The 64,142-nt window shown below is 38.0% G+C and overlaps 1 protein-coding gene across 2 annotated transcripts; it reads right to left on the bottom strand.

Annotated features, from left to right (window-relative positions):
- Positions 1 to 36,848: 36,848 nt before the first annotated feature.
- Positions 36,849 to 63,909, bottom strand: SOCS6 (suppressor of cytokine signaling 6). 2 transcript variants are annotated; one of them, XM_075744532.1, is made up of 2 exons: positions 63,770 to 63,909; positions 36,849 to 39,269 (listed from the first exon to the last, which is right to left on the bottom strand). In XM_075744532.1, the coding sequence occupies exon 2, from the start codon at positions 39,142 to 39,144 to the stop codon at positions 37,540 to 37,542; it is 1,605 nt and encodes a 534-aa protein (XP_075600647.1). In that variant the 5' UTR covers positions 39,145 to 39,269; positions 63,770 to 63,909; the 3' UTR covers positions 36,849 to 37,539. The 2 variants fall into 2 exon arrangements, with proteins under 2 accessions (XP_075600647.1, XP_075600646.1); XM_075744531.1 differs by having other exon boundaries at positions 63,640 to 63,771.
- Positions 63,910 to 64,142: the final 233 nt, after the last annotated feature.

Raw genomic sequence — 64,142 nt, 5'->3', positions numbered from 1 at the left:
CAAAAGTATACCTTCTTCACTGACGGTTCCTGCAGACTCCAAAGGGGACAGAGGCTGCAGAAAGCAGCATTGCAGAGTCCCCCCACTCGCTGCATAGCTAGATTGAGTAGAAGAGGCCAGTCAGCGTGCAGAAGCCAGAGCTATGCAGATAGTGTCAGAAGGGAATGAAGGCGAAAAGTGGCCTACAGGGCATGTCTATACCTATTCCTGAACGGCAACCACAAGGCTGTGTGAGAATGGATAAAACTGGAAAAGAGCAAAGGTGGGAGCATTAGAATAAACACATCAGGGCAGCTGAGGTATGGCAACAGGGAGCTCATCAGATACAATGAAGACTTATGCAAGCTCATCATATGAATGCACCCATTCTGAACAACAGAGCTGCAGGAGAACAGCAGAACACAGGGCTGGTCAGTGTGCCAAGGGGAACAGTGCAATCCTGGCTGCAACTAGAGGCTTAGACTGGGAGCATAACAGAACTTGGTTTAATTCATCTACGTATCATGTGTAGGGCCTATATGTGCTGACTACCTTCAAATTGCCAGAAAATGACCATGGGAAGAATTTGGATTGTGGTGGAAGTATAATGATGTATGTATAACACCCTACAGGCAAACACTAAATGGCTAGCAGTGTCATGCTGAAGCCCAAATGTTGGCCCTAGTATGCTGTACTTAACCCTAGCACCTCCAGCACTGAAATTGGTGTGTCAGGTAAATAGCAATACAAAGAACTGATCTGTATGAACAGCTATAGGACTGGGTATAGATAAAGGGGCAGCTGGCATGGCAGTGCCTGGCTGGCAGCACTGCTCAGATGTGAACCCCAGTTAGACCCTCTGTAGAAGGGAGCAGCCCCATTACCAGAACTGCAAAGCACCACACGTGCTATCAGCCACCGTGCCCCAAGCATCTGTGGCCATGGCCACAAGCAAGTGCAGGATACAGAGTGGATTTGAACAGGCAATCCCAGGTGGGTATTGCCTGAGGATCCAGTAACTGGTGGGGTCAGGGTCACTCATGGTACATGGGGCAGAGATCCCAGGAGTATGTGAGGAGAGATCCCAGTGTTATATGAGGGGAGAGTCTATTTGGATATATGGGGAGGATTCTGAGAGGCAATCAGAGAAACAGCCAGTGCCCCCTCCTGGACTGTGCATCACTTGGCTGGGACTGCTGCACTGACCTGCTTGACTCTTTTTCTGGACTGTACCATTTTGCCCAAACCTCAGGAAAGTCATGTACCTCATAAAATTTCATTTATCTGTGATTAAGGCATTTTGATATCCAAATCCATTTAACCTTCTGTGTTGGGTTTGTGTGGCAAGGTTTTGGTAGCGGGGCAGGGGGGCTACAGGGGTGGCTTCTGTGAGAAGCTGCTAGAAGCTTCCTCTGTGTCTGACAGAGCCAATGCCAGCCGGCTCCAAGACGGACCCACCGCTGGCCAAGGCCGAGCCAATCAGCGCCTCTGTGATAACATATTTAAGAAGGAGAAAAACAGTTAGAGAGAGCTTTTGCAGCCAGAAAGAGGAGTGAGAAGATGTAAGAAGCTCTGCAGACACCTAGGTCAGTGCAGAAGGAGGGGGAGGAGGTGTTGCAGGCGCCGGAGCAGAGATCCCCCTGCAGCCCGTGGTGAAGACCATAGTGAAGCAGGCTGTCCCCCTGCAGCCCATGGAGGAAGGATGAGGGGGTGTAGAGATTCCACCTGCAGCCCGTGGAGGACCCCACACTGGAGCAGGTGGAGGCACCTGAAGGAGGCTGTGACCCCATGGGAAGCCCACGCTGGAGCAAGCTCCTGGCAGGACCTGTGGACCCGTGGAGAGAGGAGCCCACGCCAGAGCAGGTTTGCTGGCAGGACTTGTGACCCCGTGGGGGACCACGCTGGAGCACGTTTGCTCCTTAAGGTCTGTACCCCCATGGGAGAGACCCACACTGGAGCAGTTCATGAAGGACCGTAGCCCGTGAGAGGGACTCCATGCTGGAGCAGGGGAACGATGAGAGGAGTCCTCCCCCTGAGGATGAAGAAGCAGCAGAAACAACGTGTGATGAACTGACCGTAACCCCCATTCCCTGTCCCCCTGTGCTGCTGAGGGGGGTGGAGGTTGGAGCTGGGAGTGAAGTTGAGCCCGGGAAGATGGGAGGGGTGGGGGGAGGTGTTTTAAGATTTTATTTTATTTCTCATTCCTGTACTCTGTTTTGCTTAGTAATAAATTAGATTCATTTCCTCTCTCAGTTCAGTCTGTTTTGCTCATGACGACAATTAGTGAGTGATCTCTCCCTGTCCTTATCTCAACCCACAAGCTTTTCGTTATACCTTTTCTCCCCTGTCTAGAGAAGGAGGGGAGTGATAGAGTGGCTCTGGTGGGCACCTGGCCCCAGGCAGGGTCGACCCACCACACCTTCATACTGTCATTTGTTCTTAAACAGTGACAAGCATATAAATAAAGAGTCTCTGGGGAAAGCCAGCATGGATTTTGTGCAGGGAAACCCTGACTTGTTGGCCTTCTGGAGTTCTTTGAGTGTATCAACAGGCACGTGGATAAAAGAAAACCAGCAGACGTACTTCGTACAGATTTTTAAAAAGCCTTTCATTATTAAAGAAAACAGTTGCCACAGGACTGGAGGGAAAAACATTTCTTTCACGGCTTAAACAATATGAATCAAAACACAGGGCTTAATGAACACTTTTCAGGATCAAGAGGATTCAGCAGTCATGTTCCCCAGGGACTGATGCTGATTACAGCTTCATCCAGCTTCTTTATCAATGATCTGAAGAAACCACTGTGCTGTGAAACCAGCGAGCCTGCAACCAGTTCCACTCTTCCAGGTGGTCAAAAGCCAAGTCATTGTCCAGGAATGCCAAAAGGTCTTGACAGACTTTGTAAGTAGGTAAAAAGGTATCAGGCGAGCTAGCAGAGAAGGCTACAGTTAGGGAAAACTACCCTAAAGCCTGCATATGCAGTGCTGAACTTGTAAAAATGCAGTTACAATTAGGAAGGATTTTAGAGTCACTGCTTGCAGTTCTCTGAGATCATTGTGCAGCAGTAGCCAAAAAAGCCAATAAAATGTCAGACATCAACAGAAAGATGTTGAGAGTGGAACAGAAGCCATTACTGTGCCATTTTAAGAAACTTTGGCATGTCTGCATTGGGACTGCTATACCCAGTTCGGGTCTCAGTATATGAGGAAGGAAATAGAGCTAGAGAAGGTGCAGAGAAGAGCAACTAGATGATCAAGGGACTAGAGAGATGCCTTATGAGGAGAGATGAGAAAGGTTGAGACTCTTCAGTATGGGGCTGAAGAGGCCTTAAAGAATCATGAAGGCCATGGAAAAGCTGAGCACAGAACTGTGGTTCACCAAATCCTGCAATCAGAGAACTAGGTAGCGCTTGTTGAAACATTGGTAGGAAACTGACTGAAAACAATCAAAATACTTCTTCACCTAGTGGGTATTAAACTTACGGAAGATAGGAGATAGGGGAAGGAGATAGTATCAGCACACACAAAAATGGGTAGACAGATTCATGGACCACAAGACCATACTAAAAAGAGACTTCAGGGATGTACCTCCTAACATTCCTAATACAATAACTGGGGATGCTGGGACAGTAAAAGGGCAGTGCATGCTAAAAGTGACAGTCTACTTTTTGCTGTGCAAAGTAAAAGAAATATTAAATATATCCAATCTTTTAGGGTCTTAAAGGCAGATTGCACAGTATTAATCAACCAACAGATATAAGACACTTGTCAAAAGTTGTGATACAAATTCCTCCTTCCCATCCCATTCCTTTTCTTCATCAACTGTCTAGTGGCATCTGTCTCCATTTTGACACTAGTTATACGTACCCTGAAATGCCTTCTTGACTGCTTTAAGACTGATAGTTTTTGATCTACTACTAATAAAACAGGAAATAAAAAACTGTTTGAAAGATATTCAAATAAAGGACAAGAGCACACAATAAGGTTGTCAATCCATCTTAACTCAGAAGAGTAAAATAGATGTCAGTAGAATGGCTTGGCATTTGCTCAACTCCAAATTGTCAGGAAGTGTTTAAGTGCACCACACCATACTGAAGCTGACAAAATCTGAACATTTCATCCCCAGAAGAGATGTCAGCAAAGTGGAAAGAAACGGGAGCTATTCAGAGTCCCAAAGACAGAGCCATAAACATAGCCTTTGCAAATTCAGTCTCTTCTACACTAGTCTAGAAACTCTTATATACACCAGCTCCATTGCAACTATGCCCATCGCCTTAGTAATGTTTAAAAATAGTTTGCTTAGAGTAGAGGAGGAAAGCACATGGAATGAGGTGAGAATAGCAGAACTTTGAGACTATAATGAGACCCCAGGGTACATCCTTGCTGACATTGGACTGCTGTTTTGAGCTTTATCTTGTGGCAGACACAGAGACTTCACAGGACACCCAAATGTGTAGTCCTTCCCAACAGGCCTTTAGTTCTCTGTGGGAAGTATACAAAAAGCCACATACATGAAAATCGGATGCGTCAGGGAACACACGAGGCCCGCAGCTACTCTGGTACCCATCAAAGCTGGTACACATAAACAGGTCTTCTGGTGGAGAGGAGAAGACAGATGGTTGGCTGTATAGACACTGCCAAACTGTAATATGGCATACACAGTAGCCATAGAGAGCAACTATTGCAACTTTTTATTTCCCCCAATTAATAGAATGATTTTGATTTCCTTTTTTTTTTTTTTTTTGACATTTTTCTTTGGTGAGATTAAAGAAACAGAGATTCATACTGGTTTTAATTTTGGACTGTCTAATTTATGTTGCAGGTTTAAGCATGTACTGTCTGATTTCAACACATGAATCCATTTTGATTAAAAATTAAATAGGTTCAGCAAAGAAGCCTGAATATCAGTCAAAAACGGTGGGAATTCAGCCTCCTGAGCCATTCAAGTCTCTTTTTAAGTGCTTGTATGTGTTGGCTAACAAATTAAGATTAAATTATCAATTGTTTTAGACTTCACTGTCAAAAATGTTTAATTTTGCTAAAATTTAAATGAAGTAAAATGTAAACGTGCAGCAGCACAATCTCAATATACCTTTGAAAATGTTAAAGTTTGACACAGATTTTCAGTTTAACTCTTTTTTTTGTGTTTAACTTTCTGCTGCAATGTCATGAAAACAAATAATAATAGTAAAGGGTTCATGTCTGAGGCTGTTTTAAAATTCCCATCTTTATATCTTATTTTCCCAATCAACATTCATTAAGCAAAGATGATTCAATAAATGGGGTTTTGTCCATTTCCTCATTTTTTCACCTCTAAAATAATTTTTAAAATTTAACAGGCAAAAACCTGTAATTTTTTTTTCCACAGCTGTATCTTTTTAAAGGCATCATTAGTTTCTTGATCTTCTAATCCATATAGGCAAATCTATCAAATTACTTCTTCTGTAAAAGTCTGATGAGAAAATAATAAATATCACCGCTAGGGGATGCTGATAGCAAACCAACAGAACTTTTTTACCTGATACCAGTGTCTTCATCTTACTATTTTCTGTGTAAAACCTTCAGTTTCAGATTAGAACTTTATCCCAAAAGACAACAGGCCAGAGATATTTGGTCAAATTTGGTCAGTGAAGTCCTGAGGAAAAATTATTAAAATATTCTGTACGTTTGCATTTAGGAGAAACAAAATGATATGTAAACAACAGCCCAGAAGTTTCTTAAGTGCTGGTATAGTATAATGCATTTAGCACTGTTTCTTATAAATTCAGATTTACATTTACATAGTCATCTGAAAAAAGTAAATGAAAAATTGAGCTTAATTTCTCCTGGCAGCTTTAGTTTTGGAAGCACTTCAATACTAAAATTAGGTCTAAACCTAAATAAACAATATAACTGAAGAAGATAAAGTTAAGATATTGTTCTACTGTTAACGCAAACACTCATCCACAAGAATCAAGATGTAAAGTGAATATCAAAAATCTAAATAATTTCTGTTTAATTACCAGTGTGGTTTTATAGTTTGCACATTTGTGTTGAGTTCAGGAAAGGACAAATATTTCAAAAGGCTATTCCTTGATGAAAGAGACAGAGGTTTTTCCAGTTTTATCATTAAGATATTTTTCTTGGCATAAAAAAAAAAAAAATCACCTATATCCCATTTATCTTAAAGTATTGGAGTCATTTATCTTTGCTCCTGTAATGCTGTTTTCACTTGGAGTTTATAGTCTTCAGAGCGAGGTCATGAAAAGTGCTGAGTCGATACTGGAACTAGCAAGTCCTCACTATTTGGCCAATTTACATGTTTCCATGGCTTCTTAAAAAAAGGAGAGAAAGTAACTTTAAACTTCTAACTGTAAATTAATGCTTTCACCTAGCAAACATGAAAGCTGTCCATTGAAATTGAATGAGCATCGTATGGTACAGCGAAAGCAGAGCTCACAGCTGACCTGCAGGTTAGCTCTCCTGCCTAGTGCTGGTGTGCGGAAGGAAACAACGGTGTGGTGAGACACAGCCAAAAATAAGATTATTAACAAGACAAAAGCGTTTCAAAATTACACAAGACACAGCGGCTAGCCAAAGTTCAAATTATATACAAACCCTGCCCGAGACAGGTAAAGACAGCACTGTGGTGGTTTAGGATTTACAGCTTTGTATCACACTGGGCAAGTCCTTTACCCTGTTTCACTTGGTACACCACCTGCTGAAATGGGAGTAATACTTTCTTGGGAAAAGCAGAAGGAGGCAGGTAGAATTTATTAAGAACTGGCATGAGGGTTATATGAATATATATGATCTGAATTATTTGGGTGTGTGGAAATGGATTAGTTTGGCCACTCTGGCCATTTTTATTATGATTTGATAGCATTGGATGGAAATCACTAAGAAGTATTTTTAAAATATTAAAGTCATTTCTCTTCCCTGCTGCAATACAGTTTGGATGTGACATTTATAGACTATAGGTCAGATCCTGAGGGGTACAGTCACACACTTGCAAATATCACGTATTTGGCCACTTTACTGCATGTAGAAAGAGTCCAGTTCCATAAGTCTTGTGAATCCAAAGCCCCTGCTGGGAGTTCCCTGACAGTTGCTTTTAAGGATGAAAGGTATGCAAGTTAGATTGGGCTAATCTTTCTCTCCCGTATGTTTGTAACTTCCTATGGAAAGAGAACTTCAGACTCTAGAGCTGTGTCTAAAATATTGCATATTTCCATAGCTACCATTCCACACTGATGTTTGTATCATATTCTTATACATGTGTCATATTCACATAAATTTGCATCAGACTGGTTCTCTTGACTAAAAACAATTTAACTGGTTGAATTAACAGCCCAGAGAGATCAGCAGTCATTGAGAAGCTGCTATTCACAACTTAGTCATGATTTCAGGCTGCTCAAAACAAAGCTACAAAATTTTGATGGCAGCTAGCAGGATGGAAAATAGTAATGAATCTGATATTCTTATATGCAGAAGGATACTCATACTCTTATTTATATGTGTGCATCGAAACTAAACATATAGCTTGTAACTAAGGTGGTGTATTGATGGGCAACACCACCTGAATTTCTCATAGTACTGATAACAGAACGGTATAATGATTCCTTATGTACCTTTTCACAGCTGATATGTGTGGAAACAAAGAACTTTCCTTCCTCTCCTCTTCCAACGTGCCCTTTCCATTCTGCCCCCATTACGGGGGTATTACAAGGGCTACAAACTATCTCTATGATCATTCTAGGTTTTGGGATCTCTTACACTGGCACAGTGCCTTCCACTGCCCAGCCCTGTCTGGGATTTGGAGGCTCCCAGTAGCCCTAATGGGCCGTGGTTCTGTTCCACCCTGCTCCGGGGTTTTCTTGGGAAGGCGTAGGAGTGCGTTGTCCAAAGAGGAGACAAAGGGGAATAGAGCCCCACATCTCTCTCCTCCACACTGCAGCTCCAGCAGCCATCAAGGGTGAGGAAAAGGGAAGAAGGGGATACTGGACAGAAGCAAAAACATACAGGGTTTTGCAATGCCGTGTGGATGAGACACTGGCATGTCATTAGTATAATCTGCATCGGGGACAGTGAAACTAGATACTGAGCATCAACAGAATAATGTAGTTGTATATAACCACACATGAGGAAATCCAGAAATTCAAATCACCCTTTTTTCTCATTCCAACACATTTCTATGTATAAAATTTATGTTCTGTGCACTTCCGTACCACTCTTGAGAAAGTATAGGGGACAACTGCAAAACTACTTCCAAACCACAGCATCATCCTGATCCAGCCCACCTGAATTATCCATAACTACCTTAGAGGGACAAGTCAGAAAGACATCTTGAGACAAGCAAATCAGTAACCCTGAAAGAGAAACATTTATTTAAAAAAACAAAAAAGAAACACCGACGAACCAAACACACAAACCCAAAAAACCCAAAACCAGCCCAAGAAAGAATTTTGACTGGGGCCTCGGTTGTGACCAACATGGTCTAGGTGGCCATATTTAGGTTCATACACATAGGCTGGTTCCCCAGTCACACCTGCACACTACAGATGCCTCCAGATTCTGAAACTGAATTCTTTCTTATGAAAACATGGAGTCAAGATCCCTGCGTAGCCCCCCATCTCAGAAGGACTTCTAGATCCTTCTGATTAGGACCAGGTTTTGTAGTTAGTCTTACTGAGTGGGGAGCATAATCCTTGACTGTCTGCCAGAACAAGAAAATTAAGATATATCGTGAGAAGTTTTCACTTGAAATTGTTAATGTGAGCCTAATTAAACAATTAAAGATCTTTTTAGGAACAGAGTTTTAAGATGAACTGTGAGAAAGAATTAAAGATGGAAAGGTCACATGTGTGAAACCTAAAGATCCCAACAGAAATGAAGGAAAAATGAAGGAGTGAGAAAAATTGTACTGGTAATAGCTGCCAGACCTTGCAAACACATGGAATTTCACAACAAAATCACTACATCTTACCTAAAAGGTAGTCTCTTTCGCTTGAACTACTGTTCGTACATGATGGTCTTGTAAGAGGAGCTCTTTGATTTTTGAATCAAAGACCTCTTACCTTGACTGTCTGACAGCTTCAGGATACTACACATAAATTATATTTACTCCAATACAACTTTCATCCTTCTCCAACTTGCTAAATGTACCCCAAATTCAGGTATCTTATTAAACCATCATGTCTGGAGATTTAAGTGAATAAAATCCACTTGCAGTATGTGAATAGATTTATTCCTCATGGCGCTACCTTGCCAGAGGCAGCGAGGCACATTTCTATAAAGAGTGTTCTCAAGTGTGAAATAATGTCCTCAGCCACTGGTCCAGGCTGCATCTAAGCAGCAGTCTCCCAGAGTTTTAGTACCATGGCTAAACTGGTGAAAACAGACTAGATACTCATCCACACAGAAACTTTTTGAAACTGAAAATGAAGAAAAAATGTAACCGAGAATAAAAAAGGCATAAATTGCTTTCTGATGAAATGCTTTTGAAGTTAATGGAGAATTTTTCGCAGCAGCCAAGGATGGGAAATATCCCAAATCTTTTTCTTTTTTTTTTTTTTTCTTGGTCCTTATTCTTGCTAGCTCTTTACAGAGAGTGACAAGAAAATAAAGAAGTATTTCCAATAATGAATTTAACTTCCTTTTGTTAATACAGCTTCTGTAAGCAGTTAATATCCTTGAACATATTCATTTAATTAAATGTATTTATTACTTTAATTTACTCAACAGAAGTTGGCAAGAATTATTTCATTTAATCTCTAGGCTGCACACCCACACACATTTTGCTGCAAGAATTTTAGATATAATGTTGGAAACCTGAGATCTTTTTAATTGCAGAGGGTCATGAATATTGTTTCTCCCCTTTAACTGGCTCCCGTCATCAAAGTGTTGAGGGAAGCAGCTGGGACTGGGAATCTCTCAGGAAAAGAAAAGCAGTACTAGGGAATTATAGTAAATTTACATTTCTGAGTGTTTTGGGGATAATAAAGACCTTCCTAGGAAGCTGTATCCACTTTAAGTTTGCATGTATACATAGCTGCATCCAGAATTTGATTATTGAAATGGATTTTTTCATGTCACAGTCACGAAAAATTTTAACTTCTACTGTTTAAAGGTTCTGGCAGAGGGACTGTTTTGCTCTTCTGATCATTTCTTGCACAAATACCATAAAGTCTGTCATTCACTGAAACATTCTTTGTGTTCCTGAATATCATCTTCAGTCACTTAAAAAGTGAATCAATCAATGCTGTTCCACTTTGCAGTTTGCATAGATATTTTGAGATTTTTAAAATTTTTTTTTATTAGAACTTTCTACAACGTGAGTATTTCTGTTCATTGATTAATTAGTTTGACTCTGCCTATACCATAGCATTTTAACAGACTATTTTACAAAGCTATGATGTTGCATTATTGCCTGATATTTCTAGCAGTTGTAGACAACTCGCGTGAATCCTCAGATATTTTTAAAATACACTTTCTAAAATCCCTAATTTATTTGTAATTTAGATGACTGATTCGCAGCTGACAATAAGACAGGGTGGGTACCTGAAAATACCTGATAAATATCCTTATGACTCCCAGGGGAAATCTTTTATCTATGAACCTTAAGAAGGAACATTCAGAGGTCATTGACAGTGACCTAGGATGGTCCTCACCAGGCTGCACTCTGGTTAGTGTGTGAGCAGAAATCCTCCTGGGAAACTAAGGAATAACCTTGACAGAGAAGTAAAAATATAAGCAGCAATTTTTCTTCTCCCATGGGAAGTCACAATGGCTTATCAGACCAAAGTACCTAAAGAGAGCCCATAGGACTGCTGCTTCTTATGTGAGGAACGTAGGCAATGAAGGGGTTACCTTGAGATGTTTTTTCCCAATTGGTATAAATGTGGCTGGTTAAGGATTCAGGAAATATTTGCTATAGTTCTATGCCAGCACCTGATTGTGAAAGTCTGATTAGATTGAATTACCGAATGTATTGTCTGGTTTGCATAATAGAACAAAGAAAAGACACACCCTTCTCCTGATCCTATACGTGGTTCTGGGGCAGTGCTGCATTTCCACACTGAACAGATTTTCAGTTTTTCTACTTTCATTTTCTACCCTTATTGGGTGTAAATATAGGTTGTACTTAAGAAGTGTGTCACCACATTTTAAGTATGACTCTTCCTTTAATGCTGTCTTCTTCTAGCCAGTCCTAGGGTTATCTACCCTCAAGCTAGCGTGTTCTTTACACATCAATGCAAAATTTTCCACTACGTGGTGTTTATTAACTTGTATTAACAGTGTGAAACATCATTCTCCCAACCTAGACAACCCCACAGCAATAGTCCAAGAACACCTAACTAAACCTTATCCTGGTTTTATTTTACTGTGACAATATTAAGTATAGCTCAATAAGATATTTGAATTTTGCCAAGTATGGGGAAGGCAGAAATAAACCATGAAACATTCAAACGACTTGACTTTCCCACGGCTTGCTTTCAGTCTTTCATTCTCTTTTGCATGAGCACAGTTGGAACATGTTTTCACAGATAGGTTTTCTATTTGGATTCAGACACCTGTGAATATACTGCATCAGTTAACACCAACACATCTCTCATGCCCTGGGGAACTGGACTACGGATTAAAAATGGTGTTCTTTGGGACATAAACCTATCGGCTATTTGATGAATATGCTGAGACTATTAGTCCATCTTGTGGTAGTTTCTACTGCAAAGTGCAATTCTACCTCAGTGGAGCTGCTACTTTTGCCCCTCTCATTTGTTTAATGTTTCTTGCTTCCTGTCTTATAAAAGCAGAGCTGTGTCTGCTGTGATAACACAGATCAAACATTTTTGAAACAATGAAGAAACCTAAATGTATAATGATTTATTTTCAATATATGTGATTCATAATCAGAACATTAGGAAGTGGCAGGTACAAGTGTTAAACTGTAAGATTTGAAGTGTATTCTGCTCGATGTATGTTGAATGCAAATGACAAATGAAGCTGGGAAGCTCCAGCATCCTGGAGTGAGTACCACAGAGCCGGTCATTTATAGAAGACAGTAGAAAAAAGCATGCATAGGTGGAGACAGGAAGAAAATCCACTGATGAGAACAGAAGAATGATGTGCTTTGCGGCACTGAGGTCATTTTGTCAGTTCAACAGGACAGAATCAAACCAGCATGAGAAATCTTGCAGGAAAGTTGTCATAATTGCAAAAATAGGAGCTCCTGTAATGAAGACTGATATAGTCCAAATTACATCAGGGAGGCAGGAAAGCAAATGGGACTGGTGTCATCTGCCATCAATCAGCTCTACAATAGAATCAATAATTTTTTGGTTGGTTGGTTGGTTGGGGTTTTTTTGGGTTTTTTGTGTGGACTGCAATTTAAAACAACCAGGGAGGGGATGAGAACTTTAGAGATAATATAGCTGTACTGTATGGTCATAATTGCTCAGTTACCATATAATACTAATTTTTAAGGTCCAAACCAATAACTTTCAAGATAAGCAGCTTCTAACATTCCATTCCAAAGCTTGTAAGGGTACAGTAGTGTTCATGAGATCAGATTAAGCAAACATGAGAGGAATCACAGAATCATTCAGGTTGGAAGGGACCTCTGAAAGTCATCTAGTTCAACTTGCTGCTCAAAAGTCCACTTAAAGTAGGTTGCTCATGTTCTTTTCTAGCTGAGTTTTCAATCTCTCAAAAAAATAGAGGTTTCATAGATGTTTTGGGCAACTTGTTCCAGTGTTTGACTACCCTCGTGATTAAAAATAAATAAATAAATTTCTTACATCTAGAAGAAATTTCTCATGTACCAAATTGTGCCTCTCATAACCACGCATCTCCAAGAGGAGTCTCACTCCATCTTCTCTACAGTCTTACACTAGATACCTCTGGACAGCATCAAGATGTCCCTCAGCATTTTCTTCTCAAAGCTTTCAGCTCAAAGCTGGATTTGTTCAAGCCCCTCTCAGCTTTTCCTCATACATCTGGTGCTCCAGCCCCTTGAGCACCTCACTGGTGAGCCCAAAAATGGGATGCAGTACTACAGAATTGATTTCACAAGTGCCCAACGGGGAAATAGCCACATCCTTTGATTTGCTGGCTACAGTCATGCTAATGCAGCCCAGGATGCAGCTGGCCTTCTTCAGTACAAAGACACGCTGCCAGCTGATGGTCAATTTGTTGTTCACCATGATTTCCAGGGCCTTTCCTTCAAAGCTGTATTCAAGCCAGTCAGTCTCAAACCGTATTGGTGCACGGGGTTATTCCATCGCACATGCAGGACACTGCACCTGACTGTGTTTGACTTCGTGCAGTACTTGCAAGCCCATTTCTCCAGCCTACCAAGAGCCTTCTGAACAGCAGCCCTGCCCACTATCATCTGCTGAGAGCACAATAAATGTCCTGTCTCTGCCCCAGCATTCAGTTCATTAAAACCATATTACACAGAATCAGCCTTAGAACTGACCCCCAAAGGACACGGCTAGCAAGCATCTGCCAGATGGACTTTGTCCCATCAATCCCTATGAGACTAGAATGACATGACTAAATAAAAAAAATTAAAAATGGACAATTATGGCTTTTTAACTGCCTGTGACTTGTGAAAGCATGTGATCACATTGATGGTTTGTAACACTGATAGCAGCAGGCTGTCTCTGGGCAGGAGCTGCTGGGCAGTCCAAGTCCCCAGCTGTGGGAGGGAATGAACCAGCCAAGAATGACAAGACCCACACTAGTCATTACTATGAAGCCACACTTTAACCCAACAAAACTAGCCACAGTTGAAGCAATGAAGCTTTCTGCGAGCCATTATCATCTCCCAGCTGAGACCCACTTCTGAGATATACTGTATAATGCAGCCCTGGTAGCAGAAAGGGTGGTTGCCTCAGACCAAAAGAGCATGCTGTTATTTTGGTGGGATTCTGGGAGAGCACTGGCACAGCAACACTGACCACAGGAAAAGGAATACATCAGTAACTGAGATACAATGCCACGAATGCCCACATCCTCGGGGCATATGCAGTGAAAGCAACCATGTTTTATACAAAATGGCCTTACAAGACCCTGGACAGAGACCACTTAAGGAGGAGCTAGATGGTTGCCTTGGTGTAACCATTCCTTATTCGTGCTGGAGCCTTGCACTTCAGAAAAGTGCTTGTGCATTGGAACACACTCACTCTGTCTTAACATAATGAAACACTGGATGGGCTGTAGGACCAAATCATTCATTGTATGAAGGAGAGAGGATTGTTTTGCTATAACAGACCCACAAAACAGGAAATCTGGGTTCTGTTCCCAGTTTTACAGCAGACTTCCTATGTAACATTAACCAAGCCTCTTTTGAGCCATACACTCTGTTAAAACCTATCTAAAAACCGCTATCATGACTTTACTGAGAATTTCAGAAAGTAAATTAAAATGGAAAGTAGGATTACTTCTTTCACTGCATGTTCCGCATTTATTAAATACTGTATATTCTTGTTAATGAACTCTTACAAGTCTAATGGTATTTGCAAGGGTTTTGAGACATTCGGCAGAAAATGCAAAGCGTTACCATTGTTTCTTAGTGAAGTACTGTGTCACTTCTTTCATAGTGTATTTAGGTCCAGGCATTGACAAATCTCCAAACCAACTTCCTCCACACCCCAGCTCTTCCCCTGATGGTGCAGGGCTTACAGTGCTCCCATCAGCTAGGCGGATCCTCTCACCATTAGTACGAGTGAAGCCACACAGTGTTTCACTTTGAAAAAGGAAATGCATTTTCCTGAATATGTGCCAGATTCTACTCCACCCCTAACTCTCTCCACTGCTTAGTTACACATAGTTTAACGGCATGAAAGCTGCAGAATTAGTGATTCATTACTACTCTATCACTGCATTTTCAGTGACAATGACTCACTTTATTGCATTATAAAAGAAAGTATGATGAGAAAGGGTGCAATAGTGAACTGTGTACATAAATGAGCCCATGAATCCTAGGAGATTCTAAAAATGTCTTTTGCACATGAAAAATAGAGAACCAATAGCAGAAGTGACATAGGCCATGTTCTAAATATCAAGTATTTAAAATCATGTGTGGAAGATCCACAGAAAACATATTATAAATACATATACATATTAAAAGAGAGAGAGGTTATCTACGACACCAGCTTTGTGAGCTCTACAGCACTAAATTAGTACATACAGCAAATAAGATGAAGAGCACTATATCCAAGGTAGTCCCTGTAAATGGCATAAAACAATGAAGTACTTTTATACAAGATCCATGATTACATATAGTAAATATGAGAAACATAGCTACATCTGTTATAATTCCCCTATGCTAGTAGCCTTCAAAACAAAACTCACAAGAATAAATCTGGAGGATTTATCCAAAGAAATGGGAAGAATAGGTCGTAAAGAAAGTTAACCACCATTTCTGATTTGTGTTCTTGATAACCTAACATTTTATCCAGAAGCTTTCTGAAAATATCAATTACTTGTACAACAAGAGTAACCACCAATAATTAATATTATTGATGACTATATTTCATTTCACATTAATCCAAAGTACCTATTCATCCCCATTATTTCAGGATGATTGAAAAAAGAATACTTCCCTACCCATTTCACTGACTGTGTTATTCACTCTATTTTCAAAATACTATCAAAATAAATTTCAAAATGAGATGGTGAAAAATTTAATTTAGAGAAGAGTGACATAAAATATTTTTATATTCTGAATTCCTTCCCCTCTGCCTCATTGTTTTTCAGATAAAACTACATGCCAGATTCAGAATTCCTGAAAATACAGCCAGAACTCTTGTACCATCTGGTTTTTGCCCCTCTGCTGAGGTATCATACTTTATGCAGATTTATGTCTGCAAAGATGGTGTTAAGACAAATGCTGAAAAATATAAAAGTTAATTTTTCAGAGATATTAATCCTTAAAAAATTTAGGAATAAGCACAAGATTTAAATTAAAAGAGGTAGGTTGGATCTGAGCTCTCCATATATATATATATATAAAAACCCTAGCATGGCAATGTCCCTTGGGTGCACTATTGCGGAGTTCCACTGACTTGGTGTCAGGCTTATCACATTATGAGCTGTATATTTCCTCATATAAGTAAGGTTTCTAAAGAATAATTGCAGGGGAAGAAAATAACAGAGTGATAGAATGACATTTTTAGTAAAATAACCTTTAATTAAGTTCACACCAAAAGTTTCACCGTGTTTGTATCTTAGATACATTTTAAATAACAAAAATAAATTCCAAGTTTTCCTACCAATTGTTCATGATTTCAGGAAACTTGCTATTGACTGAAAACTATTATCTCTAGGGCTTATCACTAGATGCATAAGTATCTCTTGTCTTAAGCCTACATGATTTCAGCAGGAACTGTGCGTAACATGCTTCACAGAAGTAATTAATAAGTGATTAATTTTGTAATTCAAGACTTAAGCTCGGTAATCCTTAACACAATAGTATCTAAAAGAAGGCACTTGAAAATGAATTCTTTGCTTAGAGGGCATCTGAATTTATTGCATTGTTCAGGATCAGTTTTTGCTGAAGAAAGACTAGGAGGTTTCATTTGGATTTTGCTGAGCGCTTTCTGTTCATTTTCATGCACAGACGTTTTGCTCATAACTTTAAAATTCTAAAAGTGTCCTAAAGCATGGCACTGGAGTTTTCAAGTGGTTTAACTTTCTTTGAGCTCCCAGACAAGATCCTTCTTTCAGTTATGTGTGCTTGGGTACAACAAAACTGTGTTGATTTTCTCTTTCATTCAGAGGATGCCAGGCTACTACTACCTATTTGGGTTTCCTCAGATGTGTCCTCTTCTTCTGTCCATATGAAATATCAGGAATCTGGACATTCTTCCAGGACTTTTTTTTTGGCATCCAGTGATATCATCATATCACATGTCTGAAAAACCATAGAATGTCTCTTAGATCCACTATGCTACGGTGAAAATATGCCCATCTGTGGAAGCAGACATTCTCAGTGTTTCAGGTTACAGTTAGCACAAATCAGCTCAGGACTGAAAGCAGTAAGATTTTATGTACATGGCAGTGGGCTGCATGGGCTTTGCACAGACCTTGTATTTTCTAAACTTCATTTACATAGGTTTGTATTATCTGTGCTTTTCTCTTGGGCACCAAAATCCTCCATTAGCCAGAAAACTGAGAGTTAATTACAATTGGTTCCCAAAGGAGATTTGGCTTTCCAGCTCACAGGCACACCAGTGGCAGAGCACTGCCTTCATCTCCCAGAGCCTTCATCTCCTCTGACCCTCACATCCCAGGAACCTTAACTAAGCATCAATTTACCTAAACTTTTTCATCCCAAAGCAACTTATAAATTTGATCTCAATGCTGCAACTTCTTGCACATTTGGATCATTTCACATGTCTTACTGTGTTGAAGGAAATTCTCAGCTGTAGTACCACATGTCCCTCGTAGCACAGACAAGGTCTGAGTGATCCCAAGACCCAGCTACTGCAGGTATGGAGGCAACACTGAAAGTAACTTTCCTGCTAGTTTTGCAGTTCTCCTCTTATGCTTCTGTGTTCCCTGTGAATAAAAGCTATTTAAAAACCCCAAGAGACACTAATCACAGTCTTTGATGGATGCAGTTATGAATGATAATGAATAATTATGAAGCAGTCTAGATTTGAAGGTTTTATGCACACAATCACAGCAGAATACCAACAAGGTCATTATTAAGGTCCTATTTCATTTGATGTTTTCATTAAGGACATCAGAGAGAGAGCGCAACCCATACACATTTAGGGTTAGCTAAAGGCCTGCTTGTGAAAAAATCTGGGAAAACTGATCCAAACAGTAAAAATGACAATATTTCTTCCAAAAAGCAGTGAGAAATGGTTCCATTGAGCAAATATAAAGTTACCTTTTGTGCCGCTTGCCTGATTTGAACCTCAGCAGGTCAAACAGCTGCTGTCCTGCCTTCATGCTCCTCCTTACAAGGCTGTCCCAAAGGCTGCCTGTGCAGCTCCTGCAGTTCTCAAAACAGCTCTCATTATTTTGTACGGTAAGTACACAACATTCTCAGGTATTTTTTTTTCTTTGCACAGGACATACTCACTCTTGGAAACGCTGTCAGTGTTCAACAAACGTTAAGAATCTCAGCAAAGCTGTTTTCTTCTGAAATGTAAACACTGACAAATTATATTGTTTCAGCAAAAGTAAATTGTTAAACCCAGTGATGTCCCATTGTAAAAGGACTTTACACCTTCTAAATATATTATTTTAATTTCAGTAATAGATTACAAACCAGAGACATCAATTTCTCTAGGGTTTAGTCATTGGATAGTGGCCTAATATATGAGAGACAGGTATCCACATCCCAGTGATTAAAAAATGATCAAAAATGAAAAAATATCTCTGCAAAATAGTGACACATCAAATCAGTATCCTAGATATCAGGAGAGAAAAAACCACTTGCCTGTATTCTTAATGGCATTCAGTAGATTTTTATATGTGTTTGACTGACATGGGAGCGAATACTTGAGAACCCTCCAAACTCACAGAACATTTTCACTTGTTTTTTTTTAACGAAGATGTAACACAAAGCTGATTATTTTTATGGATTCATCATAAAAAATGTAACTGGAAAACTAAAATTCAGGCATTCCTCTACAAAAAGGGCAAAACGGCTCTTATTTGCCTACTCAGGTAAATAAGTACATAAAATTCACTTAAGTTTCACCACCAGCCACCAGTAAATGCTCCAGCTAGTAGGTACTGCAATGCTGCTTTCACTGTGGATCTAGCTCGGTCTACTATAGACAGTCTTTATATTTGTCTAAATTATAATCCACTATGTAATCTTCATTTTAGTGCCATGAATCTTATTGCTATTGAAATTTTTTATTTTTGTATACTTCATTAAGCTGTAATAATATTATTTTCTTATAAAGAATAACGTCAACCTACCTTCTTTCTCTTTGTTTCTGCCAGATTTTTGGTATTTGCATACAGTCACATTAGGAACGCATGTCACATTTTCCCCTAAACTTTATAGGGATAATTCAAGAATAAACAGAAGTTTATGTTGCATCTTTGCCAAATCTTTTCCATATGATGCCAATAAATAGTCAGAATATCACAGTCCCATACTTTGCTCTGCCAGCTGCACAGAAGTTAACAGTTAAGAGAAGAAGGCTAAAGGAGGTGGGTTTAATATTCTCTCTGATATAAAGGATGTTTTATTCTGATTTTCCATTGTACTTAACTTTGCAAGTGAGACATTTTCTTGTTCAGGCACTTAATGCCATGACTAGTCCCAGTTACCCTTCACAAAGCTTTAGGTGTGTCCCCTAAGCCTGGTTATTCTACTTCTGTGCTCAGTGTGTGAAAAACTTACACGTTTCATTAAAAATTTAACAAATCCCTCTTAGCTGCCGCTTCAGCTGACTTCCTGCCTGGTGATATTCCTCTTCCTTCCACAGCCCATGCCAGCACAGTACCTCAGGTGTTTTTTAAGATATATTTGTGAACTTTAAAAAAAAAAAAAATCCTATTCATCAGAGAGCACTGGTTATGTTATTGGTGTGTCAGCAAGTACTCGCTTGCTTCCCATGATCACCAGGGCAGGAGTAGTAGCCACAGGCAGTGTAGCTCCAAAAATCAATGAACAGTCAAGCTGATGGTTAGGATCTGGTTTGGCTGGTTTTAAACCGAAAGTGAAGAACTAAGTTGAGATTTAAATCAGAATCAGTAATAAAAAATGTGGAAGATCAAAGGGGGATGGGAATAGACTCAAATATCTGGGGATCACTGTAATAGCTTTCATTCTAGTGTGTATTGAAAAGTATCGGGTCAGCTGACAACAAGAAAATATATTCTAATCTAATTATTGTTGCTGAATATTCAAGTGGGAATAAACTAGGTAAGCCTGTCTCAACCTTTCCATTTTCTGTCATCTTAATATGTCAAAGACAGAAGAATTAAAGGCTTGTCCTTGAATAAATTACCTCTTCTACACATACAGAAATGCTGTATGGGTTCCTGTCTCTCTTTTTCTCTTCCAACCATTCTTCACCATAATCACAAATCTATGGCTAATTGTCAAATGGTATCCTCCATGAGTAATTAAGTTTAACTATCATCAGGGAAGCTAACATTCTCAGAAATAAAATATTTGATGGGGTGTTTCCCTCCATCTCACATTCAAATAGCCTGTTATAAATGGATGATACCACAGCTGACTTTTCCTTCAAATGCCAAAGCCTTTCCTATGTAATAGCACGTGAATTCTAAGTAGAGAGACATTATCCTTTATGAACTGTTTCACTGCAACACCATAAATCACTCTTTTAAATTATTTCTCCATGATACATGAGCAAAATGCTGAACCTATCAATCCCTCTTGCTTTATGAGTCTCAGGACAACAACGTGAAAGCTGAAAGAGTATATATTAATCCTGCTGAAAACTCAAGACTCAGATAATGTAAAGAAGCAAGTATGCCTGACATCACTCATTTGAAAGCCACAAAGTGAGTAAAAGTCAAACGAGGAAGGTATCGTTTTCACATTCTCATAAGGAAACATAACAAATGGCAATCTACTAAGTGTATATCAGCAAAATCTGGTAATGCTAGTAAAGGCATCTATCTTTAATATATTTAAATGGATAATCTTGTTTTGCTCTTTCTACTAACTGGTAATTGTACACTGCTGTCAGGCTCTACAGTATTTGCAAAAGAATATTAAATCAAGATTTTTTAAATGCTAAAATTATTGCAGTATTACTAAAATCGAAGTGATTATCCCATAAATTCCTTACTGTCGTAAAATGATGATGATATCATGTCACCTGATGTCACCTGACAATAACCCTTTATAGTAACTAGCCTCGAGGCTTTGGGTCAAAAGATGATGGATACCCCACAACAGCACCTTTGTCTCACTGTAGAATCCAGTCTGAACCTCTTGTTGGGGTTTCATGGATACCCCTTGGATATTAGCTACACCAAAACCAAGTGTCAGTAGTGGAAACCAGACTTCTCAGCCAGCAACTGTTAATGGTTAGAATACTTTTAAAATTGATTTTTAAAATGTCCCTACCTTCCTGCACAGAGCACCCAAGGTTGGGTGAAAGGTTTTGCTTTAAAAAGATATTATCTTTAACATCCTAAGCTGTGGAATCAGCATTTGGCTGACTGCCAAACAGCTTCACAAAGCAGTCCCACTGACATGTCTATCAGTGCTACACAAATATGACATTTTCACACTTTTAACAACTTCTAAGACTGAAAGAATCACCACTTGAGGCATCACTTGCCTCAAAGAAATAGAAGACAGAGCTGATGTCTAGTTTGATTGTGTTTCATTAAGTTTAATAAAATAAATAAATAGACAAATAAATAAAGCAATGCCATGTTTTTGAACAGAAACTTCTCTACAAAGGCTGAGCAGAGCAGTCCACAGCCACATACAAGACTGATATCCTTGGGAGGGCAGCAGCTTTGTATTAATAGTTTAATTCCAAATTGGATGAGTGATTCGATATACCTACTGATCAATAGCAATCTGATAATCTGTTAAAGTATCTGCCCATATGATACTGCCTCCTTTGCTGCCAGAGCTATTCCAGCTGCTAAATTACATAATAAAAATAAAATTGACTGTATTGTGAAATTTGAAAAAATACTCTGTGATATTCTAATGCCTCCAAAAGCAACATGCTTTTGATTTCAATGCAAACAGAAGGTCAATTCTCTACATATTGCTTTCCACAAACACACAAAACTTACAGCATGGTAAAGTAGTCAATTCAGCTACAAAATAATCTGTTTATTAGAGAATTTCTAAACCATAGTTTCATTTACTGTCTGTACCATGACAAACTTCGAAACCTCTAGTAAGGGACAAGACTGTCTCAGACTTTTTTTGGTTTTAGGCTGCTTCTTAAGTTTTCTGTTCAACAAGCAGGAAAAGCAAAAATGATAGACATAATTTTAATACTTTAAAATATACAAATGAGTTGTTCATTGCTTTTCTTTTCACCTCCAGATCACCACTAAAATAATTATCAAGATACTCTGAGAAATCAGAGCTGACAGATCCTAAGAAACAAGTAAGTCTAGCAATATGAAGAAAAGGGTAATTTGATATTTCAAGTTCTTGGTAAATCCAAGTTCCCTAAAACAAGTCAATACCTACCAGCCTGGAAATGTTATTAAAAAAAAAAAAACACCTCACAACACAGACACAAGTAGTTTCTTATACCCTCTGACATATTAGCACTTCTGTTTGGTTGGCAAAACCATTTGGCTTGATTCATTTCCTAGAAATATCTCCATTACAGTTTGATGTCCGTGGCTGAACAAATTTCTCCCTTGAGTAGAATATACAGATGAGCTACTGTCAACACCCACAGAAGCATAATTGTCCCCAAAATCTTGACTAACAACAACCTCTGAACTCTGCCTCAGTTCCTCATCAATGTTTGGCAGCTTATATGGGCTTGCTAAAGCAACATTGTAGTTTTTAGTAAGAACATGTCTCATGACATGAATTGCTGCTGATTTTCTAGCCAGAAGGATCAAATGGAACTGCTTGTCTATATTTATGGTTCAAATTAATTTTAATGGTATTTATATAATGCAAAAGAACAAGAGTATGCTTTGGTCACTGATCATGAATTCATGAATACTTTTTTTTCTCCTTAATGTTAGAACATGAAACACAGGCCCAGAAGATACTATTGGCTAAGCAATGTGCGTTTCATGTCATTCAGCTAAAACTTTAACTTTGGTAGTAGTCTACCCCCAAATGCAGCTGGCAGCAGAGGGTATGTCAAACTTCAGTTTCTTAAAGTCTACTTAACACAAGAAGGTCTTTTGGAGCTCAGAACAAAACAAAACTTAAACAAGTCCCTTCGTTTATTTCCAAGTAACTCTTCATTAACATGCACAATGCAGAAATCACTGCATGCACTCATCCTTACTGCTCCATACTATGCTTTCAAGATATTTATTCATATACATATGTCATTACAGAAATTTCCATGCAAGGTAAACATTTGTCTACATGTTACCATGTTGCTTGTGATGGCATGAGAGTAATTCATAAGTGCATTCACAAGGCCTTAAATGTTCCTTTGAACTGTCTGAACTTCTTTGGTGTCCTCTCTCAGTTATATGTATGTACACAAACACACATGCACAGAAAGGGACAGACACATTATATGTTCACACAAATAACTCTTCTCTCGTTCCTCCTAGCAGATCCTTGATTGTGCCATACAACTATCTTTTTGCACAGAAAGAGCAAGGTTCATCAGAGTTTTTCTTTTCTTGTACCACCCCTGAGGGACAGAGCATAGAAACAGGCAATGCTGTATCCTTTTAAAACAGGAAAGGCACACATAGCTGCTGGTAGCTACATGAAACCCTTTGATAGACAACAGAGACCCACTATTTGTTATTTTCTTTCTTGGAATCTGAGAGGAAAACAGGGTGCTAATCCTTTAAAGATTAGCTCTTTTTCTGTCCTGGTTTTTAAACATTCATGCTTTATGATTGCAAATAACTTCATTTAAGAGAATTGTGTGACATATAATAACAAGACAAAGGATTTTATGAGGTAATGAAATATTGTCTGTATTAATATTACTGTTTGCCTAAGAAAAGAAGTAGTAGATTTGAAAAAATGCAAGTAGGATCAGTGTGCGAAGCATGGATAAGCTTCAGGTTGACTCAAAAGGTGTTAAGATATAGTTCCAAAATAAAGTATGCATTACTATTAAGAATGTATGAGGATATAACAATATACTATCTTACTACTAAGGATAGATGAGATTTTAATAATATACAACTTCTATATATTATATGAAGGTTTTTAGTTCTTGTCATCCTCCCAGTTGCATGCCAACAGCATCATGATTATTTAAAGTATGTATGTTTTTAAGTCTAAGATTTGAAACTTGTAAAAGGTCTGCAGAGGAGAAAACTTTGAGTTCATCCTTTTTCTTTGTATTTCATAGAATCACAGAATGGTTTGGGTTGGAAGGGACCTCAAAGACCATCTAGTTCCAAGCCCCCTGCCATGGACAGGGACACCCTCCACTAGACCACGTTGCCCAAAGCCCCATCCAACCTGGCCTTGAACACTTCCAGGGATGGGGCATCCACAGCTTCTCTGGGCAACCTGTTCCAGTACCTCACCACCCTCACAGTGAAGAATTTCTTCCTAATATCTAATCTAAATCTACCCTAAATTTCCCCAGCCCCCCAAAATAATTTGTGTTTAAACTGAAACACTATCATCTTCTATCAAAAGAATAAGCATGCTTCCAACAGATCCCTAGAGAAAGGCAAGTATTTCAGTTGATTGCCACATTTTCATAATATCCGCCCTCTCAAATTAGAATTTGAGGTTTTTTTAAAATATCTTTCTTTTACTATATAAAAGATACCTGAGTTTTCTTCTTATAATACTATTGACAGGCTCAGTTCTAAATATGGAACATTTTCAATTTCAGCCTTGAAAGGGAACAGGTAATGCACAAGCTTTTATGGTTCTACAAGTATGAGGCCCCAAATTTTCTTATACCTCCCAGTGTTGCAGATCCTTCTAATATCCTTTTAGAGTTAGGAAATTACTCATTATGCACTTACTTCTTTTAATTACTTCCCATCATTTAAAAAAAACCTTTGGTCAAAATCCTTGGTGGTTTTCAATTTCTTTTCTACAGAAAAAAACTTACAATATTTGACATGTCCTTCAGCTTTAGTACTTTTGGACTAAAATACATCTTCCCTTTGTTCATTATCGAAATCTATTTATATATTTCCATTGGGAAATATCTGAGACTCATAAAGCAATAAGAAAAAGCATTAATCCATTCATTAGCTGAGTATTTGATCTTTTCCAAGACTATCCAGGACAGAAAAATTAGACTTCACTATTTTTTTCCTACAGCAATGTAATCCTTAAGAGAAAAAATAAGAAAAAAGAAAAAAGAAAAAAGAAAAAAGAAAAAAGCTATTTTCTGATAGGTCTTTGAAAATGTAATCTCTGAAAAATCTCCAGAAACAAGCTACAAAATGCCTCATAGAGACGAAATAGATATACAGGCATCAACTTATGAAGCTTAGACGTTATTTACATGGTTGGTACGATCATCAAACTGAACGACACACAAGAAAAAATAACGCAAAACCTCTGTAATGTAGTGTTGATAGCCATCTTTATCCATGATGCCTCCAATGCCTCTAGTGGTATTTCTTCTCTTTCTTACATGCGTACAAAAATATAAGGATGAATGATTTTTTTCCTCATTTCCCCCAATTTTTTCTTCATTTCCCCCTAGCTAGTTCATCACCTCTGGAACTTAAAATAAACCAACCAACCTACAATATAACAATTACAATATGACAAGAAAGCTGGAGAAGAATGGTTTACAAGGGCATGTATTGATAGAACAAGAGGCAATGGCCTTAAACTGAAAGAGGGTAGATTTAGACTAGAATTTAGATTAGATTAGGAAGAAATTCTTTACTGTTAGAGTGGTGAGGTACTGGAACAGGTTGCCCAGAGAGGTTGTGGATGCCCCCTCCCTGGAAGTGTTCAAGGCCAGGTTGGATGGGGCTTTGGGCAACGTGGTCTAGCGGAGGGTGTCCCTGTCCATGGCAGGGGGGTTGGAACTAGATGGTCTTTGAGGTCCCTTCCAACCCAAACCATTCTGTGATTCTACAACATGAAATAAATGTCAGTATGCTTCCAATCAATCATAAGGATAGGCAGGTCAGATTTGCTTCTCTCATGAACTGATACACAGAGATTTCAATCATCTTCTGTGCAGCTAAATATGCTCATGGAAGCACTGCTTTGGCAAGCACAGGAGAAAGAGCATAATTTCAGATTTGCTCTTGTTCTTATGTGCTGAAATATTTATACTACACAGATTTTATGTTGGTTCAAATACAAATCTCTCTCAGAGATGATGTTTTTCAAAGCTTTCAGTGTTATAATGAATCTGAAGCAGATCTTGAATTAATTTTAACATTGTCTTTGCACTAAAAAAAGTACAGAAGAGCTTCATGAAAAATCTGTTAGATGCCTCAGCTGGGAGAAATGCTTTGCCTTGCAAATGCCAAATTATTTACTCTTCTGTTTAATGTTTCCTTCAAAAAAAAGGTAACAGTTTCTACAGTGATCAAGAATGTATTCATCCTTAAAATTCCTAGTGACCTCAAAATACAGAAACAAGAACTGTTAGACAGGATTTCAAGATTTATGATTTGTCACCCAATGTAAAAATGTAAGCACAGATACAGAATCAGACCAAAGACCCTCACAACTCAATATTGTGGTTGTCCAGTTTGAACCCAATTCTGAAAAAGACAACCAGAATAGAAAAGGCATAAACGATCTGCCCTTCAGATGCCTTCCTCGTCATCCTGCGCCGTCTTTGCATTTAGCAGAATTGTAAGTATTTCTAACACACGAACTTACCATGTTCTTGCCCACACACATTCTTAGCACCTACAACATCCTATGAAAAGGAGCTTCACAACGTAAGATTGGCTCTATGAAGAACCTCCTCTTCTTTCTTTTGAACCAGGCCCTCCTGCTTTCACTGTTTTCTCCCTAGATCTTGTTTTGGGAAAGACAATGACTCATTGATCCCAAGTTCATGCTCAGTACACCAACTACCTAAAATAATTTCATTGCCCCTGGCCAGCAACCTGCATGTTACTTCAACAGTGGGCTGGTTACAGTGACCCTGAGTAGTTGCAGGTCATACTTGGGACAGGCAGAATGTGATTAGCAGCAGCAGCTATAAATGGAAGCTCATTTCTCTGCCGTGTTATTCTTATTCTTGTTATGACAACTCTTGAGAATGTCTGTCTTAAATCATGAAAAGCCTCAGGCACTAATACATACGTGGAAGATTTCTACAGAGACTTCTAGAAACAAATACTTGATCTACTCTAACTTCAGGATAACTTCCTTCAAGCTGTCAAGCAACAGTCATTACCACATTGCTGAAACTAGACAAAGATTTAACCCCAAGGTCTTGCACGGAGCCCCTTCACTGGACTGTATGAATCGTGTTGCAGCTCTTGGCACGTACAGCACCGGCCAACTGAATGATATTCACGCTGTTATTTCTTCCCTCTCTCCAACATGAAGGGACAGAGTATATTTGTAAGTCACACTGCAGGTTTTAATACGAGTATCTCATACAACAAGCGTGTCAGCAATGCTGCAAGGGCAGCTGGGGAAAATGACACCAAAATGAGTGACTACAGCTTTGGGAGATACCGAGTTGTAAATGATCAGGAAGGGTAAAGCCTGGTGGGGGAGAAGTGTCAGAACTAAGAGTTATGGTGCTGAAGTGAACTGCCACCGCCACACACTCATATATTTCAAGGCAGGTATGCATGTGAAGAAGTGTCCACACCATAGGGCATAATTATTGCTTTTTTAAAAGAAAATAATGATTTTTAAAACATTGTTACTCTTCAAATATATTTCCTTACATTTACAAACCCTATTTTATGACAGAAAACAAAAATATGTAGCAATATAATCTCTTTTTTTAAAGACAAATTGTAAAGCCATTTCTACAAGGTTTTCTTGTAGGAGCTCAGAGATACTATTTTTGTGCTATTTTGTTCCCTTGTATTGCATTGTACATCACATATTCTATACTACAAAATATTGACAGATTTACAAGCCAAATATTGTTCCAATGACTGAACACACTACCTACAATTTTGAAAAAGCAAATCTCTACCAAACAAACCTCAATTTCCTAACTGAGCCTATGCAAAATGTAACTTTCACATTTCTGAAGCAGCAGAGCTGACAACATTGGGAAAAAAATCAACGCCCACTCCCACAAAAAAACCTCTTAGACCCCACCACAAGTTTAATTCTGATATAATTAAATTTATATAAAGTAACCAAATAATTTGGGTATTAACTAGGATACATAACTTACCTAAAAATTAGTCTTTTTTGAGTAAGATTGTTATTGGTTCTTGGACGTATAACTAATTCACTGAAAAGTTACTTGAAATACACATTCATTAAAAATTATTTTTTATATTTTCATATGTCAATTTTAGATGACAGTATCATTTCTTTGTGTATTTAACAATGATGCCCTAGAATATTTTTTTATCTTGAGCACTGATTTATTAGTATATATGCTATTGAACTCTGACTAGCCATATTTGAACAAATCTTAAGTGCTGATTATTTTGTTGCAGTTCTTTCATAAACCTTTTACGTTCACAGTTGTGCATGGTGTTCATGCACAAAAGGAAGGATTTGGGATTTTGTGGTAGCTAGAGACAGGGATTTTCTTGAGAGAGGCTTTTTTTGTCATTGAACTGTGACATCAGCCATGATACTAGGAAGTTTCCACCTGATGTCTCAGCATTTCAGTAGGACAATGCCAGTGAAAGTAATATTTAGTTCTTGTATCGCATTACAGTTGGAAAGCCTTTTTTATGATATTAGAATAAAGCAATATACTAAATTAATATATTATTGGATTTTTAGAGATAGAGAGTAGTCTTTAATGACTATGATGGCAATTACTGTTTCTGAAACAAAAGTATTTGAGTTTAACATTCTGCTTCTTGACTATCCATAGGAAACTCTCTGTTGTATGATTCTGTTTAAAATTAATTGTACTTGACATTTTATTGAGGTTAGTATTCATTTGAAGAAGTGACAGTGCCAAAATTTATTTAATCTTTTTTCTTATATGTAAGGAAACGCTTTCCAAAATTAACAGGTTGAAGAAAAATAGAATTTAAATAATTTTTTCCCAAATACCACAGCTAATGGGAGAAAAGGTAACAATCTAATTATAAGACACAACGACTTTCATTCTAAGTATTCAATTATCTTTATAAGAAACTTGGATATACAGTAAATTAAGTACCAAAAAAAATGATGGTGAGGTTATCTTCACTCTCAGCATTATATTAACCCACACGAGTAGTTAATTAGATCCCAACTAAAATGATTTTTTGATGAACGCTTCCTAACATCTAACTGGTGTGAAGATGTTAACGATGCCAATATTAAATTTCAAGTAACAGCCTTTAATCAGACCAAAAAAAAATTCCCACTAATAATACAGCATTATTAACAATTTCCATCTTTCTATCATTTCTTTGGTTTGGATTGATCCATTGAAACGGAAAAGATACATGAAGAGAAAGAAAACATAAGGAGAGGTTAGAAAACTTGAAACTGGTCATTGATTGTCATAGATGGGTGACAAAAAGGAACAAGTCTGCCACCAACCTGCACTTTGGAATCTTTCACCCTCAATACAGCCTAGAAAGACAGGAGTTTCTCAGAACATTGCCAACCACCAGCATACTATCATTAGTGACAAGATTTAAAAAAGAAGTAAAAACCTAAAAACTTGTGGGAGGTCTTATTGCCTGTGGACTCTCTCAACACAGGCAGAAAATACATCAGGAGTGGCACCTACCCTGCGCACCAACCCCCCCTTCACTTCCAGAAACAACAGGAGTTACGTTCTTCCGTCTGGGATTTGGGAATTTCCCTAACACCTTCTCCATTCAGCAGAGCTAAGCAGAAGTTTTCATTGTGACAAGGTACACTCCCTCAACAGAAATGGTTTTGATTTTGCTGGTGTCCCCACCCTTTGGTGTTCCCATGCAGAAGTTAAAAAAAAAATATGAAAAGCTAATGGGATTAATTTCACAGACATTTGATTTTTCCATTCTAAACATTTTCCAAACTTTACACTCATGAGAACTAGAGAGTATCTCAGAAGTTGTTGCACAATAAAGTCTTGAAAATGAGACTTCTAGCGGTTTTGGCATCATAAGACTGACTAAAAACACTACTCACACAAAATACTTCAGGTAACTTTTCCATTAGCTTGACTTGTTTAAACCAGAAAGTTTCACTTCAGACAAGATCAGATTTGAGGAAGGTTAGAACAGTCATAAGCGCATTTATTTTCTTCTCAGAGTGATACAGGGCAGACATCCAGGGAAGAAAGCTGTTCTGAAAGAAAGTATAAAGTACGCTTTTCAGTGGAAACCTGAGTTTGTAAGGGTGGACAATCCAAACAAACTCCAACCAGAAACTGAACAAGACAGCTGCTGTCTCCTGATGGAAGCAGAGGGCTGGGGCAGAGCTCGCATGTTGAACGCGGGCTGTGGGAAAGCAGCTCTGCCAAAAACCTCTTCAGCCCCAACACCCCCTTGGCTAGTGTGACATGGTCAAACACAGAAGCATCCAGTGACAGTCCGAGAAATTCAGGAGGCGTGTTTTCTTTCTTAGTTGGAAGGTGTGTAACTGAAAAGACGTGTTATTAAGAAACAGATAAGATGATGGTCACATCATAACAGATGCCCTAGCAATTTCATGAAGAATTCTGGAAAATAAATTTGAATACTTCCTCCAAATATTTATATTTGAATAGCTGAAACCAACAGGGATTGCCTTTAAAAAACTGCCCTTCTCACTGCAGCAGGCTCAGGCGAGAATAACGTGACACCCCATCACAGAAAACTGGAACGGCAGCTAAAGGGTTTTGCAAATCAAAGTCAAGAAAATGAGACGTTTTGAAGAACAGATGACACAACACACATTTACCATCAGACACAGTTGCTCCTAAGTTTTACAAAACTTGCGTTACCTTTGCTATAGCTCCTCTTTGTTTCATGGTATGTTGACTCTTCCCTCCACAACACATAATTGTCCAAATGCCACTTGAGCTGTCAGTGTCAGGAGTGGTCCAGACTCCTGTTATTCTTCCTGCCTGTGCATTCAAATTTACTCACTCTCACCACTGAAAGTGAAACACTCCTTCCTCATTCTATGCAATAAAACATTCCTTTCTTTTTTAAGCCTGTTTCGTGAGCGCTGGTGCCCTGCCTACCCCAACCCTCAGCAGTGCTATCGTCAAAGTTCGCACTTGAAGAGATTCAGCAGTCTACTGACAGTATGTGGCAAGCTGGCCTCGGAGAGTTGCAGACTCCTGGCTCAGGAGGTAGAACATCTATTTCTAAGTCATTCCTCAAAACCAAACAAGTAACCATTGTCTCCACTCCCTACAATATTCTATTCCTATTTGACATAGCTTTGACAAGAAACAGTAGGTATTACCTTATCAGAGAAGTCAAAGATGTGCACACTAACGTCACAAGGGATGGTAAAACACTCAGCTGAACCTTAGCCTTTGAAAAGGAAAAAGCAAAACAAAACAAACAAACCCCACCCAAACCAACAAAACACAAAATCAGAGACTGGGGCAAATTGCACTTGCTGGAGGGAAGTGATCAAACATTGTTTCCTAAATATTAAGGATTTCTACTAGATCTTACAACTTCATAATCTTTGAGGTCTTCTCTTAATTGCAGAAGATGATTTTGAGTTCAACAAAGACAAGTGTAAGGTCTTGCACCTGGAAAACATAATCCAGGAGTGCAGCACAGGCTGGGTGTACCCATCTGGGGAGCAGCTATGAGGAAAGGGACCTGGGGGTCCTGAGGGACAATAAGCTCAGGATGAGCAAACAAAGCAAACCAGCAGTATGCTGGCTTGCATCAATGAGGGCATCACCAGCAGAGATAAAGAAGTCATTATCCCACTCTACTCAGCACTTGTCAGGTCACACCTGGAATACTGTGTTGTTTCAGTCCCCACTACACAAAAAATGATGTGGCCAGACTGGAGAAGATCCAGAGGAGGGCCACCAGGGTGATCAAAGGACTGGGAAGCCTGCCAGATGAGGAAAGGCTGAGAAAACCGGGTTTGTTCAGCCTTGAGAAAAGAAGGATTAGGGGTGACCTTATCACCATGTTCCAGTACTTAAATGGTGGCTACAAAGAAGATGGATACTCCATTTTTACAAGGAGTCACACAGAAAAGACGAAGGGTAAAGGGTGCAAGTTACTCCTGGGGAGATTCCAATTGGATACAAGAGGACAATTTTTCACAATGAGAATAATCAGCCATTGGAATAATCTCCCCAGGGAAGTGGTGGATTCCCCAAGATTGGACCCTTTGAAGATTCGGCTGGACAAGGCGGTGGACCATCTTGTCTAACCATGCTTTTGCCAAGAAAGGTTGGACCAGATGACCCTTGAGGTCCCTTCTAAGCTAGTATTCTATAATTCTATGACTGAATTCATAGGCTGCCCCCAAGCCCAGCCTTTGTGTCTCAGTACAAGGGTTATGTTATCAGATGTACAGCAAGATTTCTGTATCTGGCAGTGTCTTAACGTTTCTCTTCCACTCTCACAGCTATGAAGCTGACTGAACACGAGGTAAAAATAATTAGGATTACAGGCATCTTGACTATAAACATTTCAGCCCTGCCTGGATCATGCTAGACAGCTGTAAAATTAACTCACCTTTCACCACTTAGCAAAAAAACATTTGAGGATAAGTTTATTTCTCACCAAATTTTCTGGAGCGAATAAAAACAAAAGGTAGAGAAGAGCATCATGCAAACTTAAGACAAACCCCAGCAAGCTCCCCTGTGAACCCACGCCTAACTGAATGTGCAATACGGAGCAGAAGGCAGTTTTCTCTCAAATGGCAAAAAACTATAAATTATTTCTGGTTACTGTTTTTAGGGATTAAGTTACAGAATACATAGAAAAGGACGTATCAGCTGTGGACAATATGAACAATAATTACTTGCTACCAAGGCTGATTTTCATTTTTTTTTTTTAAATAACACAAACCCAAACAGTTATAACCAAGACCTAAGGTGCAGGTGGTATTTTCTTGAATTTGAGGAGTCTGACAACTACATGAAAATGTGAACAATTGTGCATATCTTTTGTAAGACAGAAATTCATCTTCTGGTTTATTTACGTAATTTCCCAAGGATTAAAATGACATTCCCTTTTTAAAGTGAACCTAGGACAGCATCAAGTGAATATATGAAAATTAACATCATATATAATTTTTTTTTTCTTAACTAAATAAGAACGATTTGCTTGCTCGGATGCCAAGAGATGGTATATGACCTTTGAAATGGAGACTTTTGTTATGAATTCTGTAATTTTTTTTAAGGAAGAAAATGACAAAAATTGTAAAAAAAGTTAACTTATGGTACACATACAGACCTTTAAAAATCATATTCCAGTATGTTCTAGCCAATTTTTCTTCTTGCTTTGAAAAGTAGGAATTACTATAATCAGTGTATAGAAATGTTTGAAAAGTCAACTAACAGAGGTAAAAAAAAAGGACAGTTTTAATTGTAACCATTAAAATTTAAATGTCAGATGCCCAAATTTTACAATGCCTTTCAACTGTTTTGTTTTAGAACATCATTAATGTACAGAACACTCCACAAATCTTTTGTGAATGAAATTTTTATTTACACACTGTATCCAGAAGCAGATACATAAATCCTTATACAATTATTTTTCAAAAATGGTGCAAGAAAATTACTATAATTTTGTTTACAAACCAAAACACATTAAATCAATGGACTTTGGATAATTCCCTCTGTGGCGTGCTTAGTACAAATAGTGCACACCAGGTCTGAAACAGAGAAAAGTGTAAACTACAGCAATCTGGATTGCAAGTATTAACTTCATGGCACTCCATCATCACTATAAAAATTCTTTAACCCAACATGTATTCATACAAAATTCTTTAAGAATTGTTATCTATGTAGGAATTTAGAACACTCTCCAGATACAATAATGCCATATTTCCCATATTATGAACTACAATCTAGCCCATTTTTATTTATAAAGAATGCTTGCAATTTTATTCTTTGCAGTCGTAAAAGAGTTTAAGAAATTAAATTGGCAATCATTAATTTATCCATAGCTTAGCTCAGAATTTGAAAGTTCAGTAACAGAGAAATACTTCTCATCAGAATCATAGCTCATATATTGCTGGTATGGTGTTTTAAATTTATAATTCCAGAATTCACATAGATGAAATGCATCAAAACAAAACCTGCACAGATTTCACTTAGCCCAGCAGTCAAAATTCACAGAAAGAAATTGGCTTAACAAAATGGAAAGTCAGCTCATCTGAGAACAAAGAGTTTAATTAATAATTGCATTTCTGATCCTCTGACAGAAAAACATTTTGATAAAAAGATGGCATTCATTCTGCCAACAGCAGGATAAGTGCTATATCCTTCAACAGATCAAAGAATACAAATCACTTTCAGTTGTTTATAACACTGGCTTACAAAAAAAAAAAAAAAAAATCAAACCTACAGAGAAATTGTGCAAATTTATTTTTCTATTTCCAAATACAAGGTGTTGTTTTACTCTTCTAATTGGTAAAACAGACAATGTTATCAATATTGTCAATCACTTCAGATGCTCAGAAAAAGGAGTTTTATTTCAAAGTTTCATTTTCAAAAACATTTTTCCACAATTCAACTGCATAAAAGCATACCTTTATGAACCCTTAAACTGTTGTGCTGAATAAATAGCCATATTTCTACTCTGTAAAGATTACAGTCAGTTAGCTTTTATTCCTAGTGTATCTACTTCCAAGGTCCCCAAAATATCCTCATATTCTTTTCATTTGCCAAGGACACTTTGTTCCTCTAATTTTCACGAAGCAGAAGTCAACACAATTTTTGTAGTTACTCCAAGTACTTCTAAATTGTCTCATAACTAAACGTTACTGTGTTTCTTTAATATTAATATTTATTATAAGAAATTGTAAGTATCTTTAATGTTTTCAAAGTAATTTTTCTGGGTTCCTTCTGCTGGCTGGCCAGTTACCTCAGCATGAAAAAAATACTGCAAGGTTCTGATTAATGAAACATGTAAAAGTAAGTATTTGTGTCTACTTACTACAGATTTAAAGTATTTTGAGCTTAGTAGAAATATCACCACCATTTTTTATTTAGAAACAAAGTGCTATATGGTTCTCACATCCTAGACCTCAACCATTTTACAGTGTTCCTTTTGTGGAAGCTTTACTGGAGGGAGGGGGGATGACAAAGTTAAACTTGACCTGATTAAGTTCGCAGATGAGAACACAGCAAGGAAGGCAATTCAAAACTGGATAGCTGAACCAAAGTTTAAAAAAAAGCATCAACACAACAACCTGAAATTTATAAAGGCATGGGCAAGAAATTTAGCATGTGCGCTCCTGCACGTTTTTCAGTTCAGCAATAAGACCAGGATATTATAGCTTCAACTACTTAAGTTTCAATGCAATGACTGCTAAATTAATGCATGTGGTGTAGTATAAACATATGTTTAATGCATTCAATAGTGGTATTAAATGGCAAGAAAATATTTAATATACTATAATCTTTCAAGATTCTGTAGAATGCATAGGTCCTCTAGCTTGTCCGGGGAAAGAATTTTTAAAGTGAAGAAAATGCCAGAGGTTTTCTTCCAAAAGTATGCATCTGAAATCCATAAAAATGATTTTCTTTTTCCTCCCCACAGACAGAATCAGAACACTGTACCATACAATAGGTTATTGTGCCTTTTTGAATAAAGTTAGAAATCCTGATTCGAGGGAGGGGGAGGGAAGTCAGTAGAGGAAAAAAAGAAAACAGAATTCACACTTGCATACATATATCTCAATGGCAGAGCCAACAAATTACGCATATAGACTGCTCTAGATTTTTTTTTTTAAGTTTAAAACTTTATCAGACTAAAGAAGAAATCCTTATTCTCCGTCCCTTAAAAGCAAAGGTAACCTTTATCTACCTTTGATTTTCTTTTTTTATTTTTTAGTTAAACATTATGGTCAAAAAATAAATTAAAAAAATATAAATTTAGTCTATCAATTCAGGCAACCCAAGATGTAGTGCTATTGCACCACCTTGCAGCAATACTGTATTCATTACTAAAGACTCATTTCAGGGGACAAAAGGCTAGATTAAACAAGAAGAAAATGACCTAAACAAGAAAGTTGTATCAAAGATGAATAACCTTTCCTAAACTGATGTTTACTGACTAGCAAACTAGCAACTCCTATCAGAGATAGGGAAGATGACATTCTAGAATACAAAACAGGGGGGCAGATGCAGGCAAAGCAAGCTTCTGTCCCAAGTGAGCCAAGACTCCTTTAACAAATAACTCATAAAAGTGACAGAATCATGGGGGAAAAAAACCTGAAACAAAAGAGGAAAATGCCATGGATTAACCTTGCATGATGAAAATATTATAGTGTAGAACCTGTACTCCCCATTGAAAGTCTTTTTTTTCCCTACAGAAGGTTAGAATAACTGTAAGCTTTTCAAATGCCAGAATCTTTGACAGATCTCAAACATTTACTTAATTGATTCAATATTTCATATGTCAAAACGTATTTCATGACAATAAACTGAAACATTTTCTGAGGTCAATGTATACCCAAACCTCTTTTTCCCATATTTTCAAAGGCTATGAGAACAGAGCTTTAGAGATACATTTTAATCATCTTCCATCCAAAATGTTATATCAGTCCTGTTCCTTCCTCCGCAAAAGATATCCAAAAAAAGGGGAAAACGATCCCAAGGACAGTAGTGTATTACTGCATTTCTGAAGTGAAAAATAATGCAGAAAATTGTAAAATTTCAAGTAGTTTGAATATACATTGTAGAATCATCCTATCAGATTTTTTTTACCCCATCCCTAAAATGGCTTATCAATTTATGTTCCCATAATAACAATAATAATTCCTAGAGTCTTCCTACAAATCCAGGAAATTCCCTTCCCAAGAGGAGGTAGGAGGGAAAAGGACAGAAAGAGGGGACCTGGTAGGTGTTCATTTATTTAACTGATGTCATGATTTTAAAAGGTAATATTTGACAAGGCCCCAATACCGTAATTTCCTTATAGGTACTACACATCGACTTTCACAGACTTTTTTTTTTTTTTTAAAGGCCATTTTTAGAAGGACAAAATACTGAGACAAGAAGAAAGCTGAACCAACCTTCTCAAATACAAAATAACGTACAGACAATACAAGGCTTAGGAGACAGGGTGGTGGGTTTTCTTCCAAAGATATGCTGCATAACCATGTTCTTATCACACAGCTCTGTCTATAAGTTCTACATTAGGGCATATCTCTATAGAAATTTATAATTAAGATACTAGGAAATTGTTTTTAACATAGATGTATATTCTGTAATTTAGAATACCAACATGTTTTTTATCCACGATCTTTTTTTTTTTTTTTAAACAGGCTATTTTAAAGGAAAAAAAAATTCCATTCAACAAGTTTCATTTGACTTTTACTTATGGTTGAATACACATGAAATGTGCTTTCAATGCATAAAAATCACAGTGGATAGCAGCAAAGGACTTGGGGGAAATTAAGGAGAATTTGATCATTCACATTGTGATTAATCTGCACATTGATGAAAGATAGCTATTTCACACTTCTAAAAATAAACTTGAGATCATTCTTTCCAAAAATAAAAGCCCCCCAAAATACACAACCCCCCCAAAACAAACATAAATCCAAATGCATTACTTTTCTTTTACACACAAAAATGAAATATTTTTATGGCAGCAAAAGATTTTGATAATGAAAGTCTGTAAACTGTAATTCAATCTCTTTTTGTTGTTGTTGTTCCCAAAGTGCAAGATGCAAGATTCCCATAAGCTTTCAGTAGTGCTTTTCCTGTAAATAATCCTTCATTTTGTTTGGCAAAGGCAGTTTCTGAATCAGGTCTATTCTGGTGTACTGACGTATTACAAAACGACACAGGTATTGTAAAGAACGCACCTGCATAAACCGAGACACTGGATTTGTCAGTCTCACTGGGTAAGTTGCAGATCCAGGCAGTCGGGATCTTGAATAGCAGAAAGCTCCATTTTCAGAGTCCCTGATTGAATGTTCAATTAAGTCAACTATAGATGTATGTCCCTCCACATCTGGTTGTTCATAAAAGCTAAACCTACCATTTGAGTGTTCAATTCTAGTGTGAAGAGTTTTTCCATGGGAACGAAAACTCAAACTTAAAAGATAACGATCATCAGAACTATCTCGAACGAGAAACGAGCCATCAGGCACATTAGCTAATTTTCCCTCTGCCTCCCAACGTGTAATGGGGCCCCAGTACCATCCTTGTTTCGCAAGCTTTTTCAGTTCTTCTGTGAGACTTGTCACAACCATAGGACCACTGTTCTGTACAGAATCATAAACTCTTCCAACTCCAGGGGCAGTGTTAGGATCAAAATTCAAATGGCAGCGCATACTTTCAGCCACATGGGCATCTGTGCCATTCAATCCATTGAAGTTCCTTTGGATTTGATTATTCTGCATTGGAGGTAGCAAAGGTGAGAGTGGAGGGACATCGCTGTGATTAACTCTTGGGCTTTGCAACATGACTCCTGTGGTACCAATTAACAAACCATTCACCGTCTGGTCCACAAAGATATCTGGTGCAACGACTACATCCTGATCCACCTGACTCTCTTCTTCGTGGAAAGCGTTTCCGCCTACTTGAGAAGAAACAGTTGAAACTTCCATGGGTGAGGAACTATCCAGACAGTAACTACGTGATCCTTCCAAAGGATACATTCCCTCATCTAAAGGCACAGTATACTGAATGTAGTCCTGAGGCATTAATCCAATAACTACAGGCACATGTTCATCAATATGAAGATGCAAGTCTCCATTCTGAGATTCCGTATTTTTTAATGCATTGTTTTGTTCCTGGAACACGTTTTCTGACTGCAAGTCATGGAAGTCCTTTCGAACACCATTCAGTGCTGGGCTTGGATTAGAGGAATGGACCAAGGCCTTGACTTTCACTTCCATTTTGATGCAAGTCTCTTCTGAATTTGTAGGTCGAAGGGGCCACGGAGTTGGACTGTAATGGTGATTACGGAGGGAAGTGGATCTCAGAGGTCTTTGAGCTCGTACATCTTTGAAGGTTATTGGAGCAGATGAGGAAGAAAAGGTGTCATCATCTGCAGAGCTCACAGATGGTGTGCTGCCTTTGCCTTTCTGTTTTTGCTTTGCTGAAAGCCTCCTTTTTAACGTACCCATTAAGCTTTCACTTTTTGATCTATTTTTGCCTCCTTTTTCATCTTCACTATTGACTTCACAGCTAGCCAAATCTTTACCATAGCAGCTGCCAAACAAGGAGTCATCTTTTCCAAATTCACTTAACGATGGCTGCTGAACCACTACAAAGTCGCTTTCATCTTTACTTTTATTTAAGTTAAAGGACTTGCGAATTGTTTTGAGACTAATTTTCTTCATTATGACAAGTTACCAAGTCTGGCTGATCAGCAGTGCTTGTGGTGATATAGCCCTAACACATGCAGAGCAGCTTCTGCTTCATTTATGTGTTTTATCCAGCCTCATTTAACTTCAAGAGCCATTTCCTGGAAACAAATAAAAAACAATTAACTTCACAAAAGAAATATTTTAAAAATTATCCATAAGGATTTCCCCCTCTCCAAACAAAACAGAAATTGTAGTACTTGAGTAACGGGCATCAAATGAAAGTAAATAGAGAGAGCTGATTTGGAAACCAATCAGGCACAAAAAATGAATCTGCTACATCTGCCTTTGATATTTCCACAACTTTTTTCTGCTTTTAGCATGCTATTTTTTAAATATACACATACATTACATCACACTCATAGGCATACATATTTAATTCATGTATATAAAATTTTCAAGCACAGAAACACCCCCCTCTTTCAGAAGGCTCCTAAAAAATCCCCACAACAATAACTATAGAAGATAAAACTATAGAAGATACTCTGACAGGATTCCTACATACAGGTTAAACTGTCCTAAAAACATGGTCTTACAAGGTCATAGTTTCTTTACACAGGAAAGTTGAGCAATATTCAAATAGTTACATAATTACAGGGAAACTAATCAAAAAATAGAAGTTAGCAGCAAAGCAACATCTGTTTAGAGCAAACTAAAGAGGTCCCCTCCTGAACTCTGAAAGAAAAGTGATTTCTAAACTCTGTTTTAGGTATAGAGGAAGTCACATCACAGGCTCTCTTTGCCTAATGCTATCAGAGCTTTTTTTCCTCCACTACTTCTGCCAAGACTAAGTCAACACATCTGCTCAAGACCCACTTAACTCCTCCCACTTGGCATCTTCCAGAGTCATGTAGCCACCCCCTCCATAAATCTGACTTTTCAGCTTTCTGTTTTGTTTAGGGTTTTTTGGGGGGTTGGTTTTTTTTTAATTTTTAATGTCAGTTAGACCTTCCAAAGCAAGCAGCTCTACAGAAAGGGAAAGAACCAGAGGGGGGCTCCAGGCCAACCATAGCAAGCTGGAGGAGTCTAAGAATCTTTCAAGAAATCTTCCAAGTTTAGGAGACTGAGGGGAAAGTAAAACAGCCCTTATGTATGCACTTTCCACTTTTCTCCCATGGTTTCACAATACAAGCAACTGATAAAAATAGTACAATGAACTGAAATAAGTTTTATCAACTAAACAATATGATTTTCTTAAATAACCATTCAAAAAAAGCATAAAAGCATGTAAAGAGAATGACTACTATAATCAAACAGTGGTCAACTGACTAGTACTCTTGTCCAGGCCAACTTTTGTGGTCCTCAAGTACACAAAGACTAAAGGATCTTACCCAAAGCAAACTAAAAGACAATGCAAGGCATCTAAGCTTTCCAAACTTCAAAATACCTTGAAAATTTTTAAGCAAAGCTCTGCTGCCAGGGGGTTGAACACTGTCCCTCATAAACAGCAGAAGCACTAAAGTTTGATTTACGTGGATTTGTACTCTAGACCTATCTTCAAATTTTCTACACTATCTGCATCACCCTACCTTGAAGACCTGTTCTGTCTTTGCCATAACCTCCATCATTTCCCAGGTCCATCTTTAGAATATCTTCAGTTCTTCCCATGTCCCCTTCTTAATTACCAAACAGCACTTTCCTTTCTGTCAATGGGGAGAAACTAAAAGGTTTCTCTTCAGCCTATAAACTGATTTACTTGCCATCAGCAAAGAACAAACATACCAAAAAACCTTGTTTCCTAAACAAACAAACAAAAGACTAAGGACCAACTCTTGCTATGAATGAATATTAAAACCTTGAAAAACAGGACCAGTATTTTATTAGAAGTTCACTACTTATTTTCCACTTTTAACATAACTTAAGGAGTCCTGACACCTTAAAAAACATATTCCACTTAACACAATTTGAAGATGATACTGAGATATGCATTTTCAAGGGTTAAGAGACTACTTTTATTTTCCTTTTCTTATGACAGAAACATGCAAAACCATAAAATTTCATGTTTTAAAATACTGATATTTAGTATGAGCTCCGTATGTTTGGAATAGTTGGAAAATATGTAAGTACTGAAAACCAAACATGAGTAGAATATATTTAGTTCGTTTTATAGGTCTGAAATCTGGTATATCAGAATAACTGACAAAGTAATTAAGAAAAAGCTAGATACAGATAAAGGGAGAGTAACATGTCAATTAAAAGTAGACTTAAAATGCCTTGTTGATCTTCTATTCCTAAACTATTTGGATTTTGGCATCTTACCAATTTACAGCAATCTTTTCATCATATGTATCTAAATGAACCTTCAAAATGAGTGAAAAACATAACTTCAGGATTCTATGCTGCTCCTTAACTGACAAAGTCAGAGTGTTTGCTCATTTGATAAATTTAACTGTGCCTTTGTGTACATAGTACCAGAAGCCTGGGAACCCTTACATTAGCCCCTCTTGTGAAATCCACAATGTCCTCCAACTGCTTCTGACATCCACAAGCTGATACTATTTCCGCTTTACCAGATACATTTCCCCATCCTTGTGGCAAGTACATCACACTGTTTGCAATTCCTAACCCTAAAAAAAAAGCAAGCATGAAATAAAATCTGCCTTCTAAACTAGGGAGAAAAATAAAGAACATTATCACACTGCTGACTGGGGAGAGAACATGTATAGAGCCCAAAACTGCCTGGTTCACCAACCTTTTAACTGGTGGGTTTAAAAGAATTAGTTACCTAAAAATTGACAGAATGAACTATGTTTCTTCAGCTTCTCCATAACTAAAAAACTAAACAACTCACTTGAAAGAACAGATTCTTATCACATACTAGTCTTTCAGTATCAAAATGTGGGGTTGTGGTTTTTTGGTTTTTTTTTACAAATGAAAATCCAAAATCTAAAAATAATCTCAACAGATAAATCTCTATGGCAGCATATAGAGAAGTCAAAATTTTGTGCTTTCAGAGTGATTACTAAGCCTGCTTCAGCAAAAAAGTGTTTTATATCTGTCAGACTACCTTAGTAGACAGTATCTTTATCAAGCAAAATGCATGATTGTCCAAATGTATGATTCATTACTTCTATCACTGTAACATTTCATATAAAGAAGCAATAAAGGTTTGAAGTTCAAATATAAACCACATAAAGAATATGCATACATCCAGAAGTCCAGCTCATTCATCCAGGAAAAGACAATAAAATCTAGTGAATGACAGTCCAGATCAAAGCTCCCTGAACACAACGCACAGATTAAAGCAAGCCTCTAAACAAGTCTTCCATATAAGAATCACTCTACTTTATGATATCTCTTACACATATTTTATCCATGACAGGAGAAAGCAAATATACCTTGAAGTCAAATACCCTAATTGATCCAGATAGTCTTCCTCCTTTGCACATACTTTAAAAATACCAGTAATTCTGGATTGCACATTAACATGTTTAAAAGCACTGTATAAACAGTCCTCAATAAAAGATACACTCATACACTTGTGAGTGTAGAATTTTCCACTGTCTACATCTAAAAGAGCTGAAACAGAAGAGCCCAGCATGCACCCCTTCCTGGAATACATTAAAATGAACTACTCAACTTCTTCACAATCCTCAGCACTGCAACAGCTTTGCTAGTATTTTGTACTAATTACAGCATCACTGAAGTCTCCCACTGATGTGCTCTTCCAGTGCCATCTGCTGTACAGCAAATTTAGACAGCCTAACTAGAGACACCTCTAGAAATTTTGCTGGCAGGTATTCGCAACTATAAACAGACTCTGAACTATGCCAATGTACTCCCAAAGCCTGGTGGCTATGTATGCAGAAATACCTGGAACGCACAGATTGAAAATGTGACATTAGTCAGACCCAGAAAGAGAATGAGATGTTAACAGATAAAATAAAGAGTCAGAACGAAATTCTGACTTACAAACTTTCATCACAAATTCTGCATCTTGGAATCTTTAAAATTATGCAGGTTGACAAAACACAGGCCTCCTCACAAAAATTACCCGGACTACCAGACTACTCCCCAGCAAACACCATTAATCTCTTTGTGTTTATAAAAAAGAATCAAAACTGAATTTGCAAAACTAAATTTCTTCACCTCATTTTGAGGTGAAGAACAATATGTATTAATCACATGCAAATGTGAAATTATTAGTGAAGAGATTTAAAGCTAAAACTTTACAAGCTGCTTCTCAGAAATCAGAAAAGCAGGTCATGCAATCATATATTAATTGCTATTATGGTAGACAGCACTGATTTATGAAAAACTACAAAAGCTTTAAAAAGTTTCTGCAAATCTCTGCAGAATTTTCTGCAAAATTCTGTTTGAATATTCAACATTTCAGAGTAGTTTCAGTTTGATGCTACAAAATGGTTTCAGTGGACTATAATCACATAGCCATCTCAATGCAGTGTTCGCAAAAGTACACCAACAAGAAGTTTTATTATTTATATGGCCTTTATTTGTCGTGTCTTCCATCCCGTCCTATCCCCCCCCAACACACACACACACACACACTCTCTCTCTCTCTCTCTCTCTCTTCTCTCTCTCTCTCTCTTTTGGGTTAGGTGCACTCATTTCCAGAGGCAATGACTATAAAGGATGTTGCCAGAACACACTACTCCAGAAATAAAACAGCATTTAAGAGTGAGGACAGAAACAATCATACTGGAAACAGAGCAAAATGTAATTCATGGTTGAACAAAGAATTAGTGTTTAAAAAATTCTAATAAAATCATGATCACAAAAATGGCTTGGAACTATTAATCAATGCTGCTTCAGATAACTTAGACTTTCCTAAAATAAATGTTAATCTGCTCATTTATTTCCACAAAGTGAAACCATGGAGCATTAAACTTTATTTTTTTCGAATCCACAGCTGCATTATTCCTGAGAAGTCTGGCTATCCATTAGAAATATATAATCTTTACTCTTATACTGAATCATAGTAAGACTTAAACCATTTACAACTTAAGCAGCTCTTGCTTTAGAACATCTGACACAACCGTGCATGGAGCTAAGCTGAAGAGAAAACCATATACAGTTGAGGAACAAACGTGAAAAATATGTATCTGGAGATTTTGAAGTTCCAACTTGACAAAAAGAAAAAGCTTTTTCACCATGAGGACAGTTGGGCAGTAGAAGACATTCTCCAGAGAACTTGTGTAGTCTCTAGCGTTCTAGGTTTCTAAGATCCAGCAACGTAAGGCCCGAAGAAACCTTATCTGATCTCAGGGCTGACAGAAGGTTGGACTTGAAACATCCTGAGGTCTTTTTCAAACTCAATTATTGTATAATTCTATGACTTTAAAAATTGTGACCTATCTTAAATTTAAACTTAATAATTTTAGAGTTATTTTTAATAAAAATTTGTGTTTGAAAAATATCTAGGAACTTAATTTCCAACTTCAGTGCAGGACTACAGATTTGTTGACTATTTCTACTGTTGAGCAGAAGAACATTCAGCTTATAAAGAAAATGTAAAAGCTAGAATTAACTGCAAATGTTGTACTATAGAGTGTTTTTCTTCCATAGAATTATAGCACATATACTTTAAATGTATCATATTTTTAATGAATTCTTTATATTAAGGAAAATAACGAAAAATACCTTGAAACTGAAAAAAAGTTCTGCATTCCTGGGGCATGACAAGCACCAGGTTTTCATTAGAGTCAGACAATGAAGTCTAGTCTAATTATCTGCAAAAGTATGAGGTGGTGTTTCCTCTGCTGCCCCCAAACTCTCACTGAATATATGCATACATTACTTGGACGGGTGTTTCAGCAACAGCATCTGAAGATAACACAGCTTTCAAGTGCTATATTTTGAAAATTCCTAAATATCCAAATTTATTACAGAATTCCTAAATCTATTGATATAAATTACTAAGAAGTTGTTCTTCATACTTGTTTCTATTAATTTTTCTGTAATAATGAAGACTGTATCACTAGCAGTTATTTCTTCAAATTAGTAACAGAAAATATTGACTCAAGATATTTCCTTCTATGTACTTGCAGTTTCAGTCTACGTGAGCACAGAAACTACACATAAAACACTAATTAAGTAAAGAGAGATTAAATACCTATTTCAAACACCATCAGTTTCTGATAGAACATATACACTACATCGAAGCTTTCAGCTTTCTCACTACACATGCCACTAGCATACTGAAGATGCTGAGGTTTTTCCCTTCCCTGAACTTCAGGTAAATTTCTACACTGTATTACACTGTAACATGAAGAATCTTGAATGAAGTAATCTAAATTCTACTGCATACTCTTGTATCTTGAAAACAACAAAACACATAGATGGTTTTACTAGTGGCTTCCTTGGTAATGGATGAACATTGTTTTAATGTAAGATTGTGAATTTTATAAAAGTCCATCCTTTCCTGCATACCTGCTTTTCTAGTGAATGCAGAGGAACTCAGATGCACGCCTTCATATAAAGTGGAATAAGGTGGTAAAAAAAAAAAAAAAATGAAGAGAAGCTCATCTGACAGTACTCTACTCTTAACAATTCAAGAGTACTTAATGCCTCCTATTTTTAAGCTAACTAATCAAGACCTGACACCAATTAGATGTTATTCACCACAAATTTAAAACTTCCATGCTATAAGATTTGAACGGCTGAGGAAAGTACTGTCTAGAGACCCATATAATTTGACAGGTATTACACAGACTACAATTTAAAACAAACAAAAACTCACAACAATAAATCATGTCATTTCTACTATTTATTATTTTTTCCTCCTTTTACAAAGTTTAAAGGGAAAACAGTCCATGGGCACTAATGTTCTAACACCATACAGAGTAATCCTAGCCACTATTAGAAACCTTTAGCAGAGAATAAGCAAGGTATGCCTTTGGTAATATGCAGAGAAGTGGAGTAAGATAATAATGAAAACTTCACGCACAGGGATTTCCACCATTAGTGGAATTAACTATGTGCAAAACCAGGAACAGAACCATTGAAGTCCAAATACCTTCACTGCTCATCTCTGGCCTGCTGTTGAAAAAGGATGTCCCTTAACATCTGGATTTCCCTTTTTTTTTTTTTTCTTTAAACACTAATCCATGGCTGCTTGCAGTAAGTCCTGTTCTTCTTTCCCATATTTGGTTGCAGGACAGAATATTTCTATCTGATTGGTAGTTTTCCTCTGGGGAGTAACTGAAGAGTGTTAAATGGCATCTTTGTATTACAGTTCATCTGTGTATATACAGTCTTGTAACTACAATAATCTCATCACTACAATAGTCAAACGCAGTTACTAACACAGTCCTCACCCAAGGTTACATCTCCCTTATGCAAGGATGGCTGATTGGGATGCATGTCTGCTCCCAAGCTACCACAGACACTCTAACCTGGTATACTGAACTGAAATCAGCACCAGTTGGTATCAGCTGGTATCAGCTCAAGAGCACACACAGCATCATGAGACCAGAACTGCTGCTTGGAGTGGGAAGCCCTGGGGGAGCTGGGTGGATGACAGCCAGAACAGTAACCAGCCACTCCTGAGACATCTATCCTCACCAACTGGGGAATCACACCCTAACAAGGAACAAAGCAGACTGTATTTTTTATACATTTACTAAAAGACTGGCACAACTACCACCTTTCATCACTTTCTTTTAAGCAGACATCCGATAAAGTATACTACTAACAAAATTCTTCAGGCATGCTGAAAAACTACAGGGAAAAAGCAAGCCACAACTTGGCTCCAAGACCCTGATGAACTAACAGAGAGAGGAAAACAAGCAAACAAAAATAACCCAGCAGATCAATATATGCCCAGTTACTGAAAAAGTGAAACATTTTTGCTGAATCAAATGAGAGAAGTCACTAAAGACACCTGATGTGTGTAGTCCATATGCATGTGTTTCATTACAGGAAATCACATTCATTGAGCGCAAATAAACCTTTGTTTTTCACACAGCTGCGCAGAAGCAGACAAAGAATGAGAATAATGCTCAGTCAGGCTCAGTTTTCATTTTTTGCTATTTTACAAGACTGCAGCAGCCAGTCTTGCAGCAGGCTGTCAGCAAAAATTAAGTTTAGCTTCATAAGCAAAGGTTACATTTCCTGGGAGATGGTGTATGAGAATTCCTTTCCGAGTAAGGGTCCATCCCGACAGAGGGTGGATACACCAAAATGTTTCTCCTCCATTGTAAGGTACGGTGGTACCCTCAGTACGATAACAAGGAGGACTTTATGCTTATCTAACATATTTATGCAACCTTCTTAAACCTTAATACAGTTATGTTAGGAGTCTGAAAAGTTGTAAGACTACAGTGCTCTACAAACCAGCTTCTCATTTAGCAATAAGGATCAACATCGCATTCTGTAAAAGGAGTAATTCTTAAGACAATTTTGCTGTAAGATTTTTCGTAGTTACCTGTAGAAACCAGTATACAATTTACAATAATTAACTGCCTTTGGCAAGGAACAGACTCTGTGCTTACTTACTTGAGAACAACAGCATTTGAAATTAATGTAGTGAAAACTAAAGGAAGAATGGGAATGATATTCAGTAAAACCAAAAAATTTGCATGTCTGTACTTCTTTATGAAGAAGTATGCACAAATACTTAAATCCTTGAACATATGTTGAAAAGAATAAAACCTATCTGATTGTATGGATGCAGGCACAAAACCCAATTCTAAATGCAGCTTGTTTCTAAATCCTGATGCATTTCGAAACGCAATTTTAGAAATGCTATCCATCCATTAAAGCATATGCCAGAAAAGACAAAAATAATAAACCAGACCATTCTCTCAAAAGTGATTTTTGTGGTCAGCAATAATCTGACCGTTCTTTTAATATTAGTGACTAAATAACATAATTGTGAGAAACAGTTTTCCAGCCCTTCCCAAAAAAGGAAAGAAAACAGCTTAGCAGACATGCAACAGCTGAGTATTACCGCTTCATATTGACTTGCATTGATATTGGTTTCGCTTTCAAAGTTTATGTTGGGCTACTTCAGGGCTAATATTTCTAAAGCAAGCAGGAAAAACACTGTCACTGTGTGCAACTTCCAACACACAAACGAAGCCTGCTGCCGACAGATATTTTGATGAGCAGACATAAAACAGGTACCACGAACGATCTTTCCTACAGTGCTATCAGAACAGACATTCAGCTTCTCAGGCCAAGCCTCTGCCAACGATCAACCCTGCAGTACACAGGCATGTACCGAACAGGCAATTCAGAAATACACCACTCATTTAACATGTGTATGTGCTTGTCTGCATCCAGGGAAATAATGCTAGAAGAGAAAGGAAAACACTGTGAGCGGATGGAGGAAAATACAGGAAAAGTAACAGAAAGAAAAGCCTCGTACCATATTTCTGCTGAAAATTACAAAAGTTTACACAGGATCACCACATACTTCACTACACTAGCTGCTTGGCACAAACACTTTTTTTTTTTTTTTTAATGTTGCCATTCTCCCTACAATTAGGAGCTGTTAATTTGTGATAATCATCATGTTTGCTTCTGCCTGTCCAATTCATCTGATGTGAAAATGAAAGACAGCATTTACACACTGTAGCACCAAGCAAGTATGACTGATAACTAATATTATGGTTTCCTTAAGGTGAACACAGGATACTCTCTTCTTGAGGACGAGAAATGAAAAAACCTAAGCAACCTATCAGGAGACCGATAAAGTCATATTGAATAGAAAAAAGTATTAAAAAAAGTTAAACCTAACTGTTATTTTAAACACTTCACTAGCCAACAGATGGCTTCATGATACATATTTGTAAAAACTGGTACCTTTACCAGCAAGTTGTAACCGCTCACCTTCCCACTTCCATTTATGGGTTATCTGACAGACAACCATAAACATATGGCAATTGTCCTTTGGTCCTACAAGTAATGTTCACCTGGCATCAGATATGCAAAAACAGAAAAAAAAAGTTAGGCACAAATTATTTCAAGGTAGTACAATTACTTTCAAAATATCCAGAGGAAAAAAATCTTTGTAGAAATACCCCCCAAAACTTATTCATTAAATTAAGAACATGCTTCTCTTCAAGCAATAATCCAAATTTAGTTACCCAATCTATTCCATTAGTAACAAAACAAATATTATTAAACTCTAAAAGAGACATTTATTCCACACAGATTTGTCTAACGTGTAGATGAGATGAAACAAAAGCAGCTAACACAAGCTTTTAAAATAAGAGAGGCTAGTTGAAAAATTCACTATACAGAAAAGAGGATTCCGCTTTTCCACCATATCAAGCACAGTCATGTTCTATAATTGGGGGACCTGTGCTTGAAATAAGATTAATTTTCCTAATTCTCAGCTTCTCTAGAAGGTCTGAACGAACAGCAATACAATGCTCTTGTACCTACCCTTCTGCCTTGGATCTCACAAACCGATGATGGCTGCATCTGGGGCTTCAAATGAACCTCAACTGAGTTAGTTCCTGACTGGGGCTGAACTACCCTTCCAATTCATATGTCCAGGTAGGATCTCCAAATTTTTTTGCAACTATCACCCCCACCATGGCATTTTCAATAACAATAAAAGCTTTCTTTCATTAGAAGATAACAATCTATTCTCTCAATTTAAGCTAAGACACAGCAATCCTTTACAATGCAGTTAACCCTCTACATAAATGGAAGGATTAAGTGGACCCATTTATGGTCTAAGGGGAAAGAGAGCACCGTGACTTATTAAGGAGAAATAAAAGCGGAAAGATCTTTCCCACAGCATCTGTACAGTGTTCGCACGTGGAGAAAAATCTCCCAAGTGTGCCGAGGAGGAAAGAAGCAGTTAATAAGGACATTCCTCAGATCACAGAGAGGAAGGGACTGGTCTCTGGTTTGGGACTTTCCTCACCAAATTATCACAGAGAGAAACACAATGTATTTGCTACATGAATGCCACAAAGATCCCACCGTTCTCCTCCAGACCATACAAAAAGGTTCAATGTCAGTACTGCATAATACTTGCCTTGTAGCAAGGCATTCAGTTGCCACACAACTCAAAGATTAGTAAGTTTCAAACCTGCAGAGACTCCTACTTCCACGGCTTTGCTTTTTTAATGCACATTAAATCAGTAGGTACCTTTAATTTCTAACAGTGGAAAATTCTGACAGAATACAAACACTGAAAACTGATATTATCTTCATTCCCCAGGTGTGCAATGTGAAAGAAGTCTCATTTTTGTGAAATTCACATAGATTTTATTTATTTAATTTATTAAAGACAGTATCATTTTTCCAAAGTAATAACCAATTGTTTTACTACAAATGCACACCATTAACACAAATACATGTATAATATGAAAGTATATGCACCCATTCAGTGTAACACATTGAAAGAGAAATAAGACATTTGGTGAAATATGAAGTACCTGGGATGAAAAGGCATTGGCTATGTTTAAATAGTAATTACTTTACGTCTATCAAGGACTTTCCAATCCTTGAAATAATGACAACTAGATAAAATACCATAATCTACTATCTCAGATAAAGTACTGGCTACTACTCAAGAAACCAAGTTCCCTAGCCACTTGTCAGAAGTTCAGTTAAACTCACATTCACAGACTATAGTTTGATTTAGCATTACTTCCTTTAGAAACAAAGCTTGACCAAGCAAGGCTCCTTCTGTCTGTATGCCCTGCAGCCCCTTCAGGGCTGTCCAACAAAGTTTGGCAGATATGTTTCAACTGAGGGAGCAGCCACAGCAAAAATTCATCTATTATTATATATAAAAAATCCAAGGCATGGATATTTCTAAATACAGGAAAAGTTTTTCTCCGGAGCTCAAAAGTATCTCCAAAACCAAGGAGAAAAGTGGCATGAAACAACTCCATTCCTCCACATACATTTCACAAAACTGTTTCATTGTAACAGGAAAAAACATCTACCTCCAATCATCAAGATACCACCGATGTTCATTAGAAGCAAAAGTGGTCTGTTACTGTGATTGGTTTTAATTTCTGATTAGCAGGAAAAAAGAGAAAGACTTAGGTGATACTTTTTTTATCACTGTGGTAAGAAATCACTAGCAGAAAATATAAAAAATTAAAACCATTTTCTATGTATAATATTAAAGTCAAAATGTGAGTCCTTATTCCCGAAGTGATCAGTAAGTTCCACTAGCAATTTTACTTCTTTGAAAATTTAAAATATAACCACTAAAATAACATAAACATCACAGACAACTTCTATCAGTGAGTTAAATCCTTTGTATTTCCCTCTTGAACAACAGCATACTGAGAAAAATCATTTCATATCCTTTATCTGAGCTATTTATATAGGAAACATAGTAGATAATTTCATTAAGGTTCAAAGTTCAAGAACTCAAAAGTTGAGAAAAGCCAGAAGAGTTGCCTGAGTAATTCTCTTTCTTGCCTCACATACAAGACAAAAATGTTTACATTAATTCTACTCTCCACTACCCTTTAAAATGTATGGTCCCATCTTTTACTTACAGTATACTAATTAAACTCCAAATTCCAGAGCTTACAGACAGAATTATTGGCTTCATTATGGAAATTTTGGCTGTCTCTATATCTGACACTTAAATGTTAATGCACAGGCATTCAATGCTGTATTCAACACTAAGAGCTCAACTTCCACTTCTTTAGATGGATTCATAAGCTGAATAATATGCACCATCAGGCCAAATTAAGGTCATTTAATTCTGAAACCTCAATTCTGAATTTTCACGATGTGGAGTGATGGGGGAGGAGGATGAGGGGGTTGACTTGTTGGGGTTTTGAGTAAATACCTACTTAAATCTGAAATCTTCCCCATCTCTCCATGTAAGTATAAGATGGCAACAGAACCAAACAAGTGTGACTCCAGTAGTGGACTTTGCAACAGCAAATTGTCACATACTGAAGGGGATCACATGAAGCTGGTGGTCCCTTTCAGGGGTTTGCTGACAATGGAGGAATAAACCGAACACAAGACCTTAGGCTTCATCATACTGTGGAGACATACCCAACCTTTCAGGACACCTTATATTGCTGTCCCTTATTTAGTCATGATTCAACTTCCTGACTTTCTTTAAAACTTTACAATTCAGCAGATATTTTACAAAGTCTTTTCAGCCCAACTGCTTCGTTTATCAAAGCAGTAAGCAAGTGAATCACCCATCTTACAGTACAAAGAAGTATGCCAAGTGATGAGCAGAAGATCCATCAGTGGTATATATCTAGAGGAGTTAAAAAGATGCAGAAAAAAAGAAAAAAAAACACTACCAAAGAGCAAGATACTAAAGATACAGAGGAGAGGAATTTAAAAAAAAACAAAAACAAAAATCAAAAAACCAACATAAAAAAAATTCCTCCCCCTCAAAAAGAAAACCCAAACACCCTTCAAGGTTAGTTCTAAACCATTAATGAAAGTTCAGCTCACAAAGAAAGTAAATTCAGACTAACAAATAGGCTAACATTATTCTGTCCAGAGTTTAAGCTTTATACGACACAAACTCTGAGTCTGCTAAACTGCTGCCTCCAGCGAGGCATGGAGTATTCTCTCACAATCCCTACCACATTCTGCTTGCAACACACAACAGATCTGAGGCTGATGGCCTGCTTTCCAAAAATACAATTCAAAGCAAAGTACATTTTGACAAACTGCAAAGGTCAGAACTACAACCAATCTTACCTAAAATAGAGATAAAACATCTGATTTTTGTCTAAGTTCAGATTTTTTTTTTTCAGTACCTAAGCATCAGCAACTCCTCCAAAAATCAACAGGAGTTGCAAGTACTCAAAGCATACTAGGAGAGTCAGGTTCCTTAAGATTCCACAGATACGAGGATCTTATACTCAAAATGTTGTTCATCAAAACCTTTGTCTCCTTCACGCACAGAGACCTGCTCAAGCTAGGCAGTACCAAAATTTCAAAGGGATTTTTTTTTTTTTTAGTTAAAAACTCCTCAGTAGCCCTTAGCCTTATTTTTGCATAAAAAAGCAGAAGTCCTTAGTGTTAGCAGAACTGTATCAATGCCTACCTCATGGCTACGCCTTCACCTACCTCCTTAGGTATGTTCTAAAAATGTCCATCATTACCTCACAGAATCATGCTGAATACAATACTGTGACAACCATTTATTTTTCCAGACATCATGAGAAGTGGATGAACAATCATAGTATTCCCCTGCATCACATAAGGAGCTTGCACTGATGGAAATCAATCTACAAATTCTAGCAACTTGGATAGTGGTCCTAGTCATCATGGAAAGGAAATTCTCACTTATTCTTGATTAAGATACCTTAACTGGGCCAGAAAATCAGGCCCAGGTTTCCCCTCTTCAAGGCAGTTTCTTATTCCACTGGGACAGGAAAACATACCATCTCTAGTCCTTTCTTTTTCAACTCTGTTAAACTTCTGCAGAACAGCTTTAAAACAAGGAATAGAAAACTTTTTGCGCTACACAAAAGTCTGGTGTTCAGGGTCGTCCTCATACAGAAAGGATAAAAGTGGAGCATTAACTTGGCTATCTTACATTCTGAATGAGGGCTCTAGCTACCGAGCTGTCACATGCTGTATTTTACATCACTGGGAAATGCAGCCTGTACTGCTTGCAGTCTGTAAAACCTTTATGTGCAAACAAGAAGGAAATTTTCAGTTAAATATGTTAAAATTTAATCATATACTTCATTGCAGGTAAGTTTTGTCCATCCTGTGGATGCAAGGCCCAGTGTCCACCTATTACATGGTCCCCAATAAGTCATAGTGACAACAATATACTTCATTCATACACACTTGGGAATCCATTTTAAAGGCAAAAGAGCATTTAATACATCAAGTGTAAGGAACTCATTCTTAGATATTTGTATCTCATTGCTATTCTGGAACACCTATGCTCTTTAACAAGATGCAATTCAACTGAGATTAGTATTGGTTTGGTCTAGGCTCTGTTACTACTTAATAGAAGGAAAAACTCACTCCAAAGTATAAAGTTTGCATAAATAATGTTATCGGAAAAATGTTACGAATAACTTCTTTCCCAGTGAATATACTTCTCTCTCTGTCACTGTTAGTAGAAAGGGTTTATCCATAAATAGTAATAAATAGATTCGTAACTCCATCTTCATCATGCCTTTAAGCACCTATAGTTTAAGCCTTAAAGAATCACCTCAGAAACATAAACATGTTCTGCACTGCTTAAGTACCTTACACAATCTTGTTGGATATATGCAAATCATAACACTAGCAGTAGGTATTCTAAAAGGAGGTTTGAATAACATTTTTTGTCTTTTTTAAACCAAAGTAAAATTTCTTTTTTTCTGAAATACAAACTTAAAACCTTCAAGTAACTTAGTAACCTCGTACTGATGAGGAAAGCATACCATTTCCCATTACTACATAAAACAATTTCATTTTTAAAGAGACAAAATAATAAACACTGAAAGAGTCTTTCAAACAGTGGCAGTCAAAAGTTAGTACAACACAGAAGCAACTTAATCTGCAAAGTTAAAAAAATTCATTTTAATCCAATTTTCTGAAAAACTAATAGTACATGGAAAGTGATTCATTAGGCTGTATTTATTTGGTATATTCTGAAGTGAGGAAAAAAAAATCACTTCTGAGGGATACAAGACAGAATTTAAACTGCCTTTCAACAATTAATCTGAAAAATAAATCCAAGTATTCCTTTGTTGAAAAGTCTATTTCCTCTCTATTTGTATTTAAATGAAGTGCTTACAAAACTACCAGCTCTGATAATATTTGATAAGTACAAAAGCTCCCTACTGCCTGTATCTTCATTTTGTAAGTACTCCAATCATTATTTTAAGCTCCTCTAAATACAATCAAATTTGGCGGGGCAGGGGAAGGCACACATGGGTAAAAGTCTCTTCCAAAACTCTAAGCACTGAAAGACAGATTATTTTAACAGAGCTACTCACATGTTCACCTTGATGAACTGATACCCAAGTAAAATAATAATACGATATTTAAAGCTTCACTGACATCAGTTTCAGAAACTTCAGAATCAGAAAATGTTTCATACGAGACAGCTACAGAAGGGTCATACACTACCAGGTTTCTTAGAAGCACAGCACACAAAAACATGATTTAAGAAGGCTCATAATTCTGCTCTCTTTTCCACTATTATGATTCCAAATTATTTTTATTGCAATCCTTATTACAATATATTCTAATTCCAGTATCTCTAGCATTTTATTTCCCCCCTTGGACTCTATGTGATTCATAAGCTAGCCTGTTAAATGCTAAACAAAGTTAAGGCAGTTTTAAAGCTTTATAAAGGGATAAATCCTTAAGAACGAGACATTTGAAAACTATGCTTCTAAACTGCCATGATTCTTTTAAGTGAATATTCCTTACTTAAAGAAAGTTGGTACCTGTATCAAACCACATGCAACAGGAAGATTCGGTTAGGATCACTGTCACCCTCAAATCCAACCAATTTTATACATAGAATGTCAAACAGTATTGGCTACTGAAGATCAGTCTTTCACGGTCAGTAAAACAGATTCAATCAGTGAAACAGGAAAGCAGGGTTTTGCAGACAAGCCAGTATAATACAACAAAACAGAAGGGAAAAAGAAAGAAAAGAGAAAGAAAAGAAAGAAAAGAAAAAAGAAAGGAAAGAAAAAAGAAAGGAAAGATAAAAAAGAAAGAAAAGAAAAAAAAGAAAGAAAAGAAAAAAGAAAGAAAAGAAAAAGAAAGAAAAAGAAAAAGAAAGAAAAGAAAAAAAGAAAGAAAAGAAAAAAGAAAGAAAAGAAAAGAAAGAGAAAAAAGAAAGAAAAGAAAAAGAAAAGAAAAAGAAAGAAAAGAAAAAAAGAAGAAAAGAAAAAAGAAAGAAAAGAAAAAAGAAAGAAAAGAAAAAAGAAAGAAAAGAAAAAAGAAAGAAAAGAAAAAAAGAAAGAAAAGAAAAAAGAAAGAAAAGAAAAAAGAAAGAAAAAGAAAAAAAAGAAAGAAAAGAAAAAAGAAAGAAAAAAAAAGAAAGAAAAGAAAAAAAAAGAAAGAAAGAGGACTTCCTTCTTTCTGTTTAAAGATTGGGGGGATCTTCAGTCAGGTGAGTGCCCAAGAGGAAAGTTTCTTCCCCACAGAGTACCTCTTGTAATTAAGCGGCGGCTCTTAGAACGCACTCCGACAGCAGAACCTGGATCAGCAGAGCAGAAGTCACACCCGGCCTGGCTGCTCCTCCAAGGTCTTAGGACTCACTGCAAAGAGTAATCCAAGCTCTGCATTTGCGAAAGTGAGACCGTAATACACGGCTTATTTAAAATATTTCCCCTTCCATTTTCACTGGCAGGAGGCCCAATAAGAACAGAGTAAACTAATTATCTTCTTTATGCTTAGAGCCTATCCATATATGGGAAACAGGAGACATGGCTGTGCTCAAAGTGCTCTCAAATACACAGGGTAAACACACCTGTACAGAGAGTATTATCTCCATCTAATCTCACAGAATTACTTTGTTTCCCTTAAAACAGAAGGCGAAACATTAAATAGGTTTTCTAAATTGACAGTCCTTTTAAGTCCAAGGGGTGCTTTTAAGACAGTATGTACATTAACACTGCACAACTAGCACACTGACTAGAATGGGAACTGAATTTTGACTGCATGGGCAAAGCTGTTCAGCCATGTTTTTTATGAAGTACTGGTTTGTCAGAATAAAACGTTTTTACAGAATTATACCAGTTCTGACAAAGCTTATTCTACATGCAAATTTGCTAATTTGGGGTCAAAACTATACTGACTCTTAATTATTCATGATTAAGATCAGGAAGCTCTTTTTTCCTCCTACACCTACTCTAATCACCTGCACACAGAAACGTCTCACTACCCCAACCAGCAAATATGATGGAAAATATTTTAATTAAAGTTTTTAGACAAGACACTATGCTGTTCTGATGCACACTGGAAGACTTTTCAGTTTGGGTGGGTATTTTTTTTGGTGGTGGTGGGTTTTTTTTAAAAAAATGTTCCACAGAAGCAGAAAATACTTTTCCACACAGCCCTAAAAAAATCTGATTTTACTAATATTCAGTCCCAATCCAGCAAAGATTAATTAACTGCAAGTAAACATTTAAATCAATGAGACTGCTCATTGTACATTTGTTTAGGTTGCACATGAAGAATCAGGGCCTTACACTGAGCAACTTCCACACTGGGGTATAAATTCTTGCCTGCAGGGTCGACGATAAAATTTTCACTGTCTATATGAAGTAATATGCTCTATGAGATTTACACAAACTCAAAGCCCTTAAGATAGCTATCTCTAGAGCAAGGTCAAATTTCTGCAGAGCCAGGAATACAGAAGCCTGGCTGCAAAAGCTAGCTAAGCTTGAAAGTTCAAGCATGAAAAAAAAAGAGAGTCATGTACATGCACACGGATTGTTTTTTAATCCTGTTCTCTCTGACATAAATTTAAATTTACCACACAGTATGAATAAAATGAAAAAAACTATTAGCCCAATTTAAACAAAAAAATGAAGATACACTTTTCAATGCTGATACACAGAATTTCTGTTCCTGTTTTCCATGTCAAACAACAATCTAAAACACTACAGATTCCAAAACCCACTTATTTTTGTAATATATAGGACATCTGAGTCAGAACTGAATGTAACAACTTCCCTTCACTTCTTTTGACCATGACTGGATTATACTGCAAATAAGTCTATAACTGACCAATGCACTTGTCCCTCTTTTATCCCTTCAGTAAAGGGCTGTGAAATATTTACATTTACTTGTATTTTCCCAAGTAATTGAATTTTTTGCACAAAATCATGCCAAAGGCCTGTGACTAATCCTTTATTACTTCTCAACATTACTTAACTACTACCCAACAGCTCTCTTCCTTCCAAAGCCAAGAAGAGGAGAAAAGTCAGTGTTTCAGAGAGCACTGGATCAGCATTCATTTTGCTTCTGTTTTCCACTGAAGAGAGAACAGGGAGGGGAAGAAAAAAAGAAAAAAAAAAGCCACCAGGCACCTACCTTACAGAGACCCAGACTTTCACACATAACCTAGCGACTCATACCACTGAATGCACAAACCAACTATTCTGGAGTCAGTCTCCATGGGCTGGCCAAAATTCCAGCCTGGAAAACTTCCCCAGCACAGGTTTCACCCAAACCAGTATGCCTGTACAAACAGCTTCTGTTCAGTAAATCCGGCGAGAATTCCTCACTCACCCAGTTCCCACCAGCTCCTGAACGAAGAGACTCGACCTGAAAAGTTGCCTACCTTGTTTTTGGAGTATAGCTTCCACAAATCGCATCCTAGAGGGCACACCTTCTGTAATCAAAAGACTTTGCTCTGATGCCACTTGTCTTCATTTCTCTATTTCAATTATTAAACCTCCTATTCTGACGCCTTGTTACCAACCAAAAGGGATTCCTGCTAAAGCCCATTACTGATGCCAAAAACACAGTCAACATTATAGCTTGTAACTGCCCAGACCTGTAGCACTTACTGAAGCAAAAGTCAGGGGAGATGGGACTCCCTAAATCAGAAGGAATGAAAAAGAAAGTAAGCTTGACCACTGTATCAGAGGTATCTTGGGATCAAATAAACATGCTTCAGAAACATTTGGAGTAGCCTACTAATTTGTTCGCAACCTATTTGAGGAATGTAGACTGCTTTAGAGAAGGAAAAACAATCACCTACTCAAGACTCCTACAAACTGCTGTTTAGCACATTTACCAGAGACATCAAGATTAATTAAGAATAAAACTACTCAGAAAAACAGAGATCACACACTATAAAACTGAGCCTGACTGGAATCTAATTTTCAACAATTTTGTCATTAAGAGTAATACTCTATGTATTAAGTAATATGGAATACCCTTGAGGAACAATGCCAAGGTATTAAGTCTGCAATCTCAAATACTAAAAATTAATCTATTTATCTGCTAGCTGCATTCACCACATTAACTTGAAAACTTCAAAACCTTACACAAGTGCTCTTACAGATCAGTATCATATACCATCCAAGTATAATACAAAAACATAGTTGCCGATTATACACTGCACTGGGAAGCAAAGAAAAATACCACATATCTGTATGATTTACCTAACAATATGGATAGGTTCATTTTCATTGTTTAAATTTTTTACCTAGAGACTACTTAACTAACTCTGAAAAAAAACCATGAACATCTACTATTTATACCTTCACTGCCAGAGAAAATGGCTCTCATCCAAAACTGGTTTACAGCAGTTTACAGCAAAATTATTTGGTGTTTATAACAAAAAACCCACATATGTTACAAACCTGAGATTTTTCAAAACTGCCAACCTAAAAGAATGTTTCAGAGAAGACAGGAAGCCTCTCATGCTCTATGTGCCCTCTATATACACAATAGCAAGCAACGTTTGGAGAGCAGCACCTAGAGAGAAATGCCTATATACAGCATCCTTAGGTTGGGGTTACCTGCAAGCAAGGAGATTTTTTTCAACAGTTTCAAAGTTGGAGGCAGAACAAATCAGCCAATGTATCTGCATCCATGCTAAACAAATAAAGACTTACATTTAACTTGCATAGTTTTCTTGGTGATGTAGCAATCAAAGAACAATTTACTACTTTTTTTTTTTTTTTGGTAACATGTTGCTTACATCCTTGTCATAAATGAAGCCAACTGAGCCCCTCAGAGTCCACAGCGTTATGTGGATGGTTAAAGACACAGAAAAGGGCTAATAATTTCCAGAGTATTTTATCTTAATATTTTCCAGAAGAAAAATTTCATGACAGATAATAGTTTAATTTTTTTTTTACTAATATCTAAAGATCGGTCCTTAAATCTACATTACAGACTCTAATGAATAGCAGTCAGATTTGCAAAGCCATACACCTCAAAACTTGCTGAAATTACCTGGAGTTGCAGATGCTTATTGTTTACATGCCTGTACATGACAAAAGCAGGAGTCAGACCATGAAAACTGGTAGTAGAAAAAGTTTGGAGCAACTTTTATTTAAGCAAGCTTAAGAAATCAGAGAACTAAATTTCTTACACTTTGATACGAAAATTTTAATTCTCACAATAAATAGACTAAGTCAGATTCTGCATCATGTTGCTTTTTCAAATTCGGTCTGTGTAGACTCTAGCGAAGTTTGTGTAATCTTTTTTATATATTAAAAGATTATTAGACAACACATTACAGTCAGCTTTCCATTTTCATTCAAGGCCAGCTTGTTTTGGTTTTAACCACCAGGAGAGGCTGAAGTAGGTGACATGTTTTTGTTTCAATAGCTTAAGATCATTCACAGCTACAGTGGGGAAAAAAACCTACTGCAACAAAAACCCCAAAGCTACAAGTTATTTAAATGTTTGTTTCAAAACTAATGTAGCTATTTTAACACAGAAATTTATCCAACTTACATAGTACAGAATTTTAATTCAGAAATCAATTATTCCTAGAGGAAAAAGCACAAACACCACTAAAAGAAGGAATCTACTGTGTGTCATGAATCTTTATCCTCCGCTGTGGTAAGAAACTGCTTTTTAAATATGGACAATAAATATTCCATTACAAGCACTATCTTGCTTTCCAGAAAAAAACACCATAGTGCTATATGTAACTTGCCATCTGAAATTGTCAAGAAAAATTTTCAGGACAGTTTTTTTTAAAGGCCACTTCCTTGTCTACTACTACCACAAATTTATTGAGAAGCATTGGGACAGAGGCTGTAAGAATTTGGGAGCTTTTCATGAAGTATATCTATTGTTTAAGACTGATACGTATTTCCAGAAAAGTAAGCGTACACTAAAATGGAATGAAATTAGATTTTCGTACAAACATAAGGATAAGGCATATCACCACATATTGTTATTTCTCTCTCAAAAAAAAAAGTTAAAAAGAAGAAACTTGAAGTTCTGTATTTCTTTTCAGTTTGATACTTTACACTATAAAATATACAGTTAAGTTGTATAAGAAACCTCTATTCTGCTTTTCAATCCCAATCCTATCAATTTATACTCAATACGTTTCAGCATTTGCATTCCTAAATTAGATTACATTTGCTTTCATGCTACGTGTATCTTATTTTCCTCCTTGGAGCATCACAACTGCTTCAGCTACGCCCTCTAATTTGTTGCTAACACATATTAAAGCACTACGAACAAAATGCTGAGACACACATCAGCAGAGAACAGTCTCCGTTCTATCTACTTTATGTTATCACTCACCTCCCTAAAACACGTTGTACTACCCAAACACTACTAAAATAGTGCTGCGTAGGCCCAGCAGGGCAGTAAAGCAATAGCAAATAAGGCACTTGAGTAAGGGATTAGCCTGGACTGTGGCCTCAGTTTTGCCAACAATAGTGTAGCAAAAATGTAGTGAAGTCAAGGCAACGCTACTAGATGAAGTCTTTCAAATGTTTATGTTCAAGTTACTGTATGCCTATAGAAGATTTCATAACAACAGAAAGAATTAACTGGCTTCCAAAGAAGAACTCTTAATTAAGAGTTCACTCTCTCACTCTAACACTTCACTGCACTAAGGAGACTTAGGATATATAATCTACTTGCAAAACAACGAGGACCAGTTATCATTTCTTCAAACGGTCCCTCTCTAAGATTAACCCAAGGTGTTTGACTGATTGACTTCACAATAGAGGATCAAAGAAGTTAACAGCGTAGTATAAATTAATATACATCTTTTTTAGATTTCAGTATGTCAAGTTCTCAGGAAGTTTAGGATTATCCATCACATCTCCTGAATCCACACGAACACTTTGATGGTGCACGTAACACAGTGCAACTAAGCGACGCTCACAAAAGCTCCGGAAACAGGAGTGCTTCTTCCTTAATACTCCATAGGCTCGCAATTTCCACTCATAATTTTAAGTATTAAGGCTTCATTTCATTGAATTTTAACTTCAAAAAAAAAAAAAAAGGATCTACTTATATCTCAAAACTTGGGATATAGGGAATACATGCCTGATTAAGCATACAACAGGTGAACGTGTTTTAAATAAAATCTCAGTCCCAAACGCAGCACAATGCCACAAAACCAAGAAATATATAAAAGGAAGTGAAGACTCCCTTCAAGTATTGCTTAACGCTTCATGAAAATAAGCATTTTGAAAAAGCTGAAATTTGCCTTTTATTAAGTTACACATAAAACCGTGAGCTACAATTACTGCTTTACTGCAGAAGACTCCAAAAATACCTACACATTCTCCAGTGGTTTAAAGTCTTCCAGCCAAGCTAAGTAATTTATTTTATAACTCTACTGAAGTTTCCATATTTTCTGCAATCTAAGGATGTGTTTATTAGCATGAAAAAATAGTGGTATTTTTTCCACCCAGAGCAGAACTGCAGATGCATTATTCCTCAAGCACTTGTGCAGACAGCAGCTCTCTAAGACAGAAGGCCTGCAGCAGGCATTTTTGAACTACAGGTGTATTAAGAAGCTGGACATGGCGTAAGCATTCCTGGCAGGTAGGAAAGAGGGGTTGGGACCTAATGGTGAAGGGGCACAAGAATTTATTAACTGGAAGAGAAGCTTTCCCTGTCTGAAGTGTATTCTGCAACCAACTCTCTTTAACCTACCTGCTCCACAGAAAAAAACTGCCTTCCGAAACAACACGATTTTGAAAACAGGGGGAGCAAAGACAAAAGAATAAAAAAGGACACAGTCAAAGCACCTCACATCACAGAAGCATCTTCTGCACCTCCTAAAACCTCAGTGTTTTGCAAAGGCTTTTTTCTTAAGCAAAGAGGTAGGCATGGGCCAGCACCAGTTGTTTTCTGAGAGAAGTGAGGGAAAAGGGAATATAAGAAGAACAATGAAAACCAGTAAAGTTTGGGGGGTCGGTGTTGTTTTTTCGTTAGTCAAGTTTTTAAGTGCCGCCTGTCACAGAAAGCAGCCTTCCTCTCGCTCGCCCCTTCGGGAGCCCTTGGCGCACCCTCACCTCACAGCTACGCGACACCCGCCGCCCCGGGGCTCCGCCGCCGCGCAAGCTCCCGCAGCTGCTGCCCAAACCGCCACCTCCGGACACCCGTCCTGCTGGAGACGGGGACAGCCCCCCGCCCTATCCAAAACTGAAAGGCGAATGGGGGGGAATCAGCTTAATTCGGCCGCCCCCGATAATGGCACCGGTAGGAGCGGGGTGCGTTTGGGCAACGGCCCAGGTGAGGAGGGGGGGAGGCCAGCAGGCCCCACCGCCGTGGCTGGCGGGGGCGAGAGGCCGGCCCCGCTCCCCTCCTGTCACGGCGGGGGCTGGGCAGCGCCTCGGCGGCCCGGGCCCGGCGGCTGTTCCCCGCCTGCCTGCCCGCCTTGCAGGCCGCGCCGCAGCCCCGGTGCCTCCGCAGGGCCTGGCGCCGCCGCAGGCTCGGGGAGCCGAGCAAACAAAGGGAGAGGAGGCCAGGGCTGCGGCTCGGGAGGAGGGCGGCGGGCAAGCCGCGAACCGCGCTGTCCCCATCCCCCGGCTCTTCCTCCGCCCCACCAGCCCTCCGCGGCCACCGGGGGAAGGGAGGTGAGGAGACGGGCCGCGGCGCGCCCGTTGCCCCGGGGACGCTCACCCAGCAGAGGCCGCGGTGTCCCGCTCCCGGCGCGGGCCTCTCTCCGGGCACCTCGTCGGCGCGGCCCGGCCTGCGCCGGCATCCGGGCTCGGCGGCGAGCAGCCTCCCGGGGCGGCGGAGCGGGACTCACCGAGGAGGAGGAGGAGCTGGCGCTGCTGTTGCTCTTGCGGGGCCCGGCCCGGCTCCCTCCCTCGCCGTGCCGCCGCCTCCCTGTTCCTGGCGCCGCCGCCGCTTCCTCCGCCCTCTCTGCCCCCACCCCTCCGTCCTCGGAGGGGCGCACGGGGGTGGCGAGCCCGCGATGGCCGCCGCCTGCCGCAGGCACGGCTGTGGCGCCAGCGCACAGCCCGCGGGGGCAGCAGGGCTCGGGACAGCCCCGCTCTGTCCCTTCGCTTTCCTGCGTGCCCCGCCGGCGGCCGCCACCAGCTCTCCGCGGCCCGCCTGCCCCGCAGCGCTCGGCCGAGGCGGCCGGGCCCCTTCGCTTCTCCGGGTCTGGGCGCCTTTCC

The sequence above is a fragment of the Balearica regulorum genome, chromosome 2, assembly GCF_011004875.1.
Source record: "Balearica regulorum gibbericeps isolate bBalReg1 chromosome 2, bBalReg1.pri, whole genome shotgun sequence".
Lineage (NCBI taxonomy): Eukaryota > Metazoa > Chordata > Aves > Gruiformes > Gruidae > Balearica > Balearica regulorum.
The sequence above is the reverse complement of the archived record's forward strand: the minus strand, read 5'-3'. Positions and strand labels throughout refer to the sequence as shown.

Bases quoted from the DNA above. Each gene is read 5' to 3' on its own strand.
- SOCS6 (XM_075744532.1), bottom strand. From the start codon at position 39,144: ATGAAGAAAATTAGTCTCAAAACAATTCGCAAGTCCTTTAACTTAAAT.